Source organism: Aedes aegypti, chromosome 3, assembly GCF_002204515.2.
Source record: "Aedes aegypti strain LVP_AGWG chromosome 3, AaegL5.0 Primary Assembly, whole genome shotgun sequence".
In the NCBI taxonomy this organism is placed as follows: Eukaryota; Metazoa; Arthropoda; class Insecta; order Diptera; family Culicidae; genus Aedes; species Aedes aegypti.
In genome coordinates this window covers 102,761,680-102,833,768 of record NC_035109.1, presented here as the reverse complement: position 1 = coordinate 102,833,768, position 72,089 = coordinate 102,761,680, and the positions used below count along the sequence as shown (strand labels likewise).

The window sequence follows — 72,089 nt, the reverse complement described above, 5'->3', positions numbered from 1 at the left end:
AATCATGATTTGGAAATCAGATTTTTATCGGTGTATAAAAAATACAATGGAGGCTTTATACGATTGAAGCTAAAATTACGTAACGTGTAAATCTATTTTTTTTTTGGTTTGGTTCGGGTTGAACTCATATGCATTTCCAGGACGAAATTCCTAGAGGCTTCCTGCCCGAATTCTCTGTAAACCAGAAGTCAGGAAAGGAATACCGATCAATTTCAAGGATATTTTTCATGAAGATTCTGATGGAACTTCTTGAGAATTTTTTTTTTTTCAATTCATTAGAGATGTTTTGATTATCCTGTAATCATTTACCTCTAGAAAAAATATTATGGTAAATCACTTATCTTTCGTTGTCCCGTTAAATGTTTCTTTCGTTGCTTTCAGAAATGTTTCTCCTCCTTTCGCATATTTCTTGAGGAATTTCGTACAATAATCTCTACTACAAAACTCAACACTTCTAAGAATCTTAAGATAAAAGCAAAATTGCAGAATTTTTATATGCCGAAAGCACCCAGTCGTTGAGCAATATTTACCTCATACGTATGGTTCTCATTTCTGAAAGTCCATCAGGAATTCCTCAACTAACATTCAAAGTAATGCAAGAATTTCTTCCAAGATATTCGCTAGAAAAAAGTTGGTTTAGAATTTGCGCGAGTAGAAAAAAATGATAATCAATTTTCTAGCTGTTAAGTAGAATTCCTATTAATAAAAGAAAACCGTTGACATATCCAAGTAAAAATACATAATACGGTACTTCATCAAGAAAAAATGTTTTCTACACCAATCTATTCGACATATAATTATAGTAAATTCTACAAAACCATTTAAGCTTTACCGTCAAGTATTTATGGAGATATTTTTGGAGAACTTCAAGCAAAATTCCATATTAAGTCTGCTGACTTTTCGAATCCCCAGAAGAATTGCTAGTGCTGTTCAAAAATAAAAGTATCTCTGGAAAATACTTGAATGAATCTATCGTAATTTTTTTGAAAGAAACCATTATAGGAATGTTATTATTTTTATTAGGTAGGAATTTTCGAGATATTGTTTTCGAGAGAGTCTTGAAAGAATGCAGAGAGCAGAATCAACATGATTCAACAAGAAAAAATCATTCAATGTTTTAAGCTGGAAATCCTGGATGATTTCTTGCCCATTCCTGCATGTTTGTAACATTCGAAAAAAAAGTAGGCATTGGATAAATTGAATACCCAGTATTCATTTTTACCAGTTACCGAAAGCTGAACAGTACTTATTTGAAGCTTACATTTTGTAGCTCATATTGCTTATTGGGCTAATACAGAAAATAAATCAGATAGAAATTTATCTCTAGTAATGTGACAAAACAACTTGGTATTTTTTCCTACCTTTCTAGAACAATTATTAGGTTTTATTAAGTTGGTCGAATGTATTCATGATTTGATGACTATCTACGGTATTAACTTGAAATCGTCAAAGATATCAAATGTGACAAATATGGGCAGTGTTATACGTTAACTAACAATTAGAATGCATGTCTGATAAGTTTGTAGAGAGCCTTCCTGGAGAATTGTTTACAGTAATTTCTTAAGCATTCTGTAGTGATATTTTTCAAGATTTTTTTTAGCTATTTAATAGAGATTATTCTGGAACATTTCTGGTAAGATAAAAATAAAACTGAAGGAACTTCAGGAAAAGTCTTTTGAATAATAACTACTTACCCCAGAAATGATTTTCCGTGAGAATCCTAGGAGGAACTCAGTGAAATTGATTAAGGAGTATTTGAAGAATTCGCAGATGAATCTCTTTAACCTTCCTAATGCATTAAGAAAAAGTTACACATCATGCATTAAGGGTTCAAAATAACCCATGACTTTGAAACGCTCTCAAATATTTATTTTTGAACCAATTTCCGTTCTTTTGGCTTTATATGAAAGGTATGAAATCCTACAATAGAAATCTTGACAGTTTTTGTGGGTGTGAGCATTCTCGGCACAATGGCACAAAGACAGCTGGAACCTGTTTCAGAAGGGAATGGGACATATCATATTCATTAGTTTATACACATGTATTGTACGACGGTTCATATTTCTTGGTTTTTAATTCCTATTTTCAAGAGTATCAAGAGAATCAACAACTAGATTTAGCCGGATTTGGTCGGAGTATTCCGGAACCGGTTCCGGTAGGGTGTGATGTGGACATTTTCAGAACATCAAGTATATGATGCGACAGCTCAAAATTCATGATTTTTCATCCAGATCTAAATAGCCATATAGCCATGCCAAAAATCAAGCATAAAATTCTTGTTTCTGGCGTTGCGTCCCAACCGGGATAGAGCCTGCTTCTCAACTTAGTGTCCTTATGAGAACTTCTATAGTTATTTATTTGGAGTTTTCTTTGCTGATTGACCATTTTTGCATGTGTATATCGAAGATATTCTGACCAGGAGAGTCGCGAAAATTTCCAATCCAAAAAGATCCTCGAAATTGTTGGCCATTCTGGGCACAAGGAAACCTGGAACCTATTTCAAAAGTTACTGGTACTAATCATGTACAAAAAAATCATACGCATGTATGGTACGACGCATCAATTTCCATTATTTTTTATTGTGTCACGGACCACTTGTCTGGAATATTCTGGAACCGGTTCCAGTAGGGTTCCTCGTGGGACTCTTCCAGGAGTTCCTCCTGATATTCTTCCAGGAGTTCCCCCTAAGATTCTTCCAGGAGCTCCTCCTGGGGGGATTCTTCCAGTATTCCTCTTGAGATCGTTCAAGGCATCTTCCAGGAATTTCTGGATTTTTTTCAGGACTTCCTCCTGGGATTCTTCCAAGAGTTCCTCTTGGTATTCTTCTAGGAGTTCCTCCTGATATTCTTTCAGGAGTTCCTCCTAAGATTCTTCAAGCCTTCTTCCAGGAGTTTCTCCTAGCATTCTCCCTGGAGTTCCTCCTGGGATTCTTCCACAATTTCCTCCAAGGATACTTCCAGGAGATCCTCCTGGAATCCTTCCAATAGTTCCTCCAGGGATTCTTCCAGGAGTTCCTCTTGGTATTTTACTAGGAGTTCCTTCAGGGATTCTTCCAGGGGTTCGTCATGGGATTCTTCCATGAGATCCTCCTAGGATTCTTCCATAAGTTCCTCATGGGATTCCATGGGATATTCTTTCAGAAGCTCCTCCTGGGATTCTTCCAGTTTTCCTCTTAAGATCCTTCAAGGCTTCTTCCAGGAATTTCTCCTGGAATATTTCCTGAAGTTCCTCCTGGATTTTTTCTGAGATCCGTCAAGACTTCTTACAGGAATTTCTCCTGGAATTCTTCCTGCAGTTTCTCCTGAATATTTTTCAAGACTTCCTCCTGGGATTCTTCCAGGAGTTCCTTCTGGGATTCTTCCAAGAGTTCCTCTTGGTATTCATCTAGGAGTTACTCCTGATATTCTACCAGGAGTTCCTTCTGAAATTCTTCAAGGCTTCTTCCAGGTGTTTCCCCTGGAATTCTCCCTGGAGTTCCTTCTGGGGTTCTTCCAGGATTTCCTCCAAGGATACTTCCAGGAGATCCTCCTGGAATTCTTCCAGGAGATCCTCCAAGGATTCTTCCAGGAGTTCCTCTTGGTATTCCACTAGGAGTTCCTCCAGGGATTTTTCCAAGAGTTCTTCATGGCATTCTTCCAGGAATTTCTCCAAGGATTCTTCTTCCAGTAGCTTCTCCTGGGATTCATCCAGTTTTCTTTCTGAGATCCTCCAAGGCTTCTTCCAGGAATTTCTCCTGGAATTCTTCCTGCAGTTTCTCCTCGATTTTTTTCAGGACTTCCTCCTGGGATTCATCACAAAGTTCCTTCTGGGATTCTTCAAAGAGTTCCTCTTGGTATTCTTCTAGGAGTTCCTCCTGATATTCTTCCAGGAGTTCCTCCCGATATTCTTCAAGGCTTCTTCCAGGAGTTTCCCCTGGAATTCTCCCTGGAGTTCATCCTGGGATTCTTCCAGGATTTCCTAAAAGGATATTTCCAGGAGATCCTTCTGGAATTCTTCCAGGAGTTCCTCCAAGGATTTTTCCAGGAGTTCCTCTTGGTATTCTACTAGGAGTTCCTCCAGGGATTCTTCCAGAGGTTCCTTCTAAGATTCTTCCATGAGATCCTCCTAGGATTCTTCCATGAGTTCCTCATGGGATTCTACCAGGAGTACCTTCTGGGATTCTTCCAGGAGTTCCTCCTGATATTCTCCCAGGAGTTCCAACTGGGCTTCTTCCAGTCTTCCTCCTGAGATTTTTCAAGGCTTCTTCCAGGAATTTCTCCTGGAATTCTTCCTGCAGTTCCTCCTGGAATTTTATCAGGACTTCCTCCAGGGATTCTTCCTGGAGTTCCTTCTGGGATTCTGCCAGGAGTTCCCTCCGGGATTCTTCCAAGAGTTCCTCTTAGTTTTCTTCTAGGAGTTCCTCCTGATATTCTTCCAGAAGTAACCCTTGGGATTCTTCCAGTCTACATCCTGAGATTCTTAAAGGCTTCTTCCAGGAGTTTCTCCTGGAATTCTTCCTGGAGTTCCTCCTGGGATTCTTCCAGGAGTTTCTCCTGGAATTCTTCCAAAAGTTCCTTCAGGGATTCTTCTAGGAGTTCCGTCACGGATCCTTCCAGAAGTTCCTCCAGGGATTTTTCCAGGAGTTCTTCTTGGTATGCTTCCAGGAGTTCCTCTCAGGATTCTTCCAGAAGTTCCTCCAGGGATTCTTCCAGTTTTCCTCCTGGGACTCTTCCAGGAGTTCCTCTTGGTATTCTTCTAGAAGTTCCTCCAGGGATTTGTCCAAGAGTTCCTTCTGGGATTCTTCCAAGAGTTCCTCTTGGTATTCTTCTAGGAGTTCCTCCTGATGTTCTTCCAGGAGTTCCTCTTGGGGTTTTTCCAGTCTTCCTCCTGAGATCCTTCAAAGCTTCTTCCAGGAGTTTCTCCTGGAATTCTCCCTGGAGTTTCTCCTGGGATTCTTTCAGGAATTTCTCCTAGCATTCTTCCAGAAAATTCTTCAGAGATTCTTCCAGGAGTTCCTCAAGGGTTATTTCCAGGAGCTCCTTTTGGTATTCGTCTAGGAGTTCCTCCAGGGATTCTACCAGGAGTTCCTTTAGGGATTCTTCCAGGAGTTCCTTCAATGACTCTTCCAGGAGTTTCTTCAGGGATTCTTCCAGAAGTACCTCCAAAGATTTTTCCAGGAGTTCCTCTTGGTATTCTTTCAGGAGTTCCTCCTAGGATTCTTCCAGAAGCTCCTTCAGGGATTCTTCCAAGAGTTCCTTTTGGTATTCTTCTAGTTGTTCCTCCTGATGTTCTAACAGGAATTCCTCTTTGGGTTTTTCCAGTCTTTCTTCTGAGATTCTTCAAAGCATCTTCCAGGAGTTTCTCCTGGAATTCTCCCTGGAGATTCTCCTGGGATTCTTCCAGGAGTTTCTCCTGGCATTCTTCCAGGAGTTCCTTCAGAGATTCTTCCAGGAGTTCCTCAAGGGTTATTTCCAGGAGTTCCTCTGGGCATTCTTCTAGGAGTTCCTCCAGGGATTCTACCAGGAGTTCCTTCTGGTTTTCTTCCAGCAGTTCCTCCTGATATTCTTCCTTGAGTTCCTCCTAATATTCTTCCAGGAGTTCCTCCTGAGATCCTTCCGATCTTCCTCCTGAGATTCTTCAAGGCTTCTTCCAGAAATTAATCCTGGTATTTTTCTGGGAGTTCCTCCAGGGATTCTTCCAGGAGTTTCTTTTGGTTTTCTTCTGGAGTTTCTTCCGGAATTCTTCGAAGAGTTCCTCGCTTGTCTTTTCCAGGAGTTGCTCCTGATATTCTTCCAGGAGTTTCTCCTGGGATTCTCCCAGTTTTTCTCTTGAGATCCTTCAAGGCTTCTTCCAGGAATTTCTCCTGGAATTTTTCCTGCAGTACCTCCTGGATATTTTTCAGTAATTCTTCCTGGGATTCTTCCAGGAGTTCCTTCTGGGATTCTTCCAAGAGTTCCTCTTGGTATTCTTCAAGGACTTCCTCCTGATATCCTTCCAGGAATTCGTCCAGAAGTTCCTCCAGGGATTCTTCTAGGAGTTCCTCTTGATATTCTACTAGGAGTTCCTCCAGGGATTTTTTCAGGGGTTCCTCATGGGATTCTTCCCAATCCTTCTAGGATTCTTCCATGAGTTCCTCATGGGATTCGACCAGGAGTTCCTTCTGGGATTCTACCAGGAGTTCCTCCTGATATTCTTCCAGGAGTTTCTACTGGGGTTCTTCCAGTCTTCCTCCTGACTTTCTTCAAGACTTCTTCCAAGAGTTTCTCTTGGAATTCTTCCATGAGTTCCTCTTGATATTATCCCTGAAGTTCCTTCTGGGGTTCTTCCAGTCTTCATCCTGAGATTATTAAAGGCTTCTTCCAGGAGTTTCTCCTGGGATTCTTCCAGGAGTTTCTCCTGGAATTCTTCTAGGAGTTCCTTCAGGGATTCTTTCAGAAGTTCATTCAGGGATTCTTCCAGAAGTTCATCCAGGGATTTTTCCAGGAGTTCCTCTTGGTATTTTTCCAGGAGTTTCTCCTAGGATTCTTCCAGAAGTTATTCCAGGGATTGTTCCAGGAGTTCCCCTTGGTATTCTACTAGGAGCTCCTTCAAGGATTCTTCCAGCGGTTTCTCATGGAATTCTTCCATGAGATCCTCCTTGGATTCTTCCATGAATTCCTCATGGGATTCTACAGGAGTTCCTTCTGGGATTCTTCCAGAAGTTCCTCCTGATATTCTTCCCGGAGTTCCTCCTGGGGTTCTTCCAGTCTTCCTCCTGAGATTCTTCAAGGCTTCTTCCAGGAGTTACTCCTGGAGTTATTACATGAGTTCCTCCTTATTTTCTTCCGGAGTTCATCCTGGGGTTTTCCAGTCTTCCTCCACATATACTTCAAGGCCAGAGAGAATTTCAGGAAAAATTCCTGGAAGAAGCCTTGAAGATTCTCAGGATGAAGACTGGAAGAACCTCAAGGGTAACTCCTGGAGGAATATCAGGAGAAACTCCTGGAAGAATCCCAGAAGAAACTCTTGGTAGAATCCCATGAGGAACTCAAGGAAGAATCCTAGGAGGATCTCATGGAAGAATCCCATGATGAACCCCTGGAAGAATCCCTGGAGGAACTCCTAGTAAAATACCAAGAGAAATTCGTGGAAGAATCCCGGGAGGAAGTCCTGGAAGAAATCCAGGAGTATCTCCTCGAAGTATCCTTGGAGGAAATCGTGGAAGAATCCCAGGAGGAACTCCAGGGAGAATTCCAGGAGAAACTCCTAGAAGAAGCCTTTAAGAATCTCAGGAGGATCTCCTGAAAGAATATCAGGAGAAACTTCTAGAAGAATACAAAGAGGAACTCTTGGAAGAATCCCAGAAGGAACTCCTGGAAGAATCCCAGGAGGAACTCCTCAAAGAATACCAAGATGAACTCCTGGGAAAATCCCTGGAGGAACTTCTGGAAGAATCCTTGAAGGAACTCCTGGAAGAATCCCTGAAGGAACTCCTGGAAGAATTCCAGGAGAAACTCCTGGAAGAATCCCAGGAAGAACCCCAGTAGGAACTCCTGGAAGAATATCAGGAAGAACTCTTGGAAGAATCCCAGAAGGAACTCCTGGTAGAATCCTATGAGGAACTCATGGAAGAATCCTAGGATGATCTCATGGAAGAATCCCATGAGGAACCCCTGGAAGAATCCCTGGAGGAACTCCTAGTAGAATACCAAGTGGAACTCTTGGAAGAATCCCTGGAAGAATCCCTGGAAGAACTCCTGGAAGAATCCCTGAAGGAACTCCTCAATGAATACCAAGATGAACTCCTGGGAAAATCCCTGGAGGAACTTCTGGAAGAATCCTTGAAGGAACTCCTGGAAGAATCCCTGAAGGAACTCCTGGAAGAATTCCAGGAGAAACTCCTGGAAGAATCCCAGGAAGAACCCCAGTAGGAATTCCTGGAAGAATATCAGGAAGAACTCTTGGAAGAATCCCAGAAGGAACTCCTGGTAGAATCCTATGAGGAACTCATGGAAGAATCCTAGGATGATCTCATGGAAGAATCCCATGAGCAACCCCTGGAAGAATCCTTGGAGGAACTCCTAGTAGAATACCAAGTGGAACTCTTGGAAGAATCCCTGGAGACACTCCTGGAAGAATTCCAGGAGGATCTCCTGGAAGTATCCTTGGAGGAAATCCTGGAAGAATCCCAAGAGGAACTCCAGGGAGAATTCCAGGAGAAATTCCTGGAAGAAGCCTTGAAGGATCTCAGGAAGAAAACTGGAAGAACCCCAGGAGGAACTCCTGGAAGAATCTTAGTAGGAACTCCTGGAAGAATATCAGGAAGAACTCTTGGAAGAATCCCAGAAGGAACTCCAGGTAGAATCTTATGAGGAACTCAAGGAAGAATCCTAGGATGATCTCATGGAAGAATCCCATGAGGAACCCCTGGAAGAATCCCTGGAGGAACTCCTAGTAGAATACCAAGTGGAATTCTTGGAAGAAACCCTGGAGGAACTCCTGGAAGGATTCCAGGAAGATCTCCTGGAAGTATCCTTGGAGGAAATCCTGGAAGAATCCCAGGAGGAACTCCAGGGAGAATTCCAGGGGAAACACCTGGATGAAGCCTTGAAGAATTTTAGAAGGAACTCCTGGAAGAATATCAGGAGTAACTCCTAGATGAATACCAAGAGGAACTCTTGGAAGAATCCCAGAAGGAACTCCTGGGAGAATCCCAGGAGGAAGTCTTGAAAAATATTCAGGAGAAACTGCAGGAAGAATTCCAGGAGAAATTCCTGTAAGAAGTCTTGAAGGATCTCAGAAGGAAAACTGGAAGAACCCCAGGAGGAGCTCCTGGAAGAATCCCTGAAGGAACTCCTGGAAGAATATCGGGAGGAACTTCTGGAAGAATCCTGAAGGAACTCCTGAAAGAATGCCAAGGGGATCTCCTGGAAAAATCCTTGGAGGAACTTCTGGAAGCATCACAGGAGGAAGTCCTGAAAAAATCCAGGAGGAACTGCAGGAAAAATTCCAGGAGAAATTCCTGGAAGAAATCTTGAAGGATCTCAAGAGGAAAACTGGATAAATCCCAGGAGGAGCTTCTGGAAGAATATCAGGAGGAACTCCTGGTAGAATCCCATGAGGAACTTATGGAAGAATCCTGAGAGGATCTCATGGAAGAATCCCATGACGAACCCCTGGAAGAATCCCTGAAGGAACTCCTAGTAAAATACCAAGCGGAACTCTTGGAAGAATCCCTGGAGGAACTATTGGAAGAATTCCAGGAGGATCTCCTGGAAGTATCCTTGGAGGAAATTGTGGAAGAATCCCAGGAGGAACTCAAGGGAGAATTCCAGGAGAAACTCCTGGAAGAAGCCTTGAAGAATCTCAGGAAGAATATCAGGAGGAACTCCTAGAAGAATACCAAGAGGAACTCTTGGAAGAATCCCAGGAGGAAGTCCTGGAAAAAATCCAGGAGGAACTAGTGGAAGAATTCCACGAGAAATTCCTTGAAGAAGCCTTGAAGGATCTCAGGAGAAGCTCATGGACAAACCCCAGGAGGAACTCCTGGAAGAATCTTAGGAGGAACTCTGTAAGAACATCAGGAGGAACTCTTGGAAGAATCCCAGAAGGAACTCCTGGAAGAATCCCAGGAGGAAGTCTTGAAAAAAATTCAAGAAGAACTGCACGAAGAATTCCAGGAGAAATTCCTGGAAGAAGCCTTGAACGATCTCAAGAGGAAAACTGGAAGAATCCCAGGAGGAGCTCCTGGAAGAGTCTTAGGAGGAACTCTGGAAGAACATCAGGAGGAACTCTTGGAAGAATTCCAGAAGGAACTCCTGGAAGAATCCCAGGAGGAAGTCCTGAAAAAAATCTAGAAGGAACTGCAGTTAGAATTCCAGGAGAAATTCCTGGAAGAAGCTTTGAAGGATCTCAGAAGAAAAACTGGAAGAATCCCAGGAGGAGCTCCTGGAAGAAGAATCCTAGGAGGAATTCCTGGAAGAATACCAAGGAGAACTCTTGGAAAAATCCCTGGAGAAACTCCTAGTAGAATACCAAGAGGAACTCCTGGAAGAATCCTTGAAGGAACTCCTAAAAGAATTCCAGGAGGATCTCCTGGAAGTATCTTTGGAGGAAATCCTGGAAGAATCCCAGGAGGAACTCCAGGGAGAATTCCAGGGGAAACACCTGAAAGAAGCCTTGAAGAATTTCAGAAGGAACTCCTGGAAGAATATCAGGAGTAACTCCTAGATGAATACCAAGAGGAACTCTTGGAAGAATCCCAGAAGGAACTCCTGGAAGAATCCCAGGAGGAAGTCTTGAAAAATATTCAGGAGAAACTGTAGGAAGAATTCCAGGAGTAATTCCTGTAAGAAGCCTTGAAGGATCCCAGAAGGAAAACTGGAAGAACCCCACGAGGAGCTCCTGGAAGAATCCCTGGAGGAACTTCTGGAAGAATCCTGAAGGAACTCCTGAAAGAATACCAAGAGGAACTCCTGAAAAAATCCCTGGAGGAACTTCTGGAAGAATCCCAGGAGGAAGTCCTGAAAAAATCCAGGAGGAACTGCAGGAAGAATTCCAGGAGAAATTCCTGGAAGAAGCTTTGAAGGATCTCAGAAGGAAAACTGGAAGAATCCCAGGAGGAGCTCTAAACAATCTTAGGAGAAACCTACTGGAAGAACATCAGGACGAACTCTTGGAAGAATCCCAGAAGGAACTCCTGGAAGAATCCCAGGAGGAAGTCCTGAAAAAAAATCCAGGAGGAACTTCAGGAAGAATTCCATGAGAAATTTCTGGAAGAAGCCTTGAAGGATCTCAAGAGGAAAACTGGAAGAATCTCAGGAGGAGCTTCTGAAAGAATATCAGGAGGACCTCCTGGTAGAATCCCATGAGGAACTTATGGAAGAATCCTAGGAGGATCTCATGGAAGAATCCCATGACGAACCCCTGGAAGAATCCCTGAAGGAACTCCTAGTAAAATACCAAGAGGAACTGTTGGAAGAATCCCTGGAGGAACTAGTGGAAGAATTCCAGGAGGATCTCCTGGAAGTATCCTTGGAGGAAATTGTGGAAGAATCCCAGGAGGAACTCCAGGGAGAATGCCAGGAGAAACTCCTGGAAGAAGGCTTGAAGAATCTTAGGAGGAACTCCTGAAAGAATATCAGGAGGAACTCCTAGAAGAATACCAAGAGGAACTGTTGGAAGAATCCCAGGAGGAAGCCCTGAAAAAAAATCCAGAAATTCCTGGAAGAAGCTTTGAACGATCTCAAGAGGAATTCTGGAAGAATCCCCCCAGGAGGAGCTCCTGGAAGAATCTTAGGGGGAACTCCTGGAAGAATATCAGGAGGAACTCCTGGAAGAGTCCCACGAGGAACCCTACTGGAACCGGTTCCAGAATATTCCAGACAAGTGGTCCGTGACACAATAAAAAATAATGAAAATTGATGCGTCGTACCATACATGCGTATGATTTTTTTGTACATGATTAGTACCAGTAACTTTTGAAATAGGTTCCAGGTTTCCTTGTGCCCAGAATGGCCAACAATTTCGAGGATCTTTTTGGATTGGAAATTTTCGCGACTCTCCTGGTCAGAATATCTTCGATATACACATGCAAAAATGGTCAATCAGCAAAGAAAACTCCAAATAAATAACTATAGAAGTTCTCATAAGGACACTAAGTTGAGAAGCAGGCTCTATCCCGGTTGGGACGCAACGCCAGAAACAAGAATTTTATGCTTGATTTTTGGCATGGCTATATGGCTATTTAGATCTGGATGAAAAATCATGAATTTTGAGCTGTCGCATCATATACTTGATGTTCTGAAAATGTCCACATCACACCCTACCGGAACCGGTTCCGGAATACTCCGACCAAATCCGGCTAAATCTAGTTGTTGATTCTCTTGATACTCTTGAAAATAGGAATTAAAAACCAAGAAATATGAACCGTCGTACAATACATGTGTATAAACTAATGAATATGATATGTCCCATTCCCTTCTGAAACAGGTTCCAGCTGTCTTTGTGCCATTGTGCCGAGAATGCTCACACCCACAAAAACTGTCAAGATTTCTATTGTAGGATTTCATACCTTTCATATAAAGCCAAAAGAACGGAAATTGGTTCAAAAATAAATATTTGAGAGCGTTTCAAAGTCATGGGTTATTTTGAACCCTTAATGCATGATGTGTAACTTTTTCTTAATGCATTAGGAAGGTTAAAGAGATTCATCTGCGAATTCTTCAAATACTCCTTAATCAATTTCACTGAGTTCCTCCTAGGATTCTCACGGAAAATCATTTCTGGGGTAAGTAGTTATTATTCAAAAGACTTTTCCTGAAGTTCCTTCAGTTTTATTTTTATCTTACCAGAAATGTTCCAGAATAATCTCTATTAAATAGCTAAAAAAAATCATGAAAAATATCACTACAGAATGCTTTAGAAATTACTGTAAACAATTCTCCAGGAAGGCTCTCTACAAACTTATCAGACATGCATTCTAATTGTTAGTTAACGTATAACACTGCCCATATTTGTCACATTTGATATCTTTGACGATTTCAAGTTAATACCGTAGATAGTCATCAAATCATGAATACATTCGACCAACTTAATAAAACCTAATAATTGTTCTAGAAAGGTAGGAAAAAATACCAAGTTGTTTTGTCACATTACTAGAGATAAATTTCTATCTGATTTATTTTCTGTATTAGCCCAATAAGCAATATGAGCTACAAAATGTAAGCTTCAAATAAGTACTGTTCAGCTTTCGGTAACTGGTAAAAATGAATACTGGGTATTCAATTTATCCAATGCCTACTTTTTTTTCGAATGTTACAAACATGCAGGAATGGGCAAGAAATCATCCAGGATTTCCAGCTAAAAACATTGAATATTTTTTTCTTATACCTCTCAAGATTCCTCTTCATATTCCACACTCCATTTTCAAAGGCAATTAAATAAAATAAACTGGAAAAATGTCCTTAGCGATTTCGAGAGAAGTTGTCCGCCGATCTATCTACATTTTTTGACAAAAAATTCTTTCTTTAGATTTCTCAAAAATCATGTTGATTCTGCTCTCTGCATTCTTTCAAGACTCTCTCGAAAACAATATCTCGAAAATTCCTACCTAATAAAAATAATAACATTCCTATAATGGTTTCTTTCAAAAAAATTACGATAGATTCATTCAAGTATTTTCCAGAGATACTTTTATTTTTGAACAGCACTAGCAATTCTTCTGGGGATTCGAAAAGTCAGCAGACTTAATATGGAATTTTGCTTGAAGTTCTCCAAAAATATCTCCATAAATACTTGACGGTAAAGCTTAAATGGTTTTGTAGAATTTACTATAATTATATGTCGAATAGATTGGTGTAGAAAACATTTTTTCTTGATGAAGTACCGTATTATGTATTTTTACTTGGATATGTCAACGGTTTTCTTTTATTAATAGGAATTCTACTTAACAGCTAGAAAATTGATTATCATTTTTTTCTACTCGCGCAAATTCTAAACCAACTTTTTTCTAGCGAATATCTTGGAAGAAATTCTTGCATTACTTTGAATGTTAGTTGAGGAATTCCTGATGGACTTTCAGAAATGAGAACCATACGTATGAGGTAAATATTGCTCAACGACTGGGTGCTTTCGGCATATAAAAATTCTGCAATTTTGCTTTTATCTTAAGATTCTTAGAAGTGTTGAGTTTTGTAGTAGAGATTATTGTACGAAATTCCTCAAGAAATATGCGAAAGGAGGAGAAACATTTCTGAAAGCAACGAAAGAAACATTTAACGGGACAACAAAAGATAAGTGATTTACCATAATATTTTTTCTAGAGGTAAATGATTACAGGATAATCAAAACATCTCTAATGAATTAAAAAAAAAAAAGAATTTCTCAAGAAGTTCCATCAGAATCTTCATGAAAAATATCCTTGAAATTGATCGGTATTCCTTTCCTGACTTCTGGTTTACAGAGAATTCGGGCAGGAAGCCTCTAGGAATTTCGTCCTGGAAATGCATATGAGTTCAACCCGAACCAAACCAAAAAAAAAATAGATTTACACGTTACGTAATTTTAGCTTCAATCGTATAAAGCCTCCATTGTATTTTTTATACACCGATAAAAATCTGATTTCCAAATCATGATTTACAAGTCATGAAATTCATATTTTACCAGGTCCACAAATCATGGTTTCTGGAGTCATAATCATGATTCCTCATATGCGAACATCCAAAGTAACAACACTAAACGGGGTACATTGCATCATTTGATTCGTTTCGATCTCCTTCATTTCAACATGATAAAGTAGTAGTGTGATATGATACGAGACGCTCAGCCAGAAGGTTCTAGGTTCGAATCTCGCTCTAGCTTTTATTTTAATTTTTTTTATGTTGTCGATCATAAACGGATGCGCGGCTCATGATTTTAGGCATGTGATTCAAGATTCCGAGCAATCCGCAACAAAAGCATAACGCATGTGTTCCGTTACGGCAATTTACCTCATGATATCATGAGTCATAACCTTGTTTTTGGATTCTGATTTCTACCCGTGAACACGCACTCCAGCCTCTCCCCCCTCTAAGTGCTATTGAACGCCCATATTTTCTAGGGGCCCACATAGCCATTGCGGTAAACGCGCAGCTATTCCATAAGACCATGCCGAGAGTCGTCGAGGAACTTTTGAAAAGATTTTTTTTTCGATTCTGCAGGGCATAGAGTATCTTCGTACCTACCACATGATATAAACGTGTAAAAATGGCAAAGAAATCTCTCAGATATTAACTGTTGATAAGCAGGCGTTGTCCCAATTGGGACGTAATGCCAGAGAAAGGAAGTAAATTTGCTACCCTTAAAATACCTATTCTAAAAATAATCAAACACCTCTTATGAATATTGAAATGAATCTCATGCAGTTTCATGGCATGGTGAAGTTTTTCTTCCGAACTCATGCATACCCTCCCGCCAACCGTGTTGCACCGCAGCACGACTGCAAGTGCAAGGATATGAAGTCAGCAAGGAATAGGCCAGGAGAAGTGGATGAACTTGTCATTCATTTTTCTGTCAAATCTCATACAAAATCTACTTTTTCTTTGACAGAAATTCACTCTAGGTGAACCACTTCCCCTGGCCTATTTTAAATCACACGCATCGTCATACGCTCTCATCTCACACCAGCCGAGAACTTTATTGTTGCGCATAGAACTAATTCTCCGTTGTGCGCATTTTCAAAACAAACTTCCGCACCAATGTTTTCCCTCGGTGGAGATACGGAACGCAATTTGAGGATGCGATCACCACCTTATTATAAAAAAAAATAAGCACCATGCTATCAATAGTTCTGCACTTGGATTTGCACTACTGTTGAATCTTGACAAAATCAAGGTAACAGCACTTGAATTCAACGTTGCATGTTTTGATTAGAAATAAAAAAAAGTTAAAATAAACATTTCCGCCTGACCCAGATTTGAACCACCAACCTTCGGAGTGCAGATCTAGTGTATTACCTCGACACCAATTCGCATCTGTTGAAAGTGATCGAATTGATCTCAATTACTTTCTACAACGAGCTGTCAATGATTGCTCTCATACAAAAGACATGATGTTCAAAATCAACGACTTTTCACTTCAGAGTCTAGTTCTAGAGACAGTAGAGCAAATCCAAAGTTGAAACTCTTTAAATCATGGTGATTAGTGTTTTGAATTGAGTCAAGTGATCAATCTATTCAATCGAACGTGCTGATTTTTTACCGTGTACAACAATACCAGCGTTCGTTCTCACGCCAGAAGTCTTATGTCATTTTTCTTTTTGTGAGCTTTGTCGGTAATGAAAATGTAAATAAACCAACGTTAGGCTAATTTTTGTTCGGTCGAACCTGAATCGTGTTGGAGCTGGAACTATGATTCTGGATGGGTTTCACCAGTCCAACGAAGATTCAAAAACATTCGACGCTGCGAGAGAAAGAGCGAAAAGGAAGGGCTGCCAAAGGCACAATTTAATGAAATCATGGCGATGATTTCAGCTATTCGATGAGTTTTATGCATGATTTTGACCTAACGATTGTGGTCAAACGGTAAGTCAACCAATGTTGGTCTCCAAGGAAGTTTGGTAGAAAACAGTATGATCAATGTTTTCTAGAAGAACACTTTTTGTTAAAACGATATTGCCATACATTAAACTAGCAAAATACCTTAAAAAAGCGTATTTTTTCGGGTGTCCACTTCAAAGATGTCAAAATTAATGTGCTTAAAACATTTTATACAATTTTTACGTCCAAGAAGCTTCGAAGCATGAAGGTTTAGGCTTTCCATTCATGTGCTCAGATTAATTTTTTGATAAGTGGTTAGTGAGATAACGACAATCAAATTTGAGCCAGTTTTAAAACATCGAATATTGAATAAATCCCTTAGCAGTGATTTCCGACCCTATGTTCCATGTACACTTTTTCATGTCTCAAGGTCCTCTAACTACCCTTAAAATATGCACAACCAGGAAGCAAACACCCTGTATAAATGCCCATAGTGTCTATATAATGCAATGCATGATACGGGAACACATATTCCTCATCATCTCATTGAAAATGAACTTAGAACGAATAACATGTCCAAATTATGATCGTTACTCTGAACATTCTTCAGTTGATTCTTCATGTGTGTGCTCTTGTAAATCCAATGTGTTGCTTAGTTGTATCCACCTCAGAAAGCACCTGTAGCTCGTCTTGAATACCGTAATTTCGGGTGAAATTGATCACTTTTCACCGTTTTCCATGTCTGTTTGTCATGATGTTGCCAATTCCATACATAATAATAAACAATTAATTTTCAACAATACCGTAGAAAACGCCTAAATGTAGGCAATTTCCGAAGGAATCTTCTGATATTATGATAGAATTCGTTTTGGGGATATATTTCAAAAACCCTTACATATTTTCAAGTTGACACCATGTCCAAATCCTTGTTTAAAACTATAAGTTTATTGGTGTCTGCCAATACCACACAGAACAAGATTATAGAATTTTCTATTATTTTCATGGAAATAAACAATCCTTAACACAAAAAACTTCACAACATGCAATTTGACAATAGTTAAGACAAACAACGTTCATTTAAATAGGTTGCATTGATTTCTGTGCTCTATAAGAGGGAAATAAAATCGTGTGACACAGTGATCAATTTCACCCTACTGATCAATTTCACCCGAATTTACGGTATTTCAATTGTCTCGTCGCAGTTATTTTTCTCAAGTAATGCCTGTATAAATTGCTAATATCTCGTGTATTGCATTAAGCGAGATGGGCAAAGCATCAAAACAACATTAATGGCAAATAAGTCATAATAATAAACACAAAAGTAAAAGAAATGGCAATGGAAAATATTCACAGTCGATTCTATCGGGGCTGATAATGTAATAATGATGATTGTGTTGATAGTGATTAATCGCTGTCCCAGGGGGGTCAGTATTTGCCTCTTTGGTAGTTGCTTTGCAAGTTAACTCATCGGCGCTGGTCGATTTGTTTGTAAATACTTTATGGAATCGCAAATGCACTTACAAATGAAAACAGCCGGGTTCGACCTGGGAGCCGGCGCTCCTTGGAAACGGGAACATTCTCGTTGATTCCGTCACATTTTTAGATGTTACCAGGAGAAGCATCCTTGTTTTTATTATTGGCAAAACTCTAAAAGCTTTGGCTGAAAAATGACGTTATCTATTATTTTCCAACCTGTTACATATGTGTACACGTAGTTGTCTTACAACACAGTTTGTACAATCGTAAGCTATTTCACTCAATCAATCGTAGCGTACAAACGAAATCCTTCTATCATCAGTTTCAATCGCATAAGAATTGGAAAACATGGAATATTCGATACCGGCTCCATTACTCCGACTGTCGTTTCAATAAGCAAGATGATAGTGAGCACTCGAAAACTTCTGCATCAAAATAAAATAGTTTTACTTCAACAGCAGTTAAACGTTGAAAGCTGAACCTGACCGATTCAACTGAAATCCGCGCTGAAAATCTTCCCGCCAGCAGCGAAAGAAAACCGGAAGTGGCGCGAACAGAAAACCGCCACTCAATATATAATTCTAAGCTGCGGGCTTACTGAGAAGTGAATGAAAAACCAGGGGAAAGTTTTTCTTTCCCTATGGGAAACACGTGAAACGAAGATAAGTGCCAAAAAACGGTGGAGGGCGCAAGTCTGGGTGCGAAATTTCCTCTTCACTATTCTTGAGTTTCGGAAATGCTCTGAACTGACGTGCACTTGAAAAAGTTTCTGTAGTGGAATTCTGTCTGACGATGGACAGTGAAGATTTAAGGAATTAAAAGTGCGGAGTGAAAGACCTCTTTTCCACAAAAAAAGAAGTTTGGTTGGGTAGTGGTGGATAGCGGATATAGGGGAACTTACGTATTCTCGGCAGTCTAAGTCGATGCCGCGCTTCTTTTGCAATTTTCTCGGCCATCAGCAGACAAATTCCGTCTTTGTCTGTTTACATTTATGCGTTGCTCAATCCTCTTTCGATTCACACTGACAGACTCATCAACATGCTTTTGGAAATGTTTTTACAACGCTGCGAACATCTCTTATCAGTGTGACTATTGTCGGCAGCCTCAATCTCTTCGGCAACTTCCCCATAAGAACTGCTGGTGAATCTCTTCGGCAGCTCCAAATCAGTTGCATTTTGTGCCGTGTTCATTTGAATTGATGACATCTATGGCGATATTGTTCGTTCAGTGGGCTTCGTGGCCGTGCGGTTGGTGTCGTCAGGCAATGAGCGCATCGTGTCATGGGGTGTGGGTTCGATTCCCGGCCATTGAAACTTTTCGTCAGGAATGTTTTTCGGCTGTACCATTGGAGCATCCTTGTCCGTTGTCTAGTGTCAACTTACAGTCTGTGCAGCTAAATGGCTGAAAACGGTGTCCGTGTCTTAAAAAAAAAATTGGTTGGCGATAATAGTCGAATGGTGCCGAAGCCGTAAGTCTCCCTATTTCTATATTGAACATAATAAATAAAGTTTTTGGGGGTTTGGTTCTGGTTGTAGGGGTACAGTACAGCATGCAACGCCCAGTGGCACAGTCAAAATACGTTCCTGACGAAAAGTTTTCCAGCCTGAAGCGGGAAACGAACCCACACTCCTTGAATATATGCGGTTAAATGCTTGGATACACTAACCACACGGCCACGAAGCCCATTTTATAACTCAGTGTAGAAAAGTAGGCCGTTTCATGACAGATTGGCGTGATGAACAATGGACCAATGCACGAGTTCACTAATTTGACGTTTGAGCGGTGCCGAATTCACTCGTTGCCATGGTCACGTAAAAAACACGGCACCGCTCAAACGTCAAATAGTGAACTCTTGCATCGGTCCATAGCCAATTACGATGAGAAATTTTTACAGACCTCGTTGTAATTATCGCCAAGTCGTTAACGTTAACGAAATCCGACAGAAAAGAGTAGCACATTTCAGTGGCTTTGACGCATTTACTGCAAGCTGAAAACTTTGAATTGAATTAAATTGAATACACAAATAATCTTGAAAGGCTTCCGAGACGGCCTAGTTCTGTCTAGAACTCTGAATAATTCAGTCATCCAAATTTAAATATCGAGAAATCATTTCTTACCTACCATTCCTGGCAAGGGATCCTAGTAATAATGCCAATCTCCTATATAAAATTGTCACCATGGCGCTAAAAAAACGTCACTCAATGGCCACTAGGGCGCTAATGACTCAATGCTAATAAATGCGAAGAATGTATTCGGGTGTTGTTTATTCTTAAAACAAGAGGATTCGAAGGTGACTTTTAACGAAATGAAAAGCGATGGATGCATTGAAAACTACGGCAAACGTCAAACCGTGCCTATTTATCTTACAATAGATACCCTTCGTACTTTTTTTTTCATAAATTCCTGAAAAAGCACAATTCATTTTACCGAAATCTTGAATGTATTAGGTACCGTAATTTAGAGTCAAATTGATAACAGGGGCGAATTTGATAAGTTTGAAACTAAATTAGTATTCATTCGAAGGATACTTTTTTTTAAATTTCTTCATTAGTATCATTCCAAACATTACATTCATTTCTTATATCTAGGTGTTCTGTGTTATTAGACAACACTATCATCCTAATTTAGTAAAACAAATTTAAGAACTAATTAACATTTTGTTAACAACATATTACATTTCATTTGCCGTAGCAGTTAAGATTTTTAACAGGTGAGTTGATTGGACGTGTTTATAAGAAAAAAAAAAACGCTTTCAATTTTCTTAACCTTACTTAACCTAAATCTATAACGCATTGATCGTGGCAATAGAAGATTGTAACGATTTTTGCCTGAAATTATTAGTTATTTTATTTAACATTTGTTCCAATGTTTCAACATTGGATATTGTATGTAACTCATTGGTACTATACCAGGGAGGAAGCTTCAGAATCATTTTCTAAATTTTATTTTGAATTCTATGCAGCGCTTTCTTCCTGCTATTACAACAGCTAGTCCATATTGGTACAGCATACTACATGACAATGTGATTTTTATAGTTTATTTTTTATACTTAACTTCATCTGCCCAATTTATTGGATCCCCTCTCAACGTGACAACATGTCTACAGGATGGTGGTTTCAAATAAAGAGCTTTTGGTTTATGTGGGAATATTATTAGTTGAGTTTTGGTCCAACTGTTGGAAGCTTTAGGAAAAGTCTTCCACTTTTGCAAGTATGAAGAAACAATATCCAAACTTTTTTGCAATCGACTACGGATGACACGCAGGCTTCGTCCTTTGGCGGAGTGGCCTGTGTCATCAGCAAACAAGGATTTTTGACATCCCTGAGGTAATTCAGGTAAGTTAGACGTGAAAATATTGTATAATATTGGTCCCAAATTGCTGCCTTGAGGAACACCAGCTCTTACAGGAAGTCTTTCAGACCTGGAGTTCTGATAATTAACCTGAAGTGTACGACTTGACAGATAACTTTGAATTATTCTAACAATGTATGTTGGAAAATTAAAGTTTTTTAATTTTACAATCAATACCTTCATGGCAAACACTATCGAATGCTTTTCCTATGTCTAGAAGAGCAAGACCAGTAGAATAGAATTCAGATTTGTTGGAACGAATCAAATTTGTTACACGAATGTCCATGGCGCAATCCGAACTGTTCATTGGCCAAAATTGAATTTTCGTTGATGTGGACCATCATTCTGTTCAAAATGACCTTTTCAAAAATTTTACTGATGGAGGACGATAGCTAGAAGCTTCTGCAAAACGTTTCTTGATTTCTTTCTGCAAATCAAGCCATATAATTTTCATAGCAGGATCGCGAGTGCGTTGAAGTTGTCTTCTTCTCACGTTTTTAAGACGGATCAAGAGTTTAAGATCATCGTCTATAATCACGGATTCGAGTTTTACTTCATATCTATATATTGCAATGCCCCTTGCTTCAACAATGGAATTTGTTAAAGTTTCAAGAGCATTGCCAATATTAAGTTTTGTTTGCAAAGAAATGTTAACATAATGATCAATATCGATTTATGTTTCATATGTATTCCAGTCGGCTCGAAAATAATTGAATGTGGAGCTGATAAGATTGAGAATCGCTTCATGGGATATTTGAAATGTAACAGGGATATGATCTGAATCAAAATCAGCATGAGTAACAAGTTGGCTTCAAAGATGACTCGAGTTGGTTAAGACCAAATCAATCGTAGATGGGTTTCTAGAAGAGGAAAAACACGTAGGGCTATCAGGGTATTGAATTGAGAGATATCAAATAAAATTCTGCCGTTGGAATTACTTTGTAAATTATTCCATGAGCTATGTTTGGCATTAAAGTCACCAAAGACAGTTTGGAGCAAATTAACTTGCTGTCCAGAGCATTGAAATGGCAGATAGGCAGCTATGAAAGTATATTTACCAAGTTGTGTTTCAACAGAAACACCTAAAGTTTCAAAAACTTTGGTTTCAAATGACGAAAACAGTTGATGTTTTATACGCCTATAAATGATGATTGCAACTCCCCTACATGCCCCATCAAGTCGATCATTACGATAAACAAAAACGTTAGGATCTCTTTTGAGTTTGGATCCAGGTTTCAAATACGTTTCAGTAATAACTGCTATATGCACGTTTTTAGCTGTAAGAAAATTAAACAGCTCGTCCTCTTTACCATTCAAAGAACGAGCATTCCAATATAAAATATTTAATTTTTTATTTATTGGATCCATTAGAAAAACGTAATTCAATAACAATTTGATTTGTAAATTTTACACCAACTTGGACTGCTTCAGTCATACGATATCGGCATAGGATTTTCCTTGGGTAGACACATTCGAAATTAAAAGATTCGAACGGCTTCCCGACGGATTGAAATTAGTTTGTGGATGAGCATGACTATAATCCACCTGATGGGTATGATTGGTGGTCAAGCGATCGTTAACACTTCAGTCGTCGCGCTGTGGCGAAAAAACCTCGCGTATCGTACACAGCATCAGCGTGGTTATTCTGAGGATGGCAAACCGCGCGACGACTGAAGGATTAACTGAAACATGAGCATTATCCGATACTCTACCAGGGAAAATACGCAAACGTCCGTTATCGTAACGGACATTACCGTTCATCTGCCTGGCATAAGCCTCGACGATTCGGCTACGCGAAGGGCAATAATAATTTAATAATAATTTTGACTTATGATTGCCCCCGCAATTGGCGCATATGAACTTATCGGTATCTCCCTTAACAGGACAGCGTGAGTAGAATCTCCGCAAATCATGGATTTAGCATCCATGCGGCAATGTTTTGTTCCATTACCCCACTTTTGGCACCGACGGCACTGGGTGGGGTTCTGGCAATTTCCTCCAGGTTTCTGGAAATGTTCCCATGTCACACGGACATCGATCATAAGTCTTGCTTTTTCTAAAGCTTTAATATTTGGTTTTTGTTAAAGTGAACTAAATAATATTCTTGAGAAAGCCCTTTCCGAACAATGCCAGATTGGGTTCTCTTTTTCATAATGATTACTTGGACTGGGGAAAATCCAAGTAAATCATTTTTTCTATTTTTGGTCTTTTTAGGTGACTATAATTATAGTCACTTGCGAGACCTTTCAAGACGACTTTGAACAAACGTTTAGTTTTGTCGTCATAAGTAAACAGAATGTGCTTTTTCTTCAAGATGTTTGAGAAGAAGTTCGCGATCTTTATGAGTTTCCGGCAAAACGCGACAGTCTGCTTTCTTTGCGATTCGGAAAGAAACCTTGATTACCCAAAACCGAGTTAATTGTAATATACTCAAAAATAGCAGTTTTTCGCAAAACTAAGTGGAAATGTAAAATTTTGATGACAATTTTCACACGATCAGTTAAATGTGAATAAATTTGAAGATAATATGTGGATTTTAGGTAATTTGCAAATTTTTCCGTGATTTTAGACATGGGTCGAACTTTTGCCCCGCTGATTCGAACTTTTGCCCCACTATGGGCCAAAAATTGTTTTCAAGCATTTATGCAAAAACTAATACACCTTAAAGCAACTGTATGATAGGCCTAGAAACGCCTTTACATAAAATATTGAAAAGATTTTATCTACAATTAGTTCCATGCAACGAAAGTTTGACCAAAAATTACAACATTCACGTCAAAAAACAACAAATAGCCATAACTTTTCCAAATCTCAATCGATTTTTATGATATTTGGAGTAAAAGTCTTTTACTTGAATAGCATTCGAACCACCATGACATTAATAAGATTTGTTTTGAATTGAGCTAGAAATCTTAACAAGAAACTCTTACCCCACTCGAACTTTTGCCCCACTATACTCTATCATTCGTTTATAGTGAATCCTAGACATTCCCATCCAACTCTTTGACATCTATGAGGGCGTCGGTGAGTCGCTGGCCTCTCTTTAAGTAGGTGTCATATCATCATTATCCTTCCCTATACTCGTAACGGAGAGGACGGACGTGGTCGGCAATGGAAATTGTCATGTCTTTCCATTTTAGATTTCCATTCCCAGCTATTCAATTCAACATAGTTTTTCAGAAGTAATTGGAATAAGAGTGGTAAAGTAAATAACATGACAGTTTGCAGTATGCAATCTACGAAATACACCGTCACAACGCAATTCCATTTTTGATCTTGGTTTACAGTGACTTTCACAAATTTCGGCATTATATGGATTCGAAGTCACTGCTATTCCGAAGTGTTCAGAATGTAGATCAAAACAGTAGGGACTAATATACCCTCGGTTTACGGTGAATACGGAGACGCAAAATATATCGATTTTGATGGTCGCCAGCTGATATACCTGTTATTCAATCAATCGAAAATCACTTGGCGCCCCATTTGAATTAGCGACTGTTTGCCTATTTTACCACGGGTCAGTACGGAACGCGATATTTGGATTCAAAATACGTAGGTTGAAATTTGTTTGAAATGTGTCGTATAAACGACGTCCTTATAAATGAATGAGTCATAAAATGATTACTATTTTGATAATTTTTGAAGTCTGAACGCGATCTAGAACACGATCTTCAATCTTCATTCATCTATCTGCTCGTTCAGTAGACGACCTTCTGCTCTAATCAATATTCCATTGCGGGACTCGGTGTAATTCTCAGTGTGTAAGTTGGACACATTCACTCTTGGCACCTACACCATCATCAACGACAAGTAACTCTAGCGAACAGACTCGCATATTATCCAATAAAATACGCATTAGACAAATAATGTCTTCGCGCCCTACAGCCCTTGAACGGATGATTGAATAAATGTTTTCGTCGCGATCCCTACAGGAAAATGTAGGAAAGTTTTTGATTCCATTCTACTTATATTGAATGCATTGCCTTTCTTGCGGATGATGCGGCGTTTTGATGTTCGGTATGCAGGCACGAGCACGAATCAGCTACATTATCACGGCGATAATGGTGAAGCTGAGCTGCACTGATATCAAGCTGAACTTTGGAATCGAACTTTTCGAGGTGTTTCCCACCAATGAAACAACGGGGTTTACAATTTCAATATACAGCAGATCTTAGTTTATTTACACTACTTGTGTACACGTTAATACTTAAAAGAACAATTAGGCTATCTCGCGTCATAAATTATCAGACTTATTCTAGTTTTGGTCATAACATCTACGCAATCGTTACATGTCTTCCACGCGGCTCTTCAGTTCCTGCCACTGTTTTCCAATCTCCTCCGGCAGATCGTGAGGCAGTTGGTTATCGTAGTACTGTTTGATTTCTTCCACCTCGTTTTGCCAGAATTTCTTCGGTATCGAAAAGAGCTGCTTCTCGTCGACCCGTTGGCCTAGGCCTTCCATGTTTATGGCACCAGGCGTTGGGATGCGTCCGATGGGGGTCTGTTGGTAGCATTCTTCGCCGTCGATTCGTCGCAGGACCCAATCCAGCACTCGGCTGTTCTCGCCAAATCCTGGCCACAGGAATTTGCCTTGATCATTCTTGCGGAACCAGTTGACGTGGAAGATTTTGGGTGTGTTTCCTCCAACGGCGGCGGCGCGATCCTCCATGCTGAGCCAGTGCTTGAGGTAGTCTCCGAAGTTGTAGCCGAAGAAAGGCCGCATAGCGAAAGGATCGTTCATGATGACTTTGCCCTTGTGCTCGGCGGCAGCGGTAGCTTCACTGCGCATCGCTGAACCGATGAAGACTCCGTGCGACCATGAGTTGGCTTCGTAGACCAGTGGGACACCGGCAGGTCGTCGACCTCCGAACAGGATGGCAGAGATTGGGACGCCTTCGTTGTCTTCCCAGGCGGGATCGATGATCGGGCATTGACTTGCTGGAGCGCAGAATCGGGAGTTCGGGTGAGCGGCTGGAGTTTTGGATTCACCTTTCTTCCAGGGTTGACCGAGCCAGTCGGTGATCTGGACTCCGGGAGTAATTTCTTCCTCCATTCCTTCCCAGAAGACACCGCCATCTGAGGTGGAGGCGACGTTGGTAAAGAGAGTGTTCTTGTAGATAGTGTTCATCGCGTTCGGGTTGGTGGCGGACGAGGTTCCGGGAGCCACACCGAAGAAGCCGTTTTCTGGATTGATGGCTCGCAGTTGACCTTTGGAGTCGAACTTCATCCAGGCGATGTCATCGCCAACACACTCGACCTTGTAACCCGGCAGCGTGGGGTTCATCATGGCGAGATTAGTTTTGCCACAAGCAGACGGGAAGGCGGCGGCAATGTATTTCTTATCTCCGTTGGGGTTCGTTATGCCCAGAATGAGCATGTGTTCGGCGAGCCATCCCTCGCGGCGGGCAATGGTGCTACCAATACGGAGAGCTAGACACTTTTTGCCGAGTAGGGAGTTGCCACCGTAGCCTGATCCGTAGGATACGATCTCGTTGTTTTCCGGTTTATGCAGGATAATCGTTCGTTCTGGATCGCAGGGCCATGAAGGCATGGAGATTTTACCGTTGGCAGGGGTTCCCACCGAGTGGAGGCATTTCACAAAGTCCTATTGAAATGGAAGTAAACATAGGATTAGAATGATGCTAGAATAGGAGAATGAATTATTCTTACCGAATTGTCTGACAGTTTCTCCAGAACTTCTTCGCCCATCCTGGTCATAATGCGCATGGAGTTGACGACGTAAGCTGAATCGGTGATTTCAACGCCGATCTTGGCCAAGGGAGATGCGATCGGTCCCATCGAGAAGGGCACCACGTACATGGTGCGCCCTTTCATGCAACCCGGGAAACGTGCCTGGATGGCCGAGTTGTAGTCTTCGGTGGAAATCCAGTTTCCGAGGGTTCCTTTGACTCCTTCCTTGGGGGTGGGAATGGCTTCCTCTCGTTTTTCAGTGCAGATGAAGGTTTTGGATTCCACGCGAGCAACGTCTGCAGGGTTGGTTCGTGCCAGCCAGCAGTTTTCGTACTTTGGTAGAGGTTGAATCGTTCCTTGCCGGTGTAGCATCTTCAGGAGTGTGTTGCTTTCATCTGCGCTGCCATCAACGATGTGAATTTTGTCGGGTTGGCAAAGGGCTGCTGATTGTTCCACAAAGTCTCGTACTTTGGCCGACAGTTGAGTAATTTCACCGTTAACGACCGGAAATCCTCGCAGGTGGTTGTAGATGGCCTTTGGCACTGTCTTCAGCTTGGGACTCCCCATCGCAGCAGGGAGCCTGAGTAAAGCGGATAGATTCACCATTTTAGTTCACTTATGATAACTACTCAATCGCAATCGTATAACAAAAATGAGCAATGAAAATCTTGGTTCAACAATGCAACTTTGGCGCGCGGTTTCTTGTTTCACTTTCACTTCTTGCTAGATGCTGTCCCGAACCGGTCGGCTTTGGTAATAAAGTCAGTGGCACACAGCATCGGCTATATATGCAATCGAGAGAATGAGAATGACGATCGGTCGGTTATCAGTGTGGAAACAGCCAGTTCCAGCCGTTTTCAATACATGTGCCTACTTACGGTGTAGTTACAACACAGGCAAAGCTGTGTTGAAAATAACAAAGTTCATGTTTTTGGAAATAAACACATCTCAACATCCACGAGGCAGTCTCTCTGATTCCAGAGATCCCCGCCGTCGCCTCCAGTAGAGCAGCACAGGTCATGCATCATAATCGTTAGGTAGGGAACCGTCCGGATGCAGATTACGGGATAGTTTGATCACACTGAGTTTCCATACTGATTTTGAAAAGAATTGCTAGCGATGTCGTTAAAAAGCGCGCACAATTTCAATATTGGACTCACCAGTCCACTTGAAAATCAAATTTCACGAGATTTCGATAGCATTGTCAATCATATGAAAGATTTTGAACAATTCTTGGATGACTGATTCAGAAAAAGTGAGAAATATAATAATTAAAAAAAAATATGAAAAGTCTGTATTATCGCGGCGATAGTATTTTTCATATCCGCATCAAGTTTTTTTTAGGAAGTAGCTTGGTTGATATAAAATTCATCAGGAGAAGTGTGCCAGTGGGGTAAGTGGCTCATTTAACCATTATAAGTGTAAATACCGAAATATTTAGATTATTTTTGCACCATCGTTCGTACTACTACTACTGAGCAATTCTCGCTGAAACCAGGCCGCTATCGGCACCCATCGTTAGAATTCCTATTATATGTCACTGATCGCTAGTTTTCGATAAAACTTAAAGGTGATCCTTTCGATTTTCTCAAATTAATGGACCCCTCGTACACCAGCTAGCTAAACAGTTTGCGAAAAAGACCATTTTTTGATAAATCTTAGGTATTCCTTCACGTGATATGTCTCATATTTCACTTGGAACACATAGAATTCCTAGTGGCATCGTATAGAGAAAGGATATAGCTTTCATGTGAAGTTAAAACAATTTTTGCGGCCATTTTGAAATGAACGATTTTCTAAATCATGTTCTACGATTTTGACGTACATGGCGAGTACAATCAATGCAAACATTATTTTTTGTACAACAAAGAAACAAGTTTTCAATCGTTGGAGTATTATTCGAGTCAGATGAAGTATAGGAGTATTATTTTGAGAGAAAAAATCTGGCGGCCATCTTGGATTTAGACGCCATCTTGATTTTAAGTAGTAGAATGAGTTTTCACCTTGTTAGCATTGAACATGTTGAATTTTAATGCTACAGTTACACTTACTCTTCTTTATCCTGACGTTACGTTCCTACTGAAACAGAGCCAGCCCCTCAGCTTAACTAGCTTTAAGAACAAATTATCAAATAGGATTTTTTTAACGCTTATTTAGTACCTGAATGATTCGTCTGCATATCTTCGAGTTGAAACATAGCATTATTTCTTTCATTTATTTGGTCTAAAATCATGGATAGAAATGTACAGTCAGTTGAACAGCTGAGATAAGATAAGAAAGCAAGAATCTGATTGTTTTTTAAACGGAGGCCTCATAGTTCAACATGATAAGCACTGAGATAATTAAAAATCTTTCAACTGCTATAAACCACCCAAGTAACCACTAGCCCGCTAATTCGCCTTTTTGACCTTATTAGGCTATTATACGGCAAATATAGGGTATGTCAGCAGTATAATAGCACTATATTAGCGCGCAGGGCGAATTAAAGTATTATTTGGTTACTTGGCCAATTTCGCTATTTTTCACATGTATGTTGGGCGGTAGTAAAAACGATACTTTATGGCACAGAAAATCATGGTATATTTTGCTCAAAAACTTAAGAGGACGAGGTGTTTAATTTTCTTACGGTTAATAACGTGCAAATAGCAGTTATTACCGAAACGTATCTAAAACCTGGATCTAAACTCAAAAGAGATCCTAACTTTTTTGTTTATCGTAATGATCGACTTGATGGGGAATATGGGGGAGTTGCAATCATCATTTATAGGCGTATAACACATTAACTGTTTTCGTCATTTGAAACTAAAGTTTTTGAAACATTAGGTGTTTCTGTTGAAACACAGCTTGGTAAATATACTTGCATAGCTGCTTATTTGCCTTTTCGATGCTCTGGACAGCAAGGTAATTCACTTCAAACTGATTTGCAAAAATTGATCTGCAATAAGCGATTTTTTTTTGTCTTTGGTGACTTTAATGCCAAACATCGGTCATGAAATAATTCTCAAAGTAAATCCAACGGCAGAATTTTATTTGATAAGTGCTCTTCAGGATATCTCTCAATTCAATACCCTGACAGCCCTACATGTCTTTCCTCTTCTAGGAATCCATCTTCGATTGATTTGGTCTTCACCGACTCTAGTCATCTTTGTAGGCACTTAGTTACTCATGCTGATTTCAACTCTGATCATGTCCCTGTTACATTTCAAATATCTCATGAAGCGATTCTCAATCCTATCAGCTCTACATTCAATTATTTTCGAGCCGACTGGAATATATACGAAACATATATTGACTCTAATCTTGATGTTAACATTTCATTACAAATAAAACTTGATATTGACAATGCTCTTGAAACATTAACAAATTCCATTGTTGAAGCCAGGAGCATTGCAATTCCAAAATTTGAATCCGTGATTATAGACGATGATCTTAAACTCTTGATCCGTCTTAAAAAACATGAGGAGAAGGCAATTTCAACGCAGTCGCGATCCTGCTATGAAAATTACCCTGGCTCTAAGCCCTTTTGGAAATTATCTAAAATTAAAAAAGAAAAAACCTCAAAAGCCAATACCGGAATTGAAAGAGGAAAACAAATTATTACCGGGCACTTATTTTCACTACCGTCGGACGGGGCTACTTTTGATTCCAGGGGCTACTTTGGACACTCGCCTTTTGTACTTATTAGCAGCGTAAATATTAATCTGAGCAATTTTGTGTCTTCAGCACATATATTAACCAATATATGCTCTACCACTAGGCATGATTTTTTCTTGGAACAACATCAACAATAACAGGATAAACAAGAAAACATTTCAAAAAAGCCCGAATAAATATTCACAAGGTATAACACATTGGCTATTCAAACATTGTTTGAGTTTTACCCATGTTTTGGAAACTTATTGGGAGCATCACAAAACTATCAAATCGTCATGTTTCATGAAAATCTTGTGATTTGTTTTGCTTAAAATTGTTGTTTTATTAAAATAATTGATCAAAGGTCTTATTTTTGGGACTTTTATTTTATTATAATGTTTTGGTTTGTGTATTTTACAATTAAAAAAATAAATAAAATAAATGTTTGTAAAAGTGAATAGACATAAAACACACATATTTCAATACGTACCAATGCCAAATTCACAACATAATCTCTAAAAAACTATTTTTCGTCATACTTACTTACTTTTTCGTCATATTTTACATGAATTTGTAGTACAGAACAGTTGCATTCTTCAAATGCCTAAATTAAACTACTCTTAAGCCAGCTCTAAACTGCTAAGAAGCCAAAAGCATATTACAAAAGCAAACTTACTTCTTTACAATCTTGCTAAACTTTACTTCATAGAATGCGTTTTTAATAAAAATTACTTACTGTTATTAAATTAGTTACCGGTATTAATGTGATCCTTCAACATATCGTTCATATAACAGTAAGAATAGAAAAAAAAAAGAGTTTTTGTACATAACTCATTTATCATCGTAGTACCTAGTAGTTACGTCGTTCGTTTATGTCAACTTGAAAATTGAGCATTCGTATTTGATAGTTCCATTTAAGAGGAAGTTGAAAATTTAAGTTTCATACTGCAAACTGAGAATAGTGAATGGCATGTTTCGTTGAAATTTGTTACATATGTGTAATTGATTCTAGCTTTGCCATTTTCTACATTAAGTTTATTAATGAAAAACGTTCCATAACATCACAGTGGACGACAATTTATTGAATCAGTTTGAAAGTTATAAGGAAAAATCATTTCATTAGTAAATTGTGAAAATGTCCAAAGTAGCCCCTTTTTTGTCTTGAAGGACACACTTATTTCGCTATTGAAGCTTTTTTGTTATTTCTTGATGGATTTGCCTCATATTTTGCTCATTTGTTACGTACATATACAACTTAAATATAGGCAAAAATTATCAACATCTATCCATAATTCTAAGAGTTACAAATCCTCAAAGTTAAAGACTGTGGAAATAATGTCAAAAGAAGCCCCGTTTGACGGTACTAATTAATTGAGAAAAAGCTCAAAAACTTGCTATGCAGTTTGAAAGCGCGCACAATTTTAGTTTAGTTTAGATCTCCTGGCGATGATGGAATTTTCTACATCCTCATCAAGAAACTTCCAGAAAGTAGCTTATCGTTCTGAACTGATATATTTAACAAATGTTTTCAATTAGCATATTTTCCTGACAAATTGAAAAATGCTAAGGTTGTACTAATTTTAAAACCAGACAAAAATCCTGCAGAAGCTTTTAGCTATCGTCCAATCAGTTTGCTTTTCTCCATCAGTAAACTTTTTGAAAAGGTCATTTTGAACAGAGTGATGGTCCACATCAACGAAAATTTATTTTTTGCCAATGAACAGTGCGGACTCCGCCATGGACATTCGACCACTCATCAATTCATTCGTGTAACAATTTTGTTTCGTTCCAACAAATCTACTGGTCTTGCTCTCCAATGTCTAGGAGATTTGACAGTGTTTGGCATGAAGGCTCGATTGTAAAATAATAAAAAAAAACTTTAGTTTTCTAACATACATTGTTAAAATAATCATAAGCTATCTGTCAAATCGTACACTTCAAGTTAATTATAAGAAATTCAAGTCTGAAAGACATCCTGTAAAAGTCGTTGTTTCTCAAGCCAGCATTTTGGGACCAATATTATACAATGTTTACACATCTGACTTATCTGAGTTAGCTCAGGGATGTCAAACATCTTTGTTAGCACAGGCCTCTCCGCCCAAGGACGAACCATGCGTGTCATCTGTAGATTTCAAAAAAGTTTAGATAGATTCTTCATACTTTCAAAAACGGAAGATTTCTCCTAATGCTTCCAAAACTCAACTAGCTAATAATGTTCCCACATAAACCAAATGCTCTTTACTTGAAACCTTCAAGTAGACAATACATTGGTCAGATGAAGTTAAGTATCTAGGGCTCATGCTAGATAACAATTTCAATTCCAATAATCACCTTGAGGGCATTCAAGCCAAATGTAACAAAAATATAGAATATTTGTATCCACTTGTTAACAAAAAACTGAAACATTCTCTTAAGAACATGTTTTTGGTCTGCAAACAAATTTTCAGTCCAGCCATGTTGTATGCTGTACCAATATGGACTAGCTGTTGTAATACCAGGAAAACAGCTCTGGTATCTACTACTCTGGTATAGTAATAATGAGGTACATGAAATATCCAATGTTGAAACATTGGAACAAATGTCGAATAAAATTATTAATAACTAGTTGACCCGACAAACCTTGTTTTGTTTCGCAGTAGGCTGTTTGATAGTGCAAAACAAACCTTTACTAAAAAGTGACAGTTCTCAACCTCTATTTTTCGACTTTTCGTGAACACAAACACGTCGGAACACACCAAGAACCTAATTGTAAAAGTATCAGGTCGGGGACGGACCTGGTGTAGTGGTTAGAACACTCGCCTCTCACGCCGAGGACCTGGGATCGAATCCCATCCCCGACATAGTCACTTATGACGTAAAAAGTTATAGTGACGACTTCCTTCGGAAGGGAAGTAAAGCCGTTGGTCCCGAGATGAACTAGCCCAGGGCTAAAAATCTCGTTAATAAAGTCAAACCAAGTATCAGGTAAATCCGTTGACTCGTTCTCAAGTTATTTCGTGACATACAAACGAAATAACTTGAGATAGAAGAAGATACATATATTGTATACACAAATCGTTGCAATCTTCTATTTGCACGATTAATGCTTCATATATTCAGTTTCAGTCAATAGGGTCCTAAAGCCCTGTCTCAATTTTATTACCAAACGCTTAAGTTTAGGGCAGAAACACATGTTTACTCAATTTTTAAATGATTTTCATTGGTTTAAGTACAAAAAACATTTTTTTTATGATTTTTGAGATTTTTTCACACCCCTTGGTTTAAACTCGAATTTTGGATATATTTTGTTTTCCGTGTCCCTTCCGAAATGTCAGATAGGAACAACCCCAGTGTTAAAACTATATGCCCTGTGGCATTTTTGTCGAAAAAGTGAATGTCAAACAAGATCACAAGTGTCAAGGTTGATATTTGGAACCATTTTCAAAATTGAAGTTAAAAAATGATATAGCCGTTATTTGAGCGGGAAAACTTGCTAAAGTAGTTGCAAGAACATGCTCTTTCGTATTATTGAATAAAAACGAGAATTCATTAAACATTTTAGGACCCAATTGAAAGGTATTTTTTGTGGTGAAATCAATTTTCAACTGCAACGGAAAATGAAATATAATATGTTGTTAACAAAACGTTAATTTAAGCTGAATTTAGTTTTACCATATGATAGTGTTGCCTAACACAGAACATCTAGCTATGATACATAAATGTAATGTTTGAAATGATATCAATAAAAATAAAAAAAACGGGTTTGATCATAATAACAAACCACCTGCAATTCGAACCATTACGGTAGCAAGCCGTCTACGTGCGTAAGCAAGCAAGTCCCAAATCGTATCGACCAACACACATCCATTCAAAAAAAAAAAAAGTGGCCTGATAAGAGCAACCGCCAGCTTGGTGGGCTCGAACAGGACTTTACTCAGTTAAGGTCAGCTGGAAGTTCAAGACAAGCCTCCAGTTTAGCGTTCACGAATCGCGGAGTTTTAAAAATAGGCACCCCGCCAAGGGAGATTATGTGTCGAGAGTTTGTATCCGCGCGGCGTGTTCTACATTTTGTAACGAATGAATAAAAGTTATGACATTAGAGCACAGTTTGAAAATACTTACGGGTTGTAATGATCTATGAGATGTGGCATTTCAACTAGTAAACAAGTTTTTGTGTTTCTATTTTAGGTATAAAAGTTTGTCGTTAAAATACTATTAGGTTTGCAATACTACGATCTTTCACTTTTAGTTTTCCACTTAATTGATTAGTATACCGATCTGTTGTTGTTGATTGTTGTTTGGTAATTGACGACACTGGAACAGAATCTCACATCTTTTATATTTCGTTTGCGTTCCTGATGGCACGATCCACGCCAGAAAGTACAACTGACGTGATGAAAGTTCCTTATCATTCTGGATGGTGATTGGTGGGATCCTGAGGGTATCGCCTGGCTGGCGATTTGGCTTGTAAACAGATCGCCCGATCGGCATAAATATTTTGGCTAGACGATGGCCATGATAATTCTGGGCTATATGGGATTGAAAAGGCAGAAATAATTCTGATTCCTTGTACAATATTGTTCACAACATGTTGACTATAATTAACAAAAGTTATTTCTCCAGGGGAACATCTAGTCAAAGTCTGTGCTCTTGAATTCATTTTTCAGAAAATTTCAGCACAACATGCTTCTCCGGTTTATCAGGCACCTTTCTGCACCATTAGTTTTTAAAACCCAACTGTCCATGTGAGCGTTCGAACGGATTTCGTCTCTGTGTAGGTGTTTCTCTAATTAGTGCTTTCTGGTAAATAGCCCAAAAATGTGTGAATCGTGTCTCCGTTGAGATGTTCTGCGCTGGACTTTGTTCAATTCTCTTTTCTCCTAGTTGTGCAAATTGCTCATGCTGTGCATTGTCTATCGCACTACATGTAGATGGATTCTTCGATTTTGATCATTTTAACGGCTTTCTCCATTTCAAGTGGTAAAAATGTTTAAAGGCTTGTCTGATAAATATCGAATGTGTTTAAATAATATGTAGTTTATTTCAATTGTAATCACCTGAAATATCGTGCTAATACCGTTGGAAACTCATTTAAATGTAGGAAAGAATTACAGCGGAAACTTGATGTACCCTAATATTTGCCCTAATGCGCCACACTTAAAACTGATTTCAAAATGCGGCGAGTTGAGGTGCGTCGCGAGTCACACTGGCGCGATCCGGTTTGGTGGCGGCGCGACAATATTTTTTGTAATACATTTCTCGAAAACTTATTCATAAAGACTCAAGTCAAAAAAGTATACAAACTTACTTTATCCATCCTACGTGTTTCGCAGACGAAATTCTACACGTTTCGCTCTGAACCAACTCGATTTTTCACTTTCAGAACGTTTAATTTCCGAATTTACAAAACGACGAAAGTAAGATTTTCAACTTTCGCAATCTAACCACTACTTTCGCCGCCCGCTGTATGGAGAAACAAAGTGACTAAACCACGAATCAAAACAAAACACTGCTTGAGTCGATTTTACACTGGTAGAAAAACGTCGCAAGTAACTGAATAAAACGGCTTATCATTTTGTCATAAAAATCTTGTGTGAAATAAAAGGAACTCCATAGTTTTTGAACGCGAGCTCTTCTTCTTCTTCTTCTTCGTCTTCTTTTTGGCGTTACGTCCCAACTGGGATAGAGCCTGCTTCTCAGTTATTAACTGAGAGCTTTCTTTGCCGATTGACCATTTCTGAATGTGTATATCGTGTGGCAGGTACGATGATACTCTATGCCATGGGAATCGAGAAAATTTCCTCTACGAAAAGATCCTCTTACCAGCGGGATTCGAACCCACGACCCTCAGCATGGTCTTGCTGAATAGCTGCGCGTTTACCGCTACGGCTATCTGGGCTCGCGAGCTCATTGTATGCAAAATTTAAGCAATGTACACGTCGAAAAAATGATATAAAGGTGATTCATTTTAAAACAGTTTTGGAAGACATGTTGTGATTCTTCTGAATTAATTTTCTCAAAACCGTATGGAAGTTACTTACGTCGATTTGAAAAAGTAATGGAGATTTGTTCTATTTAAAAGCTTGCTTCAGAATCTATAAAACTTTATTTTGATTCCTCTTTATAGCTTCCTTCTTGGCGTTATAACATCTTTAGTGCATTTGGATACAACATGACCGGCCTGAAAATTTGTCTGCAGATCAAAAGTTTATTCACAAGACAAAGTTTTTTTTCTGTATATATATCTGTTACATTTGGCTTAAACGCGCCCAAAGTGAGTGTGAGCATGAGTGTAATTATCAGAAAAAAAAAAATCTCCATCAAATACCAGTCGTTTTCTATAGCTAAGCTGCATGTCTGGTCAAAATTTAAAAAAACATCTTAGTGTTCGTTTTGAAGTTACGCCTTTTTTATTATAAAAGTTCACAAATTCTAAGGGAAATCTGATACAACCCAACCTCTTTTTACGACCGTTATCGGGGGGTCGTAAAAAAATCAGGGTTATAATTATGTTTTTGAAAAATGCAACGTCTAGATGTGGAAATACTTATTCGAGATATTCGGCAAAGTTGAAGCAAGGATTAAGAACTTTCCAAAACGGTCGTTCAAGTTTTCATATTTTTAATAAATGGCAACACTGCTCGATTGTTATCAAAAGAACCAATTTTATGGGGGTGTGACATGCAAATATCTATAAATTTCAAAGCTAACGATACCGAATGTTCACCAAAGTGGAAGGAAGTGTTGCGTGCCATACAGTCGACCGGAACACAAATGTTCATGTGGTTGGCAACACTATTTAAGAAGAATAAAGAAAAGATCAAAACCATAAAACTTGAGCGGAATTGAAAAATAGAATGCTTAGCAACATAGCAATACTTTTCAACTGTAATCCAGGTTTTCATCAAGAGTTCAAAATTTTGTCGCTGCTGGCAACACTGCTCAAGTAAAGTTCCGCAACCAGGCAGTGCTAGTGTGCATGAAACTTTTGTTTTGCGGATAACTCAGGATCCTGACCACTTAGAAAGATGGCGTCTTCGGTGAAGTTGTCCAGTAGCTCAAGGACTACCATTATTTAAGCCAAGAGATTCGAGATAGCCCAGATAGCCGTAGCGGTAAACGCGCAGCTATTCAACAAGACCAAGCTGAGGGTCGTGGGTTCGAATCCCATGGACTATCATAATTCTAGTCAAGAAATTTCAGACTTTTCCACCAGGCGGCGCTAGTGAGCATGAAACTTTTGTTTTGTGGATATCTCAGGATTCTGACCACTTAGAAAAATGGCGTCTTCAGCAAAGTTGTTCAGTAGGGCTATCATTTTTTTACCCAAGAGATACAAGATTTTTACACCGGACTGCGCTAGTGTGCATGAATCTTTTGTTTTGTGGATACCTCTGGATCCTGATCACTTAGAAAGAAGGCGTCTTTGGCAAAGTTGTTCAGTAGTTCAAGGACTATCATTATTCTAGTCAAAAAAAATCTAGATTTTTCCACCAGGCGGCGCTAGTGAGCATGAAACTTTTGTTTGCGGATATCTCAGGATTCTAACCACAAAGATGGCGTCTTGGGCAAAGTTGTTCACTAGCTCAAGGGTTATCATTATGCTAGTCAAGAGATTCAAGATGTTTCCACCAGGTGGCGCTGATGAGCACGCTTTTTTGTTCCGCGAATATCTCAGGATTCGCCAAACGGTGGTGGAATGGAAATGTAGAAAAATGTTTATTCTATCCAAGAGGTTCGAGATTTTGTCGTCAGGTGGCGCAAGTGAGCATAAAACAACTGGCATAACAGTTAGCATAAAGCATGGCAAACTTGTTCATTAAAGTAATGGGTTATCATTGTTCTAGCCATGCAATTCCATAGTTTGCCCCCAGACGGAACTAGTGAGTATGTTATTTTGGCAATAGTCTCGAACTTCTTGGTTGTAATAAGCAATTTTTACGAAGACGTCCTCTTTCTAAGTGGTCAGGATCCTGAGATAACTGCAAAACAAAAGTATCATGCTCACAAACGCCGCTTGGTGGCAAGATTTTGAATCTCATGGCTTTTATAATGATAGCGCTTGAGCTACTGAACAACTTTGCCGATGACGCCATCGTTCTAAGTGGTCAGGATCCTGAAATAACTGCAAAACAAAAGTTTCATGCTCACTAGCGCTGTCTGGTGGCAAAGTTTTGAATCTCATGGCTTTTATGATGATAGCGCTTGAGCTACTGAACAACTTTGCCGAAGGCGCTATCTTTCTAAGTGGCCTTGATTCTGAGATATCCTCAAAACAAATGTTTCATGCTCACTATTCCTATTCCTATTCCTATTCCTATTAATTCTTATTAATTATTTGTTCAACATTTGCAAACGCATTATCCATGGACGTATTCTCATATTTAGTAGAACATTTAAATAAAATTGCGGTAATTAAATTAGGACTTACACATCTCATTCCCAAAAACGGTATTCTCAATTTATATCTTAGAGAAAATCAACATTATGAAACACACTTTCAATAAATACGGCAAGCCTTGATCTATTCTGTACATTTCATGTCATAGTTTTTGGTTTATAAATTTGTTTCCAGGTTTATTCGCTGTGTCGGTAAACACTTTTCATATTATACAGATAATAAAAAATGTCCCGAGGTCAAGGCTCACCAATCTAAGTCTCTCAAAAAAGGTTTAATTTTCAAACCAGATCCTTCCCCTTTAAAGCTATACTATATTGTCAGTTCACAAAGTTCAATTCGCACGATTTGACGTCAATCTTGACCGAGCAGAATCCATCCTCCTTCAGCTCACTGCATCCAACCCAGAAATAAAACAAAATCCAGCTTTTCTCTGACCGTTTTTTTCTGCTATGGTTACACAGTTTATTGAAGAAACTCGCATTATCGCAAACAGAAAGTCCGGTTCAATCTAAAGGATTCGTTGCCCGAGTTAAGCTGATAACCGATGCTGTTGTTTTCGGTTTGCATATTCACAAAGTGTATAATTGCGTACGTAAGCGATTCAGGGCGTTAACGTACGTCATTGTTAAATCAGCTATGACGTTCGGTTCTACTAGCGTCATCATTTTTTAAAATATTGTTTGTGCTCAAATGTGTTCTAAAAATAATGCTCTGGAATATTCCATTGAACAAATGCGTATGCGAACAAGAAATGTATAGTAGTGAATCCATTTGAAAGGCATAGAATTGTTGTTGCCTCTGATTGAATCTGGCAAAGATTTTTTTTCAAAGGAACCATCGAGATAGGCTCTCCCTATCGAGACAAAGAACATTAATTTAATGATCACTAGATTGAAAATCATTCCGTTACTACCCGCATAGAAAAATACACTTTGTATTACTCTTATAACAGTAAGTTTCCTCTAACCATAAAGGGTAATGTATCACAAACAGTTTTGTTTTTGTTGAACAATAAGAAACCAATAGCCTCAAATTATAAAAAAACAAAATCAGTAACCCATACCAAACAGTTACAGTACTACAAATTGTTGAGAAATTGTTTAATTATATGGGATGCAAACTCATTAGAAATAGTGGCAATGTATAATAATCCTCTAACAAATAGTTTTTGCCTCTATCCAAGCAACACATATACTCAAGAGCATTTTACAATACATTACCTTTTGCTAACAGTTTCTAGAATAGTTGTACACGTTTGTATTATACACGCTAGAAAATTAACAAGGTGGTGAAGGTGGTTATGTGTAATTTTCATAAGCTGGTGTATAATTCTCCTTTCTTTTAGCATAACTGAAGTAAGTATGTGAAATAACACTATATTTGTGTTTTTAAATTGTTTCGATCGTGGTATATTGAATGACAAAATAATAATCTTCGACGAATAAAAGTGAATCCTGAGTAGTGTTTCTCTGAGCGTGTTTGCAAAAAACAAACAAAAATAAAACCTGGAGAAAAGTTTTTCATCTGAATTTTCTTGCCAGTTCATTGTTATTATACGGAAATTTCCAGTACCGGATCACGAACAACTGGTGAGTATAATGATCAAATCGGTTTTGAAAGCAACTTATTTTCTTTTCCTAAAGGATTCGCGATGCTGTCGCTGAAAAAAACAGCCAAAAACGCAATCAAACATTCGCCACCGGGTTCGTTCAAAATTTTCAACAACAACCACAACGGGCAAATGGATGAGAAAGTATTAGCCGTGCCTGCTGGATCTGCCGTGTAAGCCAGCAACGGAGTGCGGTGAAAAAAGGAATACGAATTAACGTTTCTGCTTAGCCCTACTGGTATGTATCGTTGGGACTCGCAGCCGGACGATTCCCAGGAAAGGGTTGACATGGTGCCAGGTCATCTCGAAGCTGCCGGATTTTTCATCAAATTTTGCGTTGTGAATTGTGTATTGAATTTTTGTTTACAACAAACGTAACTTGAAGAATATTTCATACAAATGAAAAAAATATATGGTGCAAAGGACAAATTTTAAATAATCATTAATTAACGTAAAACTTAAAGGCTTATTCTGAATAGCAAGCAATGTAACAAGAATAATGAGTGGTCCCAATAATCTTCAGACTAAAGACGGTTTCACCAAAGACAAATTAAAGACCTCCATGTCCCTTGCAGTTGCTCAAAATTTTATGGCTCATAAGGTAATCTAGAATGCCGTTCAAAGTGTACTGCGATCTGTTAAACTTGGGTACCTTTTGCACTACCGAGGGACCAAATGCAGTACTAGAAGTGGTACCCAATCTGAGCCCGAGTGTGACGGACCTGGTTTCACCTTCAATCATTCATTCATTTTCAAAACCTTTTGATTAAGATGTGACAGCTTTTATTTGTAGTGATTTTCCTACACATTTTACTTGTTTCATTGTTTCGCTAAAATATTTCCCCCTTATAATTATATAGTATAGACATAATATAACAGTCTAGTGTATGGTTAAAATACCACAAAATACCATAAACCAATAATTACCCATACGTTATTCGTTCGCATTCGAATTTTATGGTTCAATTGTTTTTGAACTGTTTGGCTTACACTGAATTTGGTAAGAAATGCACAGTATATTCACCATTTGATAAACAGGAAACGAAAAATTTTGTTCGAGAAAATCATCGTTTTTATATTGTTACATAACTTAACCTCCTATTTCCCACATTGTTATTTTCCAATTTACTGTTTCCCAAACTGTCGAAATCGTTCGGCATAGGGTTGGTTTAGTGTTACTTGGCATGGTAGGAGAAATTATTCAGATACGGTTGCAAATGGTTATAAACAATATGGGAAACAGTACTAATACGGTTCTTATTTATGCGGGTAGGAAAATAATAAACAAACAAACTTCATATCGAGTTTCCAAATAGTTCTGAATCGCTTAAATCTGGTCTAGTAACCTGTGATAATGTTCATATCTACATATAGAGAGAAAATTGGGAACAAACAATCAACAGGAACACATCGAGAGATGGAGATATCGAGATAAGGAGGATGTATTATAAGCAGGTGAAATCAACTCACCTGTAAAAAATCTGAACTGCTACGGCAAATGAAATGTAATATGTTGTTAACAAAATGTTAATAAAATCTTAGATTTGTTTTACCAAATTAGGATGATAGTGTTGCCTAATAACACAGAACACCTAGATATAAGAAATAATGAATGTAATGTTTGGAATGATACTAATAAAGAAATAAAAAAAAAGAGATAAGGAGGATATCGAGATATGGAGAGAGAAATCGTATGCAGAATGAAGGGACCGAAGCAAACATCGACATAGGGAGAGATATCGAGATGTGGAGAGTCGACTGTAACTCATAATCTGTTTTCCTGCGTATAAAATAAGAAGTTCTACTAAAAACCTGATAAAATGGGGTATTCCTGACAAAGGAGTATATAGCTGCTCAACATTCAAAAATTAAAATTAGAATTGACATCAATATTTGGATTGGCGGCTCACAACAGCATCTGTTCCAAGGTATATTGAAGAAAGGTTCAGCAATCTAAGCAGTCAGTGGATGCGGGGAGTGGTAAACAGTGGAGGGTAGAAAATGACAGCTGGCGAGTCGGCGAGCTGGCTGATTCGTTAATGTGATTTTCCCTTCTAGTGGTTGCTATCGTTTCCATAGGATTGTTTTTATTGATCGTAGTGCTTTGATAATGAGAAGCAAAACTCAAAGCATTTGCAAGTAAGTTCATTGATACTATGTATTATCTCAAATATAATTTTGATTTTGCTATTTTCAGACTAACATTAAACTCCATAGAGTAGAAATACTCAGTTTAGAGTTGCTTCCTTCCAGGGGACCGGCCAGGACAACTGCATTAAATACAGGCTGTTACCCGTAGGCGATGGGCTACGACAGAAAGAGGGAGTTCGCCGAAATTTCGCGGTATGTCGTACGATCGGCTGATGAACGGAATCCCATGGATGAGAAGAGTTATGATATTATTTACACTACCTTCTGCTAACCATTATCCTTATTTTTAGCAAACAAAATTGAACGTAACAGATAGATGGCATTGACTTAACCGATGAAACTGTCGAGTGCGCTGGTTCTCTTTTTAAACGGGTGCCGGTAATACATGGAAGCCCGTTTACTGTAAATGGAATGAAAGCTTTTGTAATTTTGAGTATTTTTTACTGTTCAGAAATTTTGGTTAATTAAAAATTCTTTGACCAGTGATACATATGAAACTAAATAAAATGCAATTGAATATTGTATGGAGTTTTTTAGAATTTTTTAATGCATTCCGGTTGTTTATTTATTTCAACTTCGATGGGGCTCATTCGCACATTCCCTAACGCTCAAAGTGAACGTTTTTAACACCTATCCACCTCCGTAAGCCGTAACAACTTGAGCACGTCCAACCACCTCCTTCTGCGTTATGAAATTTGTGAATGGGCCCTTGTATTTTGTTCAACACTTTTTCCCGCACACACCTCCGTGGTGAAAATCCACTTTCAATCGCAGTTATTTTGTCGCAGTTATTGGCATGATGCGTGTGTACTGTGAAATTGTTCCAGAAAATTTGAATCAACTGACGTTTTCCAAAACAAAATGAATTGAGGGGAAAAGCTTGTTTTAGTATCATGACTTGCTGACTTATTCAAGCATAACAGACCTGCCAGCTGTTATCTTTTTCTCCAATATGGCGGAATGTTCTATTTGACACATCAATCTACCTCCCTTCTACTACCTTGATCTGTTCCACATGTCAGGGGCGACTGATTATCGTCTGAGTGCCAGAGAAGGACTCTAAGCTAAACTGCGCACTATGATCCTCCGAACATTTAGGGGGAATGGTCCTCCGTAAATCTAGGGAGTTGGTGTCAGGCCCTGCAAGCCAGCCGTAGAAACACATCAGCACAGGAACGTCAACAAGAGAATACAGGCCAGAACAATCGGCAAAGACCACTCCGGAAGCACTGATGATAACAAGGACGCATTTTGCGCGCAAATTGAACGCGAGTACGACCGCTGCCTAAGTCACGGCGTCAAGATCATCACAAGACATCTATACGCTCAAGTTGGCCAGGGGGAGGAATTCAGACCGACGATTTGAAAGTTCAGCGCCCCCCGGCTGACGAACGAGAACGGCCTACGACTGAAAGATTTTACTGCCTCCAAGAATATAGCCATTCGTAGCACCTATTTCCAGCATAGCCTCCCGTATCGGTACACCTGGAGATCACCTCAGCAGACAGAATCGCAAATCGACCACGTTTTGATCGATGGATGGCACTTCTCCGACATAACCGACGTCAGAACCTATCGTGGCGCAACGGCATTGGCTCCGATCACTACCTGGTGATGGTGAAACTGCGCTAAAAACTATTCGTCATCAACTATATGCGGTACCGACGCCCGCCTCGGTACAATCTAGCGCGACTGAAACAACCAGATATTGCGTAGCATATTGAGGCAGCGTTGCCGGATGAAGGCGATCACGATAGAGCTCCTTTTGAGGACTGCAGGAGGACAGTCAAAGCAGCCATTAACGACGCTGCCGAAATTGTCATTGTCGGATACGTGGAATGGAGTTTAAGAAACGATTGGTTCGATGAGGAGTGCCAGGAGGTTTTGGAGGAGAAGGATGCGGCGCGAGCTGCAACGCTGCACATGGTACGTGGCAAATCGTGGAACGATACAGACTGAAGCGGAAACAGCAAACCCGCGCGCCTTTTCCGGGACATAAAGCGCCGCCTGGAAGAGATTGATTGACCATTTTTGCATGTTTATATCGTGTGGCAGGTACGAAGATACTCTATGCCCTGGGAATCGAGAAAATTTCCTTTATGAAAAGATCCTCGACCAGCAGGATTCGAACCCACCACCCTCAGCATGGTCATGCTGAATAGCTGCGCGTTTAGCGCTACGGCTATTTGGGCCCTTGGAAAACTACGTACCGCGAGCTTAAATGTTCTGGGATAAGGATGGGAGCATCTTGACGGACGGACGCGAGGTGATCGAAAGGTGGAAGCAGCACTACAATGCACACCTTAATGATGCAGAGAACAAGGCACAGAAGGTCGGGACAGCGAAGGTGATAACTACATAGACACAGCGGACAGTGGAAACCAACCAGTTCCCACGATGAGGGAAGTTGGATGCCAAGACTCAAGAACATTAAGGCCGCATGCAAGAATGGTTTCGAACCCGAACTCATCAAGATGTGCCTAGAGAGGTTGGCCGCTGTTCTGCAACGGCTGATAGTCAGTATCTGGGAAAGGGAACAGCTACCGGAGGAGTGAAAGCAAGGCGTTATATGCCCCCACATTATCTTCCATCATCTATCACCTACAGCAAACGAGTTCGTGGGAAGCTATCGAGAAGATTTCCTCGACGGCCGCTCGACAACGGACCAGATCTATTCCGTGCGGCAAATCCTCCAGAACTGCGTTGAGTACCAGGTCCCACTATAGAACCTGTTCATCGATTTCAAGGCGGCATACGACAGTATTGACCGTGTAGAGCTATGGAAGATCAAGGACGAGAACCGCTTTTCACAAGATTGATTAAGGTGAAGATAAATCGAAGCCAAACCTAAAATTTTCTAGAACACAAATCTGGAGAACCAAACATTCGTTTAAGCTGAAAACTCAATCGATTGGTCACTAGCTGGTGGTGACTAATCGATTGAGTTTTCAGCTCAAACGGGTGTTCGGTTTTCCAGATTTGTGCTCCTGAAAATTTGATGTTTGGCTTCGATCCATCTTCACCTTAAAGCAATGATTGACAGTATCCAAAACTGCGTGCAGATCTTGGGCGAACACTCCAGCTCGTTCGAATGTTGCCAAAGACTAGGTCAAGGTGATGGACTTTCGTGCCTGTTGTTCAATATTGCGCTTATAGGTATCATGCGGAGAGCCGGATTTAACAGTTGAGGCACGATTTTCACAAGATCCAGACAATTTGTCTGCCTCGCGGATAACATAAATATTTTTTTTTTTGTCATTGGTGACTTCAATGCCAAACATCGGTCATGGAATAATTCTCAAAGTAATTCCAACGACAGAATTTTATTTGATGAGTGCTCTTCAGGATATTTCTCAATTCAGTACCCTGATAGCCCTACATGTTTTTCCTCTTCTAGAAATCCTTCTACGATTGATTTGGTCTTAACCGACTCTAGTCATCTTTGTAGCCAATTAGTTACTCATGCTGATTTTGATTCTGATCATGTCCCTGTTATATTTCAAATATCCCATGAAGCGACTCTCAATCCTATCAGCTCCACTTTCAATTATTTATCAGCCGACTGGAATACATATGAAACGTATGTTGACTCTAATCTTGATGTTAACATTTCTTTAGAAACTAAACTTGATATTGATAATGCTCTTGAAACTTTAACAAATTCCATTGTTGAAGCCAGGAGCATTGCAATTCCAAAATGAGAAGTAAAATTTGAATCCGTGATTATAGACGATGATCTTAAACTCTTGATCCGTCTTAAAAACGTGAGGAGAAGGCAATTTCAACGCACTCGTGATCCTGCTATGAAAATTATATGGCAGGATTTGCAGAAAGATATCAAGAAACGTTTTGCAGATTTAAGAAACAAAAATTTTGAAAATAAAATTTCTCAATTGGACCCTCTAAGCCCTTTTGGAAATTATCTAAAATCTTGAAAAAACCTCAGAAGCCAATACCGGCATTGAAAGAGGAAAACAAATTATTACTAACTAATTGCGAAAAAGCTCAAAAACTTGCTTTGCAGTTTGAAAGTGCACACAATTTTAATTTAGGACTTACTAGTCCAATTGAATATCAAGTTACCCAGGACTTCGAAAATATTCTCAATCAAGAGAACGTTTTCGAAAATGCCTGGGAGACTGATTTGGAAGAAGTGAGAACTATTATTAAAAAAATCAAAAATATGAAAGCTCCTGGCGATGATGGAATTTTCTACATCCTCATCAAGACAATTCTAGAAAGTAGCTTATCATTTTTAGTTGATATTTTCAACAAATGTTTTCAATTAGCATATTTTCCTGACAAATGGAAAAATGCTAAGGTTGTTCCAATATCAAAACCAGACAAAAATCCTGCAGAAGCTTCTAGCTATCGTCCAATCAGTTTGCTTTCCTGCATCAGTAAACTTTTTGAAAAGGTTATTCTGAACAGAATGATGGCCCACATCAACGAAAATTCAATTTTTGCAAATGAACAGTTCGGATTCCGCCATGGACATTCGACCACTCATCAAATTTTACGTGTAACAAATTTGATCCGTTCCAACAAATCTGAAGGCTATTCTACTGGTCCTGCTCTTCTAGACATAGAAAAAGCATTCGACAGTGTTTGGCATGAAGGTTTGATCGTAAAATTAAAAAAGTTTAATTTTCCAACATACATTGTTAGAATAATCCAAAGCTATCTGTTAAATCGTACACTTCAGGTTAATTATCAGAACTCCAGATATGAAAGACTTCCTGTAAGAGCTGGTGTTCCCCAAGGCAGCATTTTGGGACCAATATTATACAATATTTTCACATCTGACTTACCTGAGTTACCTCAGGGATGTCAAAAATCTTTGTTTGCGGATGACATAGGCCTCTCCGTCAAAGGACGAAGCCTGCGTGTCATCTGTAGTCGATTGCAAAAAAGTTTGGATATTTTTTCTTCATACTTGCAAAAATGTAAGATTTCTCCTAATGCTTCCAAAACTCAACTAATAATATTCCCACATAAACCAAAAGCTCTTTATTTGAAACCTTCAAGTAGACATGTTGTTACGATGAGAGGGGTTCCAATAAATTGCACAGATGAAGTTAAGTACCTAGGGCTCATGCTAGATAAGAATTCAACTTTCAAAAATCACATTGAGGGCATTCAAGCCAAATGTAACAAATATGTAAAATGTCTCTATCCACTTATTAATAGAAAATCAAAACATTGTCTTAAGAACAAGCTTTTGATATTCAAACAAATTTTCAGGCCAGCCATGTTGTATGCTGTATCAGTATGGACTAGCTGTTGTAATACCAGGAAGCAAGCTCTACAGAGAAATCAAAATAAAATTTTGAAAATGATTCTGAAGCTTCCTCCCTGGTATAGTACCCATGAGTTACATAGAATATCCAATGTTGAACCATTGGAACAAATGTCAAATAAAATAAACAATAAATTCAGGTAAAAATCGTTACAATCTTCTATTGCCACGATTAATGCATTATATGTTTAGGTTAAGTTAGGTTAAGTATTTTCAAAACGTTTTTTTTTCTCTTATAAGCAGGTGAAATCAACTCACCTGTAAAAAATCTGATCTGCTACGGCAAATGAAATGTAATATGTTGTTAACAAAATGTTAATAAAATATTAGATTTGTTTTACCATATTAGGATGATAGTGTTGTTTAATAACACAGAACACCTAGATATAAGAAATGAATGTAATGTTTGAAATGATACTAATAAATAAATTAAAAAAAAATATATATTGGGAGCAAATTCAAAACGGTGGCAGTTTTTTCACCTGACTGAAACGTGAAGCTACATAAGTCGGACTGGTGGTGAATGCATCAAAAATAAAGTACATGCTGGTAGGCGGAACTGAGCGTGACAGAGCTCGCCTAGATAACAGTGTCACGATAAACGGGAATACCTTCCAGGTGGTGGGCGAGTTTGTTAACCTCGGATCCGTGCAGAGGGCTGATAACAACGTTAGTCGAGAAATACGAAGGCGCATCATATGTGGAAGTCGTGCCTACTATGGGCTCGAGAAGAAACTGCGGTCGAAAAAGATTGCACCAAAGGAATGATGTACAAAACCCTCATAAGACCTGTAGTTCTCTACAGGCATGAAGCGTGGGCTATACTTGAGGAGGACTTGCAAGCTCTTGAGGTTTTCGAACGCCGAGTGTTAAGGAAGATCTTCGGCGACGTGCAGGATAACGGTGTGTGGCGGCGAAGGATGAACCACGAGCTCGCTCAACTCTACGGTGAACCCAGTATCCTGAAGGTGGCTTAAGCTGGAAGGATACGCTGGACAGGGAATGTTGCAAGAATGCCGGACAACAGCCCTGTAAAGATGGTGTTCGCCACGAATCCGGTCGGAACAAGAAGGCGTGGGGCGCAACGAGCTAGATGGATTGACCAGGTGTACCAAGACGCAGTCGAGGATGGAGAGAATTCATGGTCGCGAACCGAGTGAATTGGCGAAATATTGTTGGCGAGGTTTTTGATGAAAACCCAAAAAAAAAAAATAAGTACACGAAATTCATTAGATTGTACTGAGCTATCCCCAAATGTGGCAAAGTATTTATCAAATCTGTCAAAGCAGAGTTGCATTTCTTGGTCAAAGCGTTGACTTACCACTGCCGACTCAACTATCACATGGCTAATATTCAGCGTGTTGATACATTTGTATGTGATAGTTGTGATTTTGATTATGGAATTTCTGTTCACTTGATATGTAACTATTCAGTTTTCGCGAAATTACGATTCCAATCACTTGGTTAACACTTATTAAGTACAACTGGTTTCAGAAACATAAATCTTCATGAAGTTATGTTATTCTTAACCCGCTGTGGTAATGAGCTATGTGCTCTCTTTACACTCATGCGTTTTTCAGAGCCCTTTTTAGTGCGCTGTTTGAATCCATTGTGGTATGAAGCTACTAGCTTTCATTTCGCTTATGCCATTTTTCCTTTTCAAGATACCACATGCCTTTTTCCTTCCAACTTTCTCTTCCCTTTCCTCTCCCATCGGGTAGATGATGAAATAGGCTCAAATATGGCGATGGCACAAATCTCCCAAATGGCGGGAACGGGCCTCTGAAGCTGGCCTTCTGAAACATGATACCTGAGTTATGTACCATTCAGTGTCAGTTTTCTAAAAATTTAAATTGATAATTTTTGGCAGCATCTTAAGTACCGTGGTTGGGGGTGAGATTGAGTCAAAAATGCGTATGTTCCGATTTGAGTGGATGTAAGTAACTGACACTGAAGAAGGTTACAAGTCTGAATTTAAAAGTACAATACTCAAATCTACTTCTCTGGTTATATACATTTGAGATTTTTTCCGATATTTTATGAAGGTATGAATCAGTATCAGAATTGTTATGCTGCATTTTCATGAAATTTATTTATGGAGACGAACCAGCCACCGGCTGAAAGTCTCGATATAATAAATAATGAAATTGATTTTTGTATTTTTGTCTTTGGTAAGTTATCCTGCAGCATATCCTTTCTTCAATATTACTGTAGCAGTAATTAATCAATCGTGTCGCTTTATCAAAGTGATTGCTCCTAATTTGTTGTGTTTTTATAGCTATTGAATAACTGAAAATTTCAATTAGCTGTGTGAATAGAAAACAACTGGTCATTCGGATTTCGACTGCGATGGAAGTTTTATTACACAGCGTAATGAAAATGACTTTTTTGCGTGTCTCAAGGATAAAATTAGGTGTCTTCAGTAGATGTGTGGTTGCCAAAGTTGTGTAAAACACTAGTTTCATTGGTGTTCACATGAAATTTAAAGTATTTTTTTTTATCAAAATTTTTAGTAATCTATAGTAATCCATCAATCATACAAAATATGATTTCAGCTTTCATTCAATATATAATTTAGTTTAAACAACACGATTTAATTTGAATTAAATCCTCTCAATATGCTTGTAGTCTCCAATACAAAATACTCTTATATGGCAAAATACTAGGGCTGTGCACTTTGAGGATTTATCGGTATCGGCGATATCATATTAATTCAATATCGGTATCGGCGATATATTGGATTTGAAATTATCGATATCGAACCGATATCCGATATTGTTCAAAATAGATTTTTGGAATCAATTTCGGATTTGTAGACACCAACTTTTGAATTATGGAGTTCATTATTTAAGTTTTGTAGTGATATTTTGCCATACCCAACGGATTTCTCAAATGGTTCAATAATTTTCATTTATGTAATATAATCAATAAATGCTGTTCTGATTATCGGACCAGATATCGGATCGATAATAGTTTTATCGTTATCGAACAATATCGGCCCGAGAGATACCGGATATTGTATCGATAAAATCGATCCGATAATATCGATATTATCGATAATATCGATATTTGCACAGCCCTACAAAATACAATACATTTCTAATCCATCAAAAATCAACTTGTGAGCATCAACATACAGTGAGATTCCGTTTTTGGCATGCTCCGTTTTTGGCATGCTCCGATTTTGGCACCCCCCGATTTTGGCAACAAAATGGATCCGTTTTTGGCAACATTTTTCGGTAGTTGTTAAACTTCCACTCGGCTGGTTGGCCGTAAACCACGATTCATAATTAAAACAAGTATTTATCGAGCAACGGACTCATGTTCCGTAACCGGTCGTTTGAGAACGTCGCGACCCATTGGAAGCCCACACAATAGAAACCTCAGCCAGCGCAGTTGCTGGCTAGTGTAGTGTGCTATTCCTATATCTAAAAAACAATGCGCTCTCGGGCTAGGCATTGGATATATATAGAAAGCGTTGTGTTTGGATGGGCATCTAATTCTTCCGAAAGAGGTGCACTTTGCGAAAGAGGACCACGTGATTATTGAGCTGAAATCGAATTCAGGTTAACTTCTGCGTTCATGAGTCCTCTCATGGCGTAGTGGTTAACGCGCCCCAACTAGAGATCGGGGAGTCGTGAGTTCGATTCTCACTGAGAAGACGTGTAACTTTTTCGCAAATCTTCACATCAATTGGTCCATCTAATCCAATTGCAAATTATATGTAATGTTTAGCTTTTCGGTAGTTGTTAACATTTTTCAATACCATTGAAATTTGTAAATTTTTGTAAATATTATCGTGTCTGTTGCTTTAGTCATTTAAAAAGCATGTCAACTCCACACCGATTACATTCCAGAGCTCCATTTTTGTCGATATTTCCTCAAATCTCACCAACTACTAAGGACTCGCGTACGCGCTTCTTTATTTCAGAATGTTCATTGGTCATACATTGGCAACGTTTCATGAGGCCAACAATCTCTACCAGTATCTCAACTAAAGACCAATCTCTTTTCTTAGGCATTCATATTGAGTGACCAGCCCACTTGAGTCTGCCAGTAGGTGCTAAAATTATAAACTCTGTTCTTCAGATTTGGAACAGCTTGTTTGAACAAAGCACCAGCACCGACATAAGAGAAACAAAAAATCTAAGACTCACACAGAGTTACAATCATAAATTTTGTCTCATCTTTTTGGCTTACTGTCTTTATTATTATGGTTTTACATACATGCAAAACACACCGCAATAAAAGATACAAATATGTACAGCAAAATGTCGTGTATCATAACTTTTAATAAATTTCATTAAATAACATGACAAATGCGAATACAGTCCAAACTACAATTTATTCTCAATAATATCATTGAAGCGTGCGATAAATATGACTGAGTGTGTTTTAACTTTTTGTCTGTGGTATTGGTGTGTATATTGATCTTTCTGCGTCAACAATTTAAAGCTACGTTCCTTCTTTAACAAGGAACTTGTAAGGCGTTAGATTTGTTAAGAGACGATCCAGAATTCTGTACAAGATTGTTAATCAAGGATACGGGTCTCATTATCATCAAAATTTTCCTTACGAGCTGAGGATATGAGTATCCTAACTGTAACCAGGAGAATCCTTAAGGGATTCTTGGTTCTTGTGGGACTTTTCAATGAGGACTCCCACAACTCATGAGGATATCTGCAGATTCCAAGTGGACACTAAGGGCTTGTTGAGGGATCCTTAGAGTGTATAATTGGTTATTGAGGATCATATCCAAAACCTGGTGATTCCTTATAAACTCTAGGGCGTCCTGTAAATTTTAAGCGGGATAATGAGAATTTCTATTAGTATTTTTAATATTTCCGGCGAAAACTTGGGGATTTTTTAAAAGTTTCCTAGAGGAATTTGCGGTGTGCTAGTGGTAGCCTAATAATAATAAACTTTTAAATTTTTCATCGGAGACTTGAGAGAGACTTGTTCAGCAACATCGCAGCGGAATTCGAAGATGTTAACTCCTAGAAAATTCCTTAACAAGATCCTAAGAACTCTATGCGATAACGGATGCTTGGCGAGATGCATCAGAGCTCAAGCGTTTTTTTTCTGTAGAAATCTTATAAGAACCTGAAGATTACTATAAGGTTCTTGAGGATTCATAACAGGATCCTGTAAATTTCGGTTGATTTCATAAGGTACTTACTTACTTATTTGGCTTTACATCAATTATCTTGATAAAGCCTCGCCAACAATATTTCGCCAATTCCCTCGGTTCATGGCCGCTTCTCTCCATCCTCGACTGTGACCCACGCTCTCCAGGTCCTGGTGTACCTGGTCAATCCACCTAGCTCGCTGCGCCCCACGCCTTCTTGTTCCGACCGGATTCGTGGCGAACACCATCTTTACAGGGTTGTTGTCCGGCATTCTTGCAACATGCCCTGCCCAGCGTATCCTTCCAGCTTTAGCTACCTTCACGATACTGGGTTCGCCGTAGAGTTGAGCGAGCTCGTGGTTCATCCTTCGCCGCCACACGCCGTTCTCCTGCACGCCGCCGAAGATCGTCCTTAGCACTCGGCGTTCGAAAACCCCAAGAGCTTGCAAGTCCTCCTCGAGCATAGTCCACGCCTCATGCCCATAGAGGACTACCGGTCTTATGAGCGTTTTGTACATCGTGCATTTGGTGCGGGGGTGAATCTTTCTTGACCGCAGTTTCTTCTGGAGCCCATAGTAGGCACGACTTCCGCTGATGATGCGCCTTCGTATTTCCCGACTAACATTGTTGTCAGCCGTCAACAAGGATCCGAGGTAGACGAACTCGTCCACCACCTCGAAGGTATCCCCGTCTATCGTAACACTGCTTCCTAGGCGGGCCCTGTCGCGCTCAGTTCCGCCAACCAGCATGTACTTTGTTTTCGACGCATTCACCATTAGCCCGACTCTTGTTGCTTCGCGTTTCAGGCGGGTGAACAAATCTGCCACCGTTTCAAATTTTCTCCCAATAATATCCATGTCGTCCGCGAAGCAAACAAATTGTCCGGATCTCGTGAAAATCGTGCCTCGACTGTTAAGTCCGGCTCTCCGCATGACACCTTCAAGCGCAATATTGAACAACAGGCACGAAAGTCCGTCGCCCTGTCGTAGTCCCCGCCGAGACTCGAACGAACTGGAGTGTTCGCCCGAGATCTTCACGCAGTTTTGCACACCGTCCATCGTTGCTCTGATCAATCTTGTGAGCTTCCCGGGAAAGCTGTTCTCGTCCATGATTTTCCATAGCTCTATGCGGTCGATACTATCGTATGCCGCCTTGAAATCGATGAACAAATGGTGCGTAGGGACCTGGTACTCACGGCATTTCTGGAGGATTTGCCGCACGGAAAAGATCTGGTCCGTTGTCGAGCGGCCGTCGATGAAACCTGCTTGATAACTTCCCACGAACTCGTTTGCTATAGGTGATAGACGACGGAAGAGAATCTGGGATAGCACTTTATAGGCGGCGTTTAGGATGGTGATTGCACGATAATTTTCACACTCCAGTTTGTCGCCCTTTTTGTAGATAGGGCATATAACGCCTTGCTTCCACTCCTCCGGTAGCTGTTCCGTTTCCCAGATTCTGACTGTCAGCCGATGCAGACAAGCGGCCAACCTGTCCGGGCCCATCTTGATGAGTTCAGCTCCGATACCATCCTTGCCAGCGGCTTTGTTGTTCTTGAGCTGTTGAATGGCATCCTTAACTTCCCCCATCGTGGGAGCTGGTTGATTTCAGCTGTCCGCTATGCTGACGTAGCCATCGCCTTCGCTGTCCTGACCTTCTGTGCCTGTGTTCTCTGCGCCATTCAGGTGTTCATCGTAGTGCTGCTTCCACCTTTCGATCACCTCGCGTCCGTCCGTCAAGATGCTCCCATCCTTATCCCGGCACATCTCAGCTCGCGGCACGAAGCCTTTGCGGGATGTGTTGAGCTTCTGATAGAACTTCCGCGTTTCTTGAGAACGGTACAGCAACTCCATCTCTTGGCATTCCACCTCTTCCAGGCGGCGCTTTTTGTCCCGGAATAGGCGGGTTTGCTGTTTCCGCTTCAGTCTGTATCGTTCCACTTTTGCCGCGTACCATGCTGCAGCATTGCAGCCCGCGCTGCATTCTTCTCCTCTAAAACCTCCTGGCACTCCTCGTCGAACCAATCGTTTCTTGAGCTCCGTTCCACATGTCCGACAACGCTTTCGGCAGCGTCGTTAATGGCTGCTTTGACTGTCCTCCAGCAGTCCTCAAGAGGGGCCCTATCGAGCTCGCCCTCATCCGGCAATGCTGCCTCAAGATGCTGCGCGTACGCATTGGCGACATCCGGTTGTTTCAGCCGCTCGAGATTGTACCGGGGCGGGCGTCGGTACCGTACATTGTTGATGACGGATAGTTTTGGGCGCAGTTTCACCATCACCAGGTAGTGGTCGGAGTCAATGTTGGCGCCACGATAGGTTCTGACGTCGGTTATGTCGGAGAAGTGCCGTCCATCGATCAAAACGTGGTCGATTTGCGATTCTGTCTGCTGAGGTGATCTCCAGGTGTACCGATACGGGAGGCTGTGCTGGAAATAGGTGCTACGAATGGCCATGTTCTTGGAGGCGGCAAAATCTATCAGTCGTAGGCCGTTCTCGTTCGTCAGCCGGTGGGCGCTGAACTTTCCAATCGTCGGTCTGAACTCCTCCTCCTGGCCAACCTGAGCGTTCAAATCTCCTATGATGATCTTGACGTCGTGGCTTGGGCAGCGGTCGTACTCGCGTTCGAGCTGCGCGTAAAATGCGTCCTTGTCATCATCAGTGCTTCCGGAGTGTGGGCTATGCACGTTGATTATGCTGAAGTTAAAGAATCGGCCTTTGATTCTTAACTTGCACATTCGTTCATTGATCGGCCACCACCCGATCACGCGCCTTTGCATATCACCCATCACTATGAAAGCTGTTCCCAGCTCGCGTGTGTTGCCGCAGCTCTGGTAGATGGTATGATTACCTCTAAACGTTCGCACCAATGCTCCTGTCCAGCACACCTCCTGCAGCGCTACGATGTCGAAACCGCGGGTCTTCAGTACATCGGAGAGTATGCGAGTACTTCCAATGAAGTTGAGAGATTTGCAGTTCCACGTACCGAGTTTCCAATCGCTAGTCCATTTTCGTCGCTGTGGTCTTTGCCGATTGTTCCGGTCCGTATTCTCTCGTTGACGTTCCTGTGCTGATGTGTTTTTACGGTTGGCTTGCAGGGCCTGACACCAACCCCCTAGATTTCCGGAGGACCATTCCCCCTAAATGTTCGGAGGGCCATAAGGTAGGTGTAAAACATATATCAAGCTCAATTAAAAATTATTTCAAGTAAAAATTAAATTCTTCCAAATTACAAGTCACATTTATGCATCATCTCATATTTACGTTTGCCCTTTTGATGCAGTCAACCATGCATTATAAATTGCTTTACTTTATCAGAAACATAAATTGAGCAATTCTAAACTCATCGCATTTTTCAAATTTTACGCTCCAAAAGTAAAACTGACTTTAAATGGTCATTTAATAAGAAAAAACAGTTCATGCCGTTTTGCAATACCCAGCGCTTTTGATTCACAAATACGTCTTTAGAAGAAAAAAAAAATTATCATGTTCATTTATAGTTTTAAGAAAATGTCCAGTTCTTCAATAAAAGTCACTTATGCGATTATTGGTTTTACAAGGCCATCTTATACAAAAAATATACATAAAGCTTCTGAAAAATAATTGAAGACGTTAAATTACGCCTTTTTTAACGCCACCAGAAAAATGTTACGGGGCTATAGATTCATAGCATAGTATAACCCTTCGGAAAAATGTTTCGAAGTGAACCTTTTCGAAGCTTCAACGCCTTATAATTCCATAAAAATGATGTATTAACATTGTAATGATGTTTTCAAAACCAATACTTGAAAAATAAAATTTGAAATATGGGTTCCGATTTTGGCATGGTTCCGTTTTTGGCAACTGAAAATTTCAACTTTGTTGCCAAAAACGGAATCGCACTGTATTATGAACTATGTTGATAAGCATTGTTTAATACATGAAGTGGGAATTCTTTTAAACAAATAAATTGCCTTACTGGCTGTTAAACTTGCATGCAAGTTCACTGAAATTGTCAAGTTCTACATTTAATAGTCAATAACTCTAAAACTAGACGTGCTATGATTTTTTGGAAAAGGCAATAGATTAAGCAACACAAATTTAAATAAATAGCGGTATTATGGTGCTTGAGACAAAAAAGTGTTCTGCAGTGTTATTGATTCCTCTCCTTTTATGATAAAATCCGAACGATCACATAACAAAAAATAAAGCAACGATAAAAAAGGGGTGATCATTTTGTTAACGGACAGTTATGTAGAAGCAACGAGTAATGACAAAATTTCATATTAAATTTACGAAAAATTTTATTGTTTAGATAACCAATTACACAGTAACAAATCTTATACTCTATATCCTCTTGAAATCGAGAAACATTATTAACTATTACCCTTATTTTACTTATACCCTACTGCCTGCAAGCAATCATTGAACAATTCACATCTGCACAACGCGACTCTTGAGTTCAGCCAGCTCCTGCGCGATCTTCTGGGGTAAATCGTGCGGCAGCTGGTTGTCGTAGTACTGCTTAATCTCGTCGACCTCCTTCAGCCAGAAGTCCTTCGGTATCGAGAACAGTTCCTTCTCGTTGATCGAGCAGTTCAGGTTATTGTAGTTAAGGGCACCCTTGGCGGGAATACGACCGATAGCAGTTTCCTCGTAGCATTCATGTTCGTCCACCCGCTGCAGAACCCATTCTAATACTCGGCAATTTTCGCCAAATCCTGGCCACAGGAACTTACCATTGGCATCCTTGCGGAACCAGTTAACGTGGAAGATCTTGGGCATGTGTCCACCGGCTTCAGCACAACGGTTTTCCATGCTAAGCCAGTGTTTCAGATAGTCGCCGAAGTTGTAACCGAAGAATGGACGCATTGCGAATGGGTCATTCATGATCATTTTTCCTTTGTGTTCGGCGGCGGCTGTGGTTTCACTGCGCATGGCAGATCCAATGAATACTCCGTGGGACCATGAGTTCGCTTCGTACACTAGTGGAACACCTTCGGGACGACGTCCTCCGAAAAGAATGGCCGAAATAGGAACTCCCTCGTTGTCTTCCCAGGCGGGGTCAATGATTGGGCACTGACTTGCCGGGGCGCAGAAGCGAGAGTTCGGGTGGGCAGCTGGTGTCTTTGATACACCCATCTTCCACGGCTGGCCCAACCAGTCGGTGATCTCGACTTCAGGATCGATTTCCTTTTCCATTCCTTCCCAGAACACTCCGCCGTCGGATGTGGCGGCGACGTTGGTAAAGATCGTGTTCTTGTAAACGGTTTCCATAGCGTTCGGGTTGGTTTCCGAGGAGGTTCCCGGAGCGACTCCGAAGAAACCATTTTCCGGGTTGATGGCGCGTAGTTGTCCCTTGGAGTCAAACTTCATCCAGGCGATGTCATCACCGACGCATTCCATGGTGTATCCAGGAAGAGTTGGCGTCATCATGGCTAGGTTAGTTTTGCCACAAGCAGACGGGAAAGCAGCGGCAATGTACTTTTTGACACCGTTGGGGTCGGTGATGCCGAGGATCAACATGTGTTCGGCGAGCCATCCCTCACGTTGAGCGATCGTGCTTCCGATACGTAGGGCAAAGCATTTCTTACCGAGGAGGGAGTTGCCGCCGTAGCCTGATCCATAGGAGACAATTTCGTTGTTGGCCGGTTTGTGTAGAATGATGGTTCTTTCCGGATCACAGGGCCATGATGGCATGGTGATCTTTCCGCTGGCTGGAGTGCCCACCGAGTGCAAACACTTGATAAAGTCCTGTTTGAAGAGATGTGTGATTAGCAAAGGTCAACAGGGCAGAGTACATTCAATAACTTACGGAGTTATCTGAGAGCTTCTCGAGGATTTCAACACCCATGCGAGTCATGATACGCATCGAGCAGACCACGTAAGCTGAATCGGTGAGTTCAATGCCGAACTTGGACAACGGCGAAGCGATCGGTCCCATGGAGAATGGAACCACGTACATGGTACGTCCCTTCATGCAACCGGGGAAACGAGAACGGATTGCCTTCTCGTAGTCTTCGGGCGAGATCCAGTTACCGAGGCTCCCCTGGACGCCATCCTTCGGAGTTGGGATGGCTTGCTCACGTCGCTGAGTACAGATGAAGGTCTTGGATTCGACACGGGCAACATCGGCTGGGTTGGTGCGGGCCAGCCAGCAGTTCTCATACTTGGGCAGCGGCTGTACCGTTCCGAGAGCGTGAAGAGTATTAATCAGGGTAGCACTTTCCTGCTCGCTTCCGTCGACGATATGGATGCGATCTGGTTGGCACATGGCAACAGACTCTTCAACGTAGGTACGGATTTTGGACGATAGCTGGGCCACATGTCCGTTGACGATGGTGATGCCACGGATTTGGTTGTCCGCTACGGAACGAAGTTTTGGAGAGCAGCCAAAAGCGGTTGGCAGCCTGAGGAGAGAAGAGCTTGTTTGAATAGTCGTTCTTCCTAGTGGTAGATGGGTACTTACTTGGTGAATTGTTCAATGACTTGAGGCATTTTTACGAGTTATTTTGTAATTTTTTTAGTTTGTTTTATAACTTTTTTAATTTTTTTGGTTATTTTGCTTTTTATGCTTATGCTACTATATTGGTTTCGTATTCAGCACGAATCGGAACTAACTAATTTCACGTTTATAGTAATTATCACTTTTGATTTTCAGAACACAGCACTCCTCAAAAACGACACTTTGTTTCATTTCACTCGCTTGAATGATGACTGATGCTTGGAGCGTGTGCCGACCGGTTCTTATATACCATTCTTGGATTGAGTGTCTTCGATTGGTTGTTCTTGTTCTTGGGTGCAGCAGAATAATCGCAGAAGGAGGCTCAACACTTATCGCTCCGCTCTCTGATTGGCTGACCTCGATGGGTTACCTGACCTTAGGCCGTTATCATTGGCAGTCGGGATGGCATGACATGCAGAAAGTGCGCGAATTGGCGAAGGATTTTCGGCGTTTGGCAATGTTTTTGTTTTCAAATGAGCTGATTTCGGGATTTGTTTTCGTGAATTTACGCAAGTGAAATACGTTGCTGACTGGTTGACGTATTGATAAATTTATGCAAAGATTTCCAAAAGTACAGTGACTTGTTTTTCGGATGCTGGAGAGTTTTTTTTTTGTCGATAAGAACTCATGAACAACTTGAAACGATCTACGATAATGTGCGACTGATTCAATATGAACACCTCTGACACCAAATTTGCATCATAACGCGAAGGAGTCTCCAAAAGCATAGTGAGCAAATGTGTTAGACAGCTAGATCAGAATTGTTGGATTATGATCTCGTTTAAGGAGTTTCCCAGTTGGAGAAAAACGGCAAAAGCCGTCATTTGAAACAAATAACAAATTTATGACTCTAAAATAAACCATGTTTCTGTTGGAACACACTGCCACGAAAAAGAAGAACATTCAGATGCTAAACATTTTGGCAAACATCGTCCAAAGCACGGCATGGAAACATACATGTAGATAGCTGGGAATCAAATTTCAAAGCGCAAGCCTGTGGGTCACAACCCCGATTCTCTTGCTTTCATCATCACTGTCGTTTCTGTTCTGATGTTGTTGCAAAGCCATCAAACGTACGCTTGCGTAGAAGAGTGAACGGCGTTGAGTTTTGCTGTTGTCAAAGGTGATAAGCATAACGAGGCACACTTGTTCCAACACAGGTCACATATCAATTTCGGTCCCAGTTAATTGATTGTCGGTGTTTTGCTTTTCAAAAGTGTGTCTTCAGAGGATCGCACTTGAAACAAAGAAATGCGCTACTCTGGTGAACATTTACTAATTTACTACGAAACTAATTTAGGAAAGCAAGAGAATGAGTCGTTTGATGAATAAAAATTCATACAAAAGAGGCGTATTTGTTTATCATTTATTTTATAAATGTACAATTAAAGTGAAATAAAATTTAGCTGTTAAATCGCCAATTCAGTTATAAAAGGTTTTATTCAAGTTTGTAAAGCTCAGTGTTATTGTTAACGTATGCTCTAATCGTCTTCATAACTTGTTTTTCGCGACCACCCGACCTGTCAGCGTCTCGCTTTGTGTGTACAACAAAAAGCGAGGTGACGAGGCGTTGGGGGGTCGCGAAACTCAAATTTGGGAAACGATCTTCGCAACAAATGCTGTTGACCGTAAATTTTGCCCGCTATTTTTTTTAACATAAATGCATGATTTATAATAACGAATATTCTAACAACTGCCGATATGAGTAACTGAAGCAATCGGAACGGAAGTCGGTATTGCATGTGCGCAGTATCTCTGGGTAGCATTGCCACACGCCATTGAGATTGTTTGAGCCCCTCTTGGTCTGCTGACGACTTTCACAGCAACCAGCGATAAGCAGTTGTTCATAAACCATGTGGACCTGTTTCAAAGAATATCGAAACCTTTACGTCCCCGCAGCTGCCATATCATTTTCTTAGCAGGATCACTAGTACCGTCGTTGGGGTTGAGATTGGGCCAATTTTATGCATTTTTTTTAAAATGTTCTGCTAAATATGGTAATATGTTTATGAAAAATGTTTTGGCAAACGCTGAATAATTTGTTAGTTTATTTGAATTTTATTATCTTCTTTTCAAAAGTATGAAAATGGGCCAAACTTAAACCTTTTGATGGGGCGACGTTTCAACATAGCATAGCATAGCATAGACCGACTGTACATGTCAATGGTTGCTACTCCGTGATTGGTCGGAACTGGTAAGAATTGCACTAAGATCCAAATGAATAAGGGATGGGAGTTTCCGCTTACTCTCGAAGTGCAATTTTAGCAGATCTAATATTATTGATCACTAACGGCACCGGCCAAGTCCTTACAGTCAGTTGGGATGGGGAAGGAATAATAGGGTATAATGATTGTTGTTTCTAGAGACCGAGAATACCTCTGCATCTCCACAATCACCACGGGAAGAGTGTTTATTAGTGAGGGAGGGAAAGATTTGAAAGTCACCTTTGGTCGGTGATGCGATCCATGGACAAGGGAGAAATATACGACATATATTTTAAGCTGGTTTTGTATTAGAAGATTTAAAAAATACGTCAACATCTATAATGTCGAACAATTCTAAAGAAATTTTTATTAATGGCGAAAACTGAAAATTACATGTATATATTTTAAATTATATGAAACAGGAATAATGCCGAAACTTGAAGTGACGAACCATACATAGTTTGTTTGAAAATTACATATGAGTATTACTGTGCATATTTGTAGAAGTTTTAAAAAATACGTCAACATTCACAATGTCGAACAATTCAAAAGGTATTTTTAATAATGTCAAAAAGAGAAAAATATATGTATATTTAAATTGTATTAAACAAACATAATGTTTTAATATTACATACGCTTTCAAGAAAAAATGTGTTATCATAAGCATGAAACGAACTCACCAGTTGGTAATCCATCCTTGACTGAACACAAATATCTCTTCGCACTCACACAGTGCGAACAGCAAAACTTCTTGGCGTCCCGAAAACAGACCGTCTTGCTTGGGCTTTCCCAAACACCTACCCAGCAAGACGCGCGAAAACAGAAAAAAAAGTTCTCCGTCGACGAAAACACGCGAGAAACCGAGAACAAAACCTATCCGACGACGCAAAAATCGAACCGTCCCGCTTGGGCATCACGATGCACTTTTAAACTTTTCAATGCGGCGACGTTGCCATAAAAAATCAAGCAACGAATAATCAACGAGCAAGCTTCCGAATTCTCACTCACTCTCACGATAAGGGGTCATGCACAAATTACGTCACGCTCCAAGGGGGGGGGGGGGGAGGGGGTTCAGCCATGCGTGACAAGCCTTACAAAATTATCGGAGGACTCATACAAAAAGTGTGACAAAGGGGGGGGGGAGGGAGGGGGTCGAAAAAGTTGAAATTTAGCGTGACATAATTTGTGTACCATCCCTAATGGATTTCTCTATCACCACAATTTTCAGCGAAAAGCTGCCTTGCGAAATTATCCGTCTACAAAACAAAGCGAAAATAGATAATGGCACAACTCCACAGCTGTGAGAATTTTATTCTATCATTCTCCTCTCCATGGAGAACTTTTCATGTGTCCATCGCCACAAGCAGCAGTTGCTTTTATGCATCAAATTAACTTAACAAATAGTTGATGTGGTAGCATGGATAGCGTGCACGCATCGCGGCTGTTTTTAGCAATGTTGTCGGTTCGAATCCCGTCGGCGGCACCAGTTTTTGTTTATCCACATAGTGATAATTCTCGGGAGAAGTTGGTGAGCGAAAATATGATGGGGTGAAAAAGAAATTATCCCCGGAGTGGAATGATTTTCGTTTATCCTCCATCGTAACTCTAGGGAAAATAAGTGTGAGCGAAAAAAGATATTCACGTGAGGAAGCGAAAAACCATTCTCCTTACGTGCGAAAAATCGTAGATTTCGTATCATTGATACGATAATTCAGAACCCTGTCAACGAGAGAATACGAACCGGGACAATCGACGAAGACCACAGCGACGTAAAGGGACTAGCGATTGGAAGCACGGTACGTGGAACTGTAAATCTCTCAACTTCATCGGGAGCACACGCATACTCGCCGACGTGCTTAAGGACCGCGGATTCGGCATCGTAGCGTTGCGGGAAGTGTGTTGGAAGGGATCAATGGTGCGAACGTTTAGAGGTAACCAACACCAAGGCAACATACATGAGCTGGGTACTAGGGTTCCTAGTACCGACCCCTTTTGACGAGTACCGGTTCTACGGTACTGTCACTCTCAGTACAGGTAGTACCGGTAAAATACCGGTACTGGAAGATTTTTTTGCAATAAACTTTATGTTGCATGCATACATGTTGTATGCATACAGTACTTGACAAAAAATTGCAACTTTTTCGACTTCGCCAATAAACACAAGTTTGCTGATGCTTAGTCTTCATTTTTATGAATTATCACAGTTAAAAAATATGGTCCTAAAATAATAATTAGTTAACCATTCTAAATTTATAAAATATGTGTTGAAATTGGAGTTTTTTTCTGACTGGATGGATCTCATTTATTCAAATATGTCCTTTAACCATCCAAAGTTGACCATTTTCTAGGAAATTCGAAAAAGTTGCTGATGTATTGTGTAATGTTGTATGTGGTGCGAAAAATCGTTCAAAATTAATAATTTATTGACATAACGTGTAATCACCTTTACATTCATGAAAATACAACTACAAATGCAAAACGTATTAAAGATCAATGTTCAACTGCCATTCGATTGCGTATTTTTATGACAAAACTTTCAGATACGTACAAAGCTCTTTTAGTGTTATCCGAACGTTGCTCGAATTTTTGCCCATGCATCGTGAAATGTCAACAAATATTTCGCTTAGAACAGACTTATAATACACGAATTAATTCGAATAATTTCTATCAATATTTGTATCATATTACTTAACACTTCTAAATTCTACAATATCCTGAAACCTTTATGTTTGTGCCTAGTTTTCTAGAAAGCTTGATATTCACCATCATCAGCTTTATTTGTATCATTTCCGTTCAATAACTTCACCTTCAGTCTTTTTAAATGTTCCAAAACATATTTCAAACAAGATGCAAACTATGAACGTACTTTCAACGTTTTGATATATGGAGATAAACCATACTTCGTGATGGAAAGATGATAATTAGAATAAGCCATTATGTAATACGTTCCTTGGTTGACCAGCGAAATTCGCCATTAACGAACTTAACCAAACTGACGTAACATTCATTGTAAAGGAATTTATTGAACCAATTAATTATTATATTTTACATCAGTACCGAAAATACCGGTACTCAATGTTTTCCAGTACCGGTATTTCGGTACCAAAGAATTGTCGGTAGTACCGGTACTTTCGGTACCGGTACTCCCGGTACCAAAACCCTACAGGGTACAGCTTTTTTAGTGATGGGTGATATGCAGAGGCGCGTGATCGGGTGGTGGCCGATCAATGAGAGAATGTGCAAGTTGAGGCTCAAAGGCCGGTTCTTCAACTTCAGCATAATAAACAAGCTCAGCCCTCACTCCGGAAGCACTGATGATGATAAAGACGCTTTTTAAGTGCAGCTCGAACGCGAGTACGACATTTGCCCAAGCCACGACGTCAAGATCATCATAGGAGATCTAAACGCTCAGGTTGGCCAGGGGAGGAATTCAGACCGACTATTGGAAAGTTCAGCGCCCACCGGCTGACGAACGAAAACGGCCTACGACTAATTGATTTCGCCGCCTCCAAGAATATGGCCATTCGTAGCACCTATTTCCAGCACAGCCTTCCTTACTGATACACCTGGAGATCACCACAGCAGACAGAATCGCAAATCGACCACGTTCTGATTGATGGACGGCACTTCTCCGACATTATCGACGCCAGGACCTATCGTGGCGCTAACATCGACTCTAACCACTATCTGGTGATGGTTAAACTGCGCCCAAAACTCACCGTCGTTAACAACGTACGGTACCGACGGCCGCCCCGGTATGACCTAGAGCGGCTTAAGCAACCGGATGTCGCAGCTGCATACGCACAGCACCTCGAGGCTGCATTACCGGAAGAGGGTGAGCTGGATGAAGCCCCTCTGCGTACGTGGGCCGGAGTCGACGGAACGATTGGTTCGACGAGGAGTGCCAGGAGGTTTTGGAGGAGAGGAATGCTGCGCGGGAGGTCATGGTGCAGCAAGAGAAAAACTGCAGCAGCAAGGTAGAACGTGGAACGTTATAGACGGAAACGGCAACAGCAGACCCGCCTCTCCCGGAAGAAAAAACGCCGCCTGGAGGGATCGGAGTGCGAGGAGATGGAACAGCTGTGCCGGTCTCAAGAAACCAGCGAGTTCTATCAGAAGCTCAACGCACCCCGCATCGGCTTCGTGCCGCGAGCCGAGATGTGCAGGGATAAGGATGGGAGCATTTTGACGGACGAGCGTAAGGTGATCGAAAGGTGGTGCAGCACTTCGACGAACACCTGAATGGCGCTGAGATCACGGGCAATGAAGGACGGGACAACGGAGCAAATGCCTTTGTCAGTACTGCGGACGATGGAAACCAACCAGCCCCAACTCTGAGGGAGATTAATGATGCCATTTACCAGTTCAAGAACAATGAAGCTGCTGGTGAGGATGCTATCGGAGCTGAACTTATAAAGATGGGCCTGGAGAGGCTGACCATTGGTCTGCACCGGCTGACAATCTGGGAAACAGAACAACTACCGGAGATTGTGAGATTGTGTAGATTGTGAGAACTTCCGAGCGATCACCATCTTAAATGCGACCTAGTATAATCCCAGATCATCTTCCGTCGTCTGCCACATGTGGTAAGCGAGTTCGTGGGTAGTTATCAATCCGTTTCGTTAATGGCCCGTCATGATCATGAGCATGAGCATAGATGACCGTACAATTCGTATTTGGTCGAAGTTGCACAGAGATTTAATAAATGGGGCTTGGGATTAGCTTACCACTCTCAATGTGCACACATCAAAAGCTCCAAGTTCAAAAGTCAACAACGGCGCCGGCCACGTCCTTATGGTCATCGAGGAAGGGAAAGATTATTAGTTAAACAACCATTAAAACTGACGACCGAAGAATCTTCTGCATCTCCACAGTTGTCATGGAAAGGATATACCATGGCTTTCCGAACATTTAAGAAGCATGATTCTCCGGAAATCCGGAATTGCGATATTATTCGATAAACTCATTGTACCCCGAATAAGTGTTCATTGCTCGCCCTCGCAAGAGCAAGCGATACGATCAAAGGATCAGACACCACTAACCTGTTCCGCGATCAAACCCTGCTCATCTATACCGCGATCAGCGATCCACGACACTGCTCTGTCGTGCTACGCGAGCGACGCGATTGATTTAGACTGCATCACCCGCCTTCCGGTTTCGTTGATGGCCCATCGACAACAAACCAGATCTTTACTGTACGATAAATCCTCCAAAAGCACCAGATCTTAACATTTTTCTTGATTTAAAGGCGGTATACGATAGTATCGACCGCGAAAAGCTATGGAAAATTATGGATTAGAACAGCTTTCCCGGGAATCTCACAAGACTAATAAGAGAAACGGTGGAAGTTGTGCAAAATTGTATGAAGATATCAGGCGAACATTCCAGTTCGTTGAATCCAGGCGGGAACTACATCAAGGTGATGGACTTTCGTGCCTGTTGTTCAATATTGTACTAGAAAGTATTGTGCAGAGAGCAAGCGAGGCAGCAAAACTTGGACTGGTGGTGAATGAGTCCAAGACAAAGTACCCAAGTAACACATTTTGTCATAAATGTGGTCAAAATACATCTTTCATACATCACCGATGTTTTGGTTCGAAAGTACAATACCAAATTTCATACACCTTTATAACCGAAAAAGCGCAGACGATGAAAGTTTTAAAACATCTTTCATAGTCCAATTGGATGTTTTACAATACCTATTTCATACTTCACATAGCATACTGATTTGCTATATCAGAGTTATATCATACATCATAATAACCAAGAAGTTGTAATCAAGTTATCAATACGTAATTTGTCGTATTAGAATACAAGTGCACATAGTGTATTAGATGTTTGAATTGTTTTGACAGCTCAAAAAACAAAAAAAAAAATAAGATTAACCATTGACTTCAAGTGATGCAAATAGCGTGAGGAAAAACAAATACCTTGCCTTATTAAATTTAGCTGGGATTTTTTGTTATATCAAATTACGAGTTTCAAAATATAAAGTAATATTTGTACACGTATGGTGTATGTTTTTATGTGCCGTTTTAGATTTCTGGTGTAACTGAGTGTTGTACCCCTTGTTAATTGAAGCGCCATTTAAGAGATGCGGAATTGCAACTTGTGATCAGTGCAATTTATCAGATTGTGTGATTTTTTTCTTTGGATGAACAAGCGATAAACATGGTGGATTCAATCAGATGCCAACAGGGTAGGTAAAAACTCTTCGTAATATTTATTGGATTAGATACCTAAAAAATCAATTGGTTGATATGTTTTGATTCAATAGAATGTAGTATTCGAAAGACATCAAAAGTTTAAGCCGGGTCGAACACATTCCTGACCATCCGTACTGAAAACCATAATTCTACTATATGTAAATCGCTTGCAATGAAAGTTCTACAGTTATTGATTTTTCTGATCGGTGCTGTAACGTGGCATGGCTTTGGAAAGATGCCTGGAAGCAATTTTGTGTATGAATGAAGTTTTAAATTCGTATCGAGTACGTGTTCAAAACAACAAATAAAAGAGCAGTTCATTTCATTGAAAATGTCAAATATCGTCGTTGATGTGTAATGCTCGTTCCCATTGAAAAAAATACATCTGACGAACTTTAATTTGCGCACTATTTTCGTGTATATTTTCAATCATTCCTATCCTCCGCTTGCATTAATCATCAATTGATTTAATTGTTCGCCACAGGATTTGTTTTGCTTCAAGTTTCTGCATCCATCTTCGACGAGAAACTGAGTTGTCAAAGAGACATATGCTAAATATGTTTTTCGTTTGACATATAAAAACATAATTATAACATCTCTATCAAAACAATGAAACAAATATGTACGAAATATGTATTCAAAAGCAACTTTATAACTAAATTTCCATCGACTGAAGTTTAGTAATGATGAGTGCTTTATTTAAGTAATATATACATTTGTCATTCAGGAATATAACATAAACACTGTTTCTGAGTTTGCCGAAGAGATATGTTCTTGTAAAACTTCGCCAGAACGGTTTTAAAACAAAAGATGTATTGGATTTTACCTTTAACATCTGATTATAACATCATTTTCGAATAACTGACCAAGAAGATGTTTTCTGTGTTACTTGGGTACATACAAGTAGGTAGAACCGAGCGCGACATTGCTCGCCTAGGCAGCAGTGCACTTGGAGTCTTCGAACGTCGGATGCTTAGGACGATCTTTGGAGATGTGTAAGAAAACGGTGTGTGGCGGCAAAGTATGAACATGAGCTCGCCCAACTCTACGGGAAACCCAGTATCCAGGAGATGGCCAAAGCAGGTAGGATACGATGGGCAGGGCATGTTGTCAGAATGCCAGACAGCAATCATGCAAAGATAGTGTTCGCTTCGAATCCGGTCGGTACAAGAAGGCGTGGAGCGCAGCGAGCTAGCTAGGTGGCAAGTACACAGCGTTTTGACGAGCGTGGGTAGAACCGAGGACGGAGAGATGCGGCCACGAACCGAGTATTGTGGCGTGAAGTTGTTGATTCAGTATTATCAGTTTGAATGTTTACTAAATAAGTGAAAATCTTGCCTTAAAGTCATTATTAATAGAGTGTGTAGCTTGATGTTTTCAAGTAAATGAATATACTAAGATAAAAACCACAGACAAACAGACCCAGACAACCAGAAGTCGCATGAAAGTTTACTTGGTAACTCGTTTATTCAAACAAAGTACATCAGACCCGCAAAACACGGTGAAAAAATCATCAGAATGATGAGTTTCCTCGCATAAAACACTTTTTTTCTGAGTTCATTTGTATATTTTGTTTCGTCCCGTACACTCGTACAAAGTAAATCGAATCAATCCGTAGCAGCTGTCAAATCAACATTTGTTATCATATGTTAAGTCACATAAGGTCACAGATTAGTTCGGAAGAAAATTTATACACTCTCATTGTATGCTATTATTCATCACATAATTTAATCGACCGTTAAAAAGGTGGCAGATGGAACATGGGGGCCTTCCTTAGCCGAGTGGTTAGAGTCCGCGGCTACAAAGCAAAGCCATGCTGAAGGTGTCTGGGTTCGAATCCCGGTCGGTCCAGGATCTTTTCGTAATGGAAATTTCCTTGACTTCCCTGGGCATAGAGTATCATCGTACTTGCCACACGATATACGAATGCAAAAATGGCAACTTTGGCAAAGAAAGCTCTCAGTTAATAACTGTGGAAGTGCTCATAAAAACACTAAGCTGAGAAACAGGCTCTGTCCCAGTGGGGACGTTAATGTCAAGAAGAAGAAGAAGAAGAAGATGAAACATGTTGAGAGTGTGACGTCCGTTTATCTATGTAAAAACTATCGAGACTGGGAAATAAAGGAGGACCTTCGCTTTATTATGACATTGTTAAATAACATGTGAATCCATTCGTTTACTCAGTAGCAACCAACTGCACACTGGGTTACTTTTGCTTTTAGGATGAGATCATAAGTTATGCGAGAGATTCTACTCCATTACCCCGAATCCCATTACCACGAATGCCTTTAACCCGAACGCCATTACCCCGAATTCCACATCCCTGAACGACCCATTACCACGAATGACATTACCCCGAATTCCTATATTATGGGGAAATGTCATCAATATCATCATGTCAAGATAATTGTAAATTCTGGGAAATTACATTCGGGGTGATTGAATTCGGGGTAATGGTACATTCGAAATAATGGAATTCGGGGTGATGGCATTCGGGGAAATGGCATTCGGGGTAATGGGGTAGAATCTATCGAAGAATATTTTATATGCATTTCAGTCGACTCTTAAATAATTGAAAGTGGAACTGAAGGGTAATGATCAGAATCAAAGTCATCGTGAGTAACCAGTTATCTACAAAGTTGAATAGAGTCGGTCAAGACCAACTCTACCGTTTTTCAGAAAAGGAAAAACAAGTACGGCATGCAAGGTATTGAATTGAGAAATATCCCGAAAAACACTCATCAAATAATATCCTGCCGTGGTAATTGTCTTGCGAATTTTTCCACGAGCGCCGTTTGGCGATAAAGTCACCAATGATAAAAAGAATAAACTTATTGCGAGTCATTTCACGCAAATTAGTTCAAAGCAGATGAACAAATATGTAGCTATTACTTCTTCTTGATATTACGTCCTCACTGAGACAGAGCCTGCTTCTCAGCATAGTGTTCACTTAGCACTTCCCCAGTTTATAACTGAGAGCTTTCATGCCAAAGTTGACATTTTCGATGTAAAAAGAGGCTCATGAATGATAATAGCAACTTCACCGCATAGTCCATCCATCGTAGCAATTACGATCATGCTGCTAGATCGCGTCTTGCTATGATCCACAACACTCCTCTCAAACTTTTGATCAGGCCAACTCTTGATCAGAGATCTTCCATTAACCCAATCGACTAATCAGCGGCTGTTTTGTGCAAACTATTTATAAAGAATTTTGAGGAAAATTTAAAGAAACGAGGAGTATTACCGAATAAATGGTGGAGATACGTCGACGATATTTTCAGCGTTATCAAGCGGAACGATCCGACTTTTTTTTTTTACAATCAACTATGCACAAGGATATCACCCACGAGGAGGAGAGGGATGGAAAACTACCATTTTTGGATCTACTTGTCACCAGGGAAGAAAATTCATCTTATAACTTCGAAATCTATAGGAAGCCTACAAACACCCAGCGGTTCATCCCCTACACATCGAATCATTCGTTCCAGCATAAGATGGCAGCGTTTTACCACATGATCCACATGATGCAGACTCTACCCCTCAGCGAAGACGGAAAGACCAACGAACTGGAATATATCTACGAGACGGCAAGGATCGACGAATACAAGGAAAGGACGATAAAAGCCATCATCGACAAAAAGGAAAGACAGCATATTCGAAGTGCTTTGCGCCTCACCCCTATCACCGAACCCATGAAGAAAGTCTCCATCCCATACGACAGACACATCAGCAAAGAGCTCCGCCCAAAGCTAAGGAATTTCGTAATCGATTTGGTGTTCTCCAGTAGGGACAACCAACTTAAGACTTCGTTAGGCTCTACCAAGGATCCGGTAAACACACTGAACAAGGCTGGTGTTTACAAAATCAGTTGTCTTCACTGCAACAAGGACTACGTTGGTCAAACAAAGTGGTCTCTCGAAGTTAGATTCAAGGAGCACTTAGCGGAAATAGGAAAAGCTCAGAAGACGATTGATAAGGGGATGACTCATGATTTCAAATATAAGGTAGCAGAACATGCCTTTTGTTGGGACCCAGATAGCCGTAGCGGTAAACGCGCAGCTATTCAGCAAGACCAAGCTGAGGGTCGTGGGTTCGAATCCCACCGGTCGAGGATCTTTTCGGGTTGGAAATTTTCTCGACTTCTCAGGGCATAGAGTATCTTCGTACCTGCCACATGATATACACATGCAAAAATGGTCTAATTCATGTGTTCCTGCCTCCAAAATGGCTTCAGGGTCACGATACCCTAGCCTCCGATGCCACTCGTGAATACAGTTCGGATTCTGGTTCTTCGCTGCTGCTACAATTGGCGGCCATTTCAATTTCAGCTCGTACAATCCGTTCTTCAGCACAGCTTTAGCCGCTACTTGACCTCCGCTGGACACGATGAATCCAAAATCTTGTTGAAATTTACATCAACAGCTGTTCCAATCAAGCAGCCAACGGACACCAGGTTTGCTGGATAAACAGTGCCTGACTGAAGGTCACTTTCTTCACCACGTCA

The 72,089-nt window shown here is 40.2% G+C and overlaps 2 protein-coding genes and 1 long non-coding RNA gene across 3 annotated transcripts; 1 reads left to right on the top strand and 2 right to left on the bottom strand.

The window, feature by feature from the left end:
• Positions 1-24,946: 24,946 nt before the first annotated feature.
• On the bottom strand, positions 24,947-34,448 carry LOC5563591 (phosphoenolpyruvate carboxykinase [GTP]). The gene is made up of 3 exons (XM_001647885.2): positions 34,227-34,448; positions 26,472-27,072; positions 24,947-26,406 (listed from the first exon to the last, which is right to left on the bottom strand). The coding sequence occupies exons 1-3, from the start codon at positions 34,253-34,255 to the stop codon at positions 25,087-25,089; spliced, it is 1,950 nt and encodes a 649-aa protein (XP_001647935.2). The 5' UTR covers positions 34,256-34,448; the 3' UTR covers positions 24,947-25,086.
• A 7,377-nt stretch (positions 34,449-41,825) lies between these two features.
• LOC110678980 lies at positions 41,826-42,787 on the top strand. The gene is made up of 2 exons (XR_002502107.1): positions 41,826-42,457; positions 42,556-42,787. It is a non-coding gene; the product is annotated as an uncharacterized LOC110678980 (long non-coding RNA).
• Positions 42,788-56,951: 14,164 nt separating this feature from the next.
• On the bottom strand, positions 56,952-59,391 carry LOC5563586 (phosphoenolpyruvate carboxykinase [GTP]). Its single transcript, XM_001647886.2, has 3 exons — positions 59,137-59,391; positions 58,483-59,077; positions 56,952-58,421 (listed from the first exon to the last, which is right to left on the bottom strand). The coding sequence occupies exons 1-3, from the start codon at positions 59,163-59,165 to the stop codon at positions 57,102-57,104; spliced, it is 1,944 nt and encodes a 647-aa protein (XP_001647936.2). The 5' UTR covers positions 59,166-59,391; the 3' UTR covers positions 56,952-57,101.
• Positions 59,392-72,089: the final 12,698 nt, after the last annotated feature.

What these genes read in the sequence shown, in the direction of transcription:
- LOC5563591 (XM_001647885.2), bottom strand. Translation starts at nt 34,255, where the DNA reads ATGCCACATCTCATAGATCATTACAACCC. An exon ending in CTCATAGATCATTACAACCC is followed by an intron (nt 27,073 to 34,226) that starts GTAAGTATTTTC and finishes CGCTTTACTCAG; the next exon opens with GCTCCCTGCTGCGATGGGGA. An exon ending in AGAAACTGTCAGACAATTCG is followed by an intron (nt 26,407 to 26,471) that starts GTAAGAATAATT and finishes CCATTTCAATAG; the next exon opens with GACTTTGTGAAATGCCTCCA.
- LOC5563586 (XM_001647886.2), bottom strand. Translation starts at nt 59,165, where the DNA reads ATGCCTCAAGTCATTGAACAATTCACCAA. An exon ending in GTCATTGAACAATTCACCAA is followed by an intron (nt 59,078 to 59,136) that starts GTAAGTACCCAT and finishes TTCTCTCCTCAG; the next exon opens with GCTGCCAACCGCTTTTGGCT. An exon ending in AGAAGCTCTCAGATAACTCC is followed by an intron (nt 58,422 to 58,482) that starts GTAAGTTATTGA and finishes CTCTTCAAACAG; the next exon opens with GACTTTATCAAGTGTTTGCA.